Below are 72,089 nucleotides of genomic sequence, written 5' to 3' on the forward strand. Positions count from 1 at the left end.
TAGCCAGGCTCCATTTCTCTCAAGGCCTCACCTCTTTCTAGCTTTGTGGCATTAAATGGGTTTCTTTGAGGCTCTGCACCTTTGTCTGGAGAGGAAAAAAAAAGGAAGGAAATAGAAACATGTTTCATAGGGTTGTTGAGAAGCTTAAATAAAATCCTGAATTCACAGCTTTTAGCTCACGGAGGGCCCTCACAGAGCAAAAGCTGTGGTTAGATCGTTTTTAACTCTTTGCAGTTGGACATAGGATGCTCAGTAAATGGAAGGACTGGGGCTGGGTTCTTTAACTGATTTTGTGCCCCTTCAGTGCCAGGAAGTGTTCTGCAGTGAACAGACACACACACACAGCCTGCTTGGTAGTGGGCGGCTGGGTACAGATCTGGTAACAAACCAGTCAGTTAATGAGGACAGGATCTGAAGTGTAGTTGTGGGCATGCTAATTGCCACAAAAGAAATTGAGCAAGACAAGGGGAGGAAAATGATGTGTGTGTGTGAGACTGAGACAGAGACAGAGGCCAACAAACAGAGGGGTGCTAAGCCCCAAAGAGCTGTGAAGGAGACAAGTAAATCAACACGGAAGGCGATGAATCTCATTCCTCCCAGCAGCCTGTGCCGCCTGAGTTCACCATCTCCTCTGCTTCGGTCACCATCTTGCTCATCTCCCTATGAACTTGGACTCTGTGCCATGGAGCTTCCCACTCTGAGATGTCATGAGATCATCTCTCTCCTTCCCCTGCCCCCAAGCAAGGGCTTCACTTCCAAAGTGAGCACTAGCACCTGGACATTTTCCTGCGATGCTGACACTCCAGGGAGTCAGGAAAAGGCTTTCTGCTTCTCCTCTTTCTTCTGGACCTGCCCCCCAGTTTCCGGACGTGGACAGCATGGGTCCTAGATGTCCCCAGCTTGCACAGACCCTCCACTTCCTGTTTGGCTGCATGTTCCACTGCTGCACTGCCATATTGGATTATTTTCCACCACAGACATTCTTATATGTCCCATCTCTGCTTAGGCTCTAATCGGCAGGTAATAGCATTTGGGCCCAGCTCAGGCGCACTAAGTCGCTGCCCAGGGCTTGGTGGGCTTGGGGTAATTGGTTTACTCAGTTGCTGATGCTTCACTTGGACAAATGAGAAATCAAACCACAGCTCAGTTTGCAGAAAAGCCCGCATCAGCAGTTCCCTCAGACACCTATTTCAGAGCTTGTTATGTTATTGGCAATAAAATGCAACTAATATACTGTTAATTAATATTGCATCCTACAGCTAATTTATCACGTTATTAATCAGAGCGATAAAGCCCAGGAAAGCACGGCTCACCTTTAGCATCTCTCATCTTTAAATCCTTGCGTTTATGCACAAATACACGTTTTGGTCAACACTGCCAAGTGTTTGGCTGTTCCTAGACGAACGCATTCTATTTTCAAACAGTAACTTGCCCCTCAGGAACATTTTATTTAGCAAGACAGGACTTAAAGTGAAAGGGTAACCATTTCTGATCGTAACCTTGGCTTTGTGCTTCTGGTAATTATCCTTTAATTGCATTACCCTATTTGAAATAGAGTTGTAATTGGAAAAAAACAATTTGACATTCCCTGATGCTTACCCTGACATGCACTATTTGCTTTTTATTCAAATGTAAATTTTCTCCATAATACTATCAAAGAAAGAAAAAATTAAGCAAAATTGAAATGTCAGTAGCAATTTCTGACATGCGGGCAGCGTCATTCACTGGTGCTGTCTGGAAGGCACGACTTTCACTTCAGATGGGGAAAAAATGAGCTATGAAATTAGCAGGCTTGGAGGTGGGGAGAGAGGGAGTGCGGACCCTCAGGCCCATCCCTCTGGGATTAGCAGCCACTTTGCGAGATGACTTCAAAATATCAGACAGGCGGCCAGCGCTAGTTTTTGGATGAGTAATCCTTCTTGCTGACAATAAAAATGTTTTTCCTTAAAAGACTGAAGGGTTCTCAGCCGCATGTGTTCCACCGTAGGCATCTGAAGTGGGATTTAATTTGGAGCACGTGTAAATCGGTCCTAAAGACACTTCCGACCATCTCTGTCTCCTGATGCTCACAGACTCTTGTAATCCCTTCCTTTGATTGTGGACTGGACCTTTTGACTTGCTTCTAATAAATAGAACATAGCAAAAGTAATGGCGTATTACTTCTCTGATTAGATGACACAAAGCATGGTGGCTTCTGCCTTGGGCTCCTCTGAACAGCTCTGCCTTAGGCTCATGTGGGGAGAGACAGCTGCTACGTGCTTGCAGCCCTGTGGCCTGTGGCTGAACATGTGGGACTGAGGGAGGACACGGCCACAGGCAAATGAAGCATGACGGGGTCACCAGGAGCCAGGCTGTCCAGAGCACAGAGCTGACACTATGGTTACCTCAGATTGACCTAGAGCCAGAGACACCACAAGCAGCGACACCTGTGTCTTCCTCACCCCCAGCAACCATGAGGGGAGAAGTGATTGTCCTTCAGGGCTACCGAATTTAGGAGAAATTTGTTCTATAGCAATCGATAAATAAGGCAGGCAGAGAGAGGGCCGTAAACAAGTCAGTGTTCTTGGGACACCTGGCTTGGTCTGTTTGGAAGAAAATGCAGGATTGGGAGGAGGAAACCATCAACTCTGGTGCCCCCCAGTTTTTTGGCTGGGGGTAAACAGCCTCTCTATACCCAAATGCTTTTACCTCCATCGCAGGTGTAATTTACCCATGAGATGTCTGTGCTGTCTGTAAATGAGAGCTGCCCTGCCGAGCTGTCCCAGCTAGACGGCAACTCTTCGAGCCCAGCTGCTGGGAGAGGGACTCTCCAGTGGGCAGCTCAGCAATGGCGGCAGGGTCTGGGTTCCAGTCCAGGCTTTCTTGTTGACCAATGAGCAGCATGAGCTTGAAAACCCCTCAACCTCCAAATCAGCCCTATCCCATGGAACCCCGGAAAGCCTCGAACGGGAGGAAGCCCACGGTGACAGGGACCCTTTGGTCCTAGTGACAGAATAGATGACCTTCAGGGCCGCTTTAGGTGTCAGAGCACTGACATTTTTAAATAGTGCTGGAGGTTTACTAGCAGCATGGGATTGCAGTTTTCTTTCACCTAACAGCTTGTTTTTAAGAACATTTTCATGTCAGAGTGAGCAAAAAAGTATGACATTAAGTCCAGTGATTCAGAAGTAGGTGAAGGCTCTGAGCCTACACTTGGGACAAGGGTGTGTGGATGTCAGCTGTGGTAAAGCCGACTGGGCCCCCTCCCCTCCGTCCCCCTGCCCCAGTCACCTCCACTCTCTGCCCAGCTGTGCCCTCTTCTGCCTCCAAAATGCTCATCCTTCCCAGGGAGCTGTGTGTGGCCAGGGTACAGGACGGGTCACCCCCAGTCTCTCCTGCTCTCTGTGGTGGGGTGACTCGGGCAGGTCAAACAGGAAAAGCCCATCTCTGCCCAGGTGACACCCGTGCTGTCCTGGGGGTCTCTGTGAGGCTAAGGACCCTCTGTCTCTGTCACCGTCCTTCTCTTCCACTTCTAGAGTCTCTTTTCTAGAGCTTTCCCTTTCCCCTCCATCCTCTTCTTATCCTTGGGAACCCAATTTCCAGTCATGGCTGGCAACCATTTCCTTGTCTCCATTTTTAAGATAGATATGAAGTAAAAACAAAGTCAGATCTCATGAAATTGCCTATATAAAATTAACACTGTTTGCAGATGATACAATACTCTATACAGAAGACCCTCAAAACTCCACAAAAGGGCATCCAGATTTACCCAATTCAGTCCCACAACTGGACACGAAACCAGCACTTGAAACCCAGAAGCATCCCTATACACAAACAACAAATACACTGAGAGAGAAATTTAGGGAAACCACACCTTTTATGGTAACACTGAGAAAAATAAAGTACTTAGGGATCAATCTAGCAAAGGAAGTAAAAGATCTTTATAGTGAATACTATGGTACTCTAAAAAATGAGATCAAAGAGAATATCAGAAAAGGGAGAGATTTATTGTTCTTAGGTAGGAAGAATCAACAGAGTGAAAATGACCATTCTCCCAAAATTATTACACAGATTAAGTAGAATCCTAATCAAAATTCCAAGAGCGTACCTCACAAAAATTAGAGAAAACAACTCTAAAATTGATTTGGAACCAGAAAAGACCTAAAAAAGCAAAAACAATCCTGAAAAACAAAGCCAAAGCAAGAGGCATCACAATCCCTGACGTTAAATCATACTACAAAGCTACTGTGATAAAAACAGCATGATGTTGACAAAGAAAAACCAGACCCAAGAATCAATGGAACAGAGTAGAGATGCAGAAACAACTCCAGACATAACAGCCACTTTAATAAATGGTGCTGGAAAACCTTGCTTCCCATATGCTGAAGACAAATATCAGACCATGTCTCTCACCATGCATTAAACTAAAGTCCGAATGGATCAGAAGAGCTAAATATCAGAACACATCCTAAATCTGCTGGTAAGCAGAGTAGGCAGGACCCTTGAAGATGACACAGGTATAGGCAAAGACTTTATGAACAAAACCCAGAGCATAATGGAAATATTACAGAGAATCAGTAAATGGGATCTCATCTTATGAAAAAGCTTTTGCACAGCAAAACAGTCACCAAGTGAAGAGACAACCCACAGAATAGGAAGAAATTTTTGCCAGCTGTTCCTTGAACAAAGGACTAATATCTAGAACATATAAAGAACCATCTCCCCCATCCAAAAAATTTTAAAGGCCCAATCTAAAAGTGGAGATCTGAGATGAATACTTAACTCCTCAAATCAAGAAGTAGAAACAGCAAATAAATATGTGAGAGAATGTTCAACATCATAGGTCACTTGAGAAATGCAAATTAAAATGAGTTTGAGATTCCATTTCACTGCAGAAAGAACAGCTATTATCTCTTTAGAAATCAACCAATAACAAATTCGGGGGGAGAAGGGACCCTTCTCCACTGTTGGTGGAAGTGTAGACTGGTGTAACCACTGTGGAAATCATTATGAAGATTCTTCATAAAGCTGGGATTGTAGGTTCCATTGGACCCAGTTGTTCCACTTTTTGGTCTCTTCCCAAGATGATTAAAAGCATGAATATGCACACCCACATTTATAGCAGCACAGTTTATAATGGCTAAGTCGCGGAAACAGCCTAAGTGCTCGTCAACCAATGAACAGATAAGGGGGATGTAGGTTTTCTATGCCATGGAGTTCCACAATGAGGGTAAAACCAAGACACTTCTAAGTAAATGGATGCACCTTAAGACCACACTCAAGTGAAATAAACTGGACACACATGTGTAAATATCATATTGTTTCTCAGAAACTGAAAGTGTAAATAAGATTCAGAGTATAAAATAGATATTATGAAATAGGACAAAAATACTTAATTGGGAAGGGGAACTAGGGAGAAGAAAGAGGGGAGGAAGGAGAGGAAAAGCAGTAATACAAAAGAAGGAAAAATGGAGGCAAAGCTTTTGTAAATGAGGAGAGGAGGAGGGATTGAAGGGAGGAGGAGAATGGGAAGAGAGTCACTGAGGTAAGCCAACTGTAGGTACAAAGTCCCTGTGATGAAAGTGACCACTATGTATATTTTAAATGTACCAATAAACAATAAAAATACTAATGTTAAATGTGAAATGAATAAACAATTATATGTACAGCATGGAGCAAATTTTGTATCAAAGATAGAAATGGAAAGAAGAGCTACCAAATTAAAACGCCCTAATATTTTAATGTTACCCATGGTTATTATTGGAGAAAAGTGATATGTTATTTTCTGTAGCCCTCAAAAACTCTTTTTTTTTGGACACTTATTAAAAGGAAGAGCAAGATTTTTTAAAAAAAGAGAAAGCCAGAAAGGGACAAAGCAAAGAAAGAGGAAAAAGACCAGGAGGAAATTCCAAGAGAGCAGGATGAGAATTAGGTAACCAACAACCTGTTCTGCTCCTTAATACTGATGAACAGGTTTTTCAAGTCTTCCTCCATCCAAGGCCTGGCTGAGCAAAATTTATATCCATCACCTCATTGGATCATCACAACCGGAAATCATTCCCATTATAAGGATGAAAAACCTGACAGTCAGAGGGAGGAAAATGCCCTGAGATCCTGCATCTCCTGACCTCTCTCTCAAACCTACCTCGCCTGCTGCAGGAGAAGGGAGAAAGGTTAAGTCATCTCTGCCAGCGAGGGGCACAACCTTTTGCAATGCTGTGTTTTTGGTGACTGTGAGAGAGATCCTGCTTGGTATTAGAAAGGCTGCAAGTATTTCCGCTAACACATACAACGAAGGAAATTTATAAAGATGTATTATGTACTCCTACCAACTCCCTACAAAGGAATGTGATCATTACATACTGCAAAGGTGGACCAATAAAAGCAAAATTTAAAAAATCACATCGAATCAAAGACAAATCATTAACATTTTGTTGGCTCTCTCTGCTCTATTTGTCTTTCTAAAAAGTTTCCCTTTGTCTTGGTTTAGACTGCCTTAACAAGATAATTAACAGTACTCAAGAACATCCCCAGTCTTAAGGTTTCTCTGGGGCTCTTCCTGTGCTGTGCTGTATTGACACACGCATATTACACTAGTGGTCACTCAGCTGCTTCTCTCTGGTGGACATAAGTGGACAGCTCAGTACCAGGCCTCTACTCTGGGGGGCCATGGCCACTGTGCTGACCATGGGGCGGAGCCCTGTCCACTGCAGGAAGCCTTCTCTGCACACTGTCAGTGGCTCTGTAGTCCCTCAAGTGACCTCCTTCCATGGCTCCACTGTGACCTCACATGACACTGGCTGGGAGCTCACCCACAGGGTGTCACTGTCCGGACCAAAGGCCGATGACAGCAATGGGACAGGACCGGAAATTATTCCCACCTCGCAGAATGCTGAGGGTCCCTCAGGTTCCTAAGTGGGGAATTCTCTGCCAGGGTGTGTGTGTGTGTGCATTTTTATTTACTTTTTTATTTTACTTTTTCCCCTATTGTGTCAAAGAGATTTCTGTTTTAGAATTTAGTCCCATTTAGCAAATCAAACAGTTAAATTTGAATTTCAGATAAACATACATTTTTTGGTGTATTTCGTGCAGTATCTGTATGTGTGACCTGAATACTGCATGAATCATACTAAAACACTGAGACTTATCTGAAACTCAAACTGGAGGATCCTATACTGCATCTGGCAGTCGCATTTCTACGGAACGCGAAGTCGCCCTTCATTGGAGATCTGCCTCAGTCTCCCCACCTGGCGTGTTCATCCTTATAATAGTGCTAAAGCACAGGTGTTGCTAATTCCCTTCTATAGGCACAAGCCTCTGGGAGCCAAGGTCAAGGGCGGGAGGCCGGAAGGGGGCTTAAACCCGGCTGCCGCAGGCTGGGACCTGGGTCTCCCTCCGGACGGTGGTGCCCTAGACCCCACCGGACCCCGCTGGACCCCGCTGGACCCCCTACAGGGACCCGGTCTGGTTACAGGCCCATAGATTTTAACAGGACAGGGTCCGGCTGAAGACCATTTCTATTAAAACGAGGTGGACGCGAAAGGGGCGGCTGCTCTTCTCCACACTCCGGGAAACAGAAGCACCGTGTCCCCGCAAGGCCCCGAAGGCCCCACGCGCCGGTCACCCCGGAAACGCATCCGGGGCTGGGCCCGGCTCGCAGGTTCGCGGTGAGACGCTGCCCCCTGCCGGCCGCGCGCGGCGCTCCCGGAGCTGGGGAGCTAGCTCCTCCCGGAAACCCGGTGCTCGGCGCTGTGCTGCTTTGGTGGAAGAGGCGGCAGGACCAGGACCCCGCGCCGGCCTCAGGCCTCGGAGCCCAGCATCTCCAGGAGGTCTGAGGGAAGAGCCTCGTCAGCGGGGTGGGCACCAGGCACGGGGGTAGGCATCAGACATCAGGGTGCATCGGGCATCATCAGGTGGCACAGGGTGTCAGGGTGCATCGGGAATCAGGTGTGCCTAGGACATCATCGGGGGACACAAAGCATCAGGGAACATCGAACACCATCAGGTGTACACCGGGCATCATCAGGTGGGCATGGCATCAGGTGGGCACCGGGCGTCGGGTGGGCACAGGGCTGACCTCTCCGGACTCCCTGTTCTCCGTTTGTCTGCCGTGGAACCTCGAGTGTGTTAGCAGTGTTCTCTGTCAGCTGATGAGCACGGAGCAGACCCGGGTCAGGACACAGCTGGAAAGGGTGACAACTGTGCCCGCCTGAGTCCAGGCTGAGTTCCTCCACCCTGCGTGCGTTCGGCCTCTGCAGCAGCCCTAACCCGGGCACCTGGGCCTCCGCGTCTGTGGTTTGTTAGCGAGCCTTAACAAGGCTCGCTGTGCCTTGTTAAGGCCGCCGGGTGAAGTGAGCGATGCCTACCAAGCTGGCAGAGCCCTAGAAGTCAGACTTAACGCGTGGGAACTTGCACTGGATGAGTAGGCGCGGCGCAGCTGTGCACAGCCTAGTATCAACTACTGTAGTTTTGGAACAGAAATGTCAACACTACAGACGGAAAAAGTCCAAATCTGAAGGTTCGTAGTGTCGTCCCACCAAGTTCCTGTGTAGAAACATTGTTCCCAAGGTGATGGTTTTAGGTGGGCATGTTTAGGCCTCCGGAGTGGGAGCCTAATCAGTGGAATTAGTGCCTTTATAAAAAGGTGTCCCGTGAGATTGCCTGCCCCTTCCACTTTGTGAATTCACAACAGAAAGACATTCTGTACTCCTAGGGAAGGAAGCCTGCACTGACTCTCCTGGTGTCTCCAGGAGCTAGGGCTCTGGAAAACTGATTTCTGTTGTTTCTAGGCTACCCACGAACCCTATAGCATTTTGTAACTCAAATGGACTAAAATATAAAATATAAAAATAGTTTCTTTTTCTAACTATCATTATTTTTAGCCAAGTTTTGGCTAATGGCAAAACACCTGTACACATTCATCCAAATTTTAGAGCTATGTAATTTTTTGAGGAAATCAATGATTTCCCCATAAAGATAATTTGGAATACAAACTTTAGAAAAAAAATTGTGAACCTATGAAATTCATGCCAGTGGTAATATGTAACTTGTTTTATTGAAAAACTGAAAAAAGCTTTAAAATGTATCAATACAGTAGAATATCAAAAAAGATTATGGCATCTGCACCTCATTATAAATGATTCAGAATACCCAGCTTCCTAAAATATATGCAACTCTCCTCTTCCGCACTCCAGACTTGACTGTTCTCTGATGACTGAGGGAACAACAGGAGCTGCTGATGCTTTAATTGTCACTTTGAGCACGGGATTATAAATCACAAATCCGAGCCAGTGATATACCTTTAACAACCCAGGAAGTTAATTAATTTAGACCAAGCTATTAAAAAGTTCTGTTCATTTGACTTAGGACAGAGTTCTAGCTAAGGATGCATAGAATTATAGAGAGAGAGCTTCGAGTGTTCAACAGTTTCACTAGGCTAAATGCTTTAAAAATGACAGTCAATAAAAACACCAAAGATAATGATTAAAGCCTTCTTTTTCCTATAGAATTTACAGCAAAGACTGCAGACCAGCCTACATGAGTCTAGAGGAGGTTCATTTAGGTCCCTGAGAACTTTTGGAGAAGATTCTGGAAGGAATTAAAAGAGCAGAAACGAAGATGTAGCTGAGGGTCACAGATGTTTGCTCTCTTTTCTTAAAATATATAGAAGTTCCCAAGGGTGTGAGTTTTAACTGAGCCATGTGACATCTGAACTTGTTGGAATTCTCCAAGGAACAGAGCTAGCTCTTCACTGGGTCTCTACCGAGGATTCAAACACTGGGCAATGGCAGGTAAAAAGAGATTTACAGAATTGGAAAGTGTGGTTTTGATCTTGGATGTACTAGGGTTAGAGTTAGGGTACTAGGTTCAGATACACAGTTCTGCTTGTCTTGGTCTTTGGCTTGGGTTTTCTTGCATGTTGGTTGCATTGTGAGGCACAGACTAGGAGGTTACAGATTGAGGGCAGATGCGCAGAACTTCATGAGAAACCAGCCTCTGTCTTGCTGTACTTCCAGCTGGGCTGTGTTTTGTTTTGTTTTGTTTTGTTTGTTCGTTTTTTTGGCCTTTATTGGCCCGGTTGGTCATGTGGCCACCCTGGAAATATTTGCTAAGGTTAGGGGTGCTGCCTGCATGCTCAGAGGCCTTGGTGATAACACCCACACTGGGGACCTTGAAGTGAGGTCCACCCTGTCAGAACCATGTGGGCTGGGAAGGGCGCGTCTCAGTCCTACAGTGTGATACCGGGGAAACTGATCCTTGGACACCACGGAATGTTAAGTGATGTGGAGGAAACAGAAATCAACCAAAAACCCAAAGAAGATTCCAGAATGTTCCAAGGGGACTGCATGTATTTGAACAAGATAAATGAGTCAAATATGACATTGCTTTATATTTGATTGACTCACCTCCAATAAGGTAAAGAAAATATAGATTTTTCTGGGAATTAATTTGGAATATAATTAGTAACTGTTTTAGTTAAGATGCATCTACTGTATGTGTATGTGTGATGTTGCCTCAAAATCTGATCAAATAAAAGCTAATACTATTAATACTTTCACAGCAACATCTAGTTAGGGAAACCTTGCTTCAAAGTAAAAAAGAACTAATCCCTGGCTTCAATCTCTTGTAAACATCCTCAGCCTAAGCAAGAGGAGGGCACCAGGAGGGTGTGGCTGCTACACTGCCCTCTGGGAGTGGTAGCTGTTTACAGCAGAAAGGAGAAACAGAGGCCTGTCCTTCTCACTTTTACCCTTGTTGTTTTGCTGTCTTCTGCCCCCTGGAAGTGTTGTCCCTGGGCCACTCCACCCTGCCTGGGAACCAGCTGCTTACAGACTGAAGCCTCTATAAACTGTGAGCTCAACAAACCTTTCCTTCATTTTGGGTATTGGGTATTTTGTCTTGGTAATGAGAGTAAAGAAACCAAGAAAAAGCCTTTGGGGTTCAGCCTTATCTAAGCCCTAACTTCCTGTCTATACTTACAGTTATCTCCTGGAGATGATGACTATATTGGCCTTAGGGCTGATCCCCCCAGGAAGACTGTATTTGACCTGGGACCTGGGGGAAAGAATGCTGTGAGCAGAAGCAACAGGAAGCAGCTTGGTTTCAGCATTACCCCGACTTTGCAGTTGTGGAGAGAAAGACGGGGCACAGATTCTGGTTCACGTTATTAGGCTATGTATGAGTGCTGTAACCCACTGTATTGTTAGGGTTCAGAACAAACTCAGTATAAATATGCATGATTATATATGAAGGGTCATGAAGTAGGCGTAGAGGATCAAAATTGGGAAGACTCGGGGCTGTCTGCTGGGCCATAGCCAGAAGTGTCCAAAATGGCCATCTGTACACCGGAGAGCCAAAGGGATCCAGTAGCAGTGGAAGATGAAAGGTCTGAAGAATCACCATGAGGACTGATGTGAGTCTGCCGTAGAGAGCTGGTGTCTGTGTTAGAAAGCTGAAATCTTTGCTGGGTGCCTGAATAAACTGGGGAGGATCATCTAAAGGCCACAGCAAAGGCCAGAGCTCCTCCTCCAAAGGAAAGGGCAGGCGTCCTTCTTTCCCTTTTTATTCTGTCCAGGTTACAAGCCTATTGGTTGGTGCCACCCACAGCCTAGCAGGTCATCCCCTAAGTTTGTGGCCCACCAGGTAGCCATCTGTAGACACATCTAGAGCTTATTAATCTGCACGTCAAACTGACACATCACAGCTAGCCAACACAGAAAGGATTTGTCACTGTTTGCAAACAACATAGTCTAAGTAGATTAGAGCAACTCTTTAAAAATACCTATACTTATTTGCTTACTGCTACAGTTTGGAGCTGGAATGTGTCGGAAAGGCTCATGTGTAAGTCCTGGTCTCCTGATTGGTGCCACAGGGAGGTGGTGGAACCCTTCAGAGGCCAATCTAGTAGGGGGTTCTGGTCACTGCACATGTGCTCCTAAAGGGGACACAGTTGGGCCTGGCCTCCTCCTCTTGTCTTTTGTTTCCCAGCCATGAGTTGAGTGACTTTGCCCCCGCCCTCACACAGTGCTGCAAAGCAGTGAGGTCACCAAGCGTGGCCTGGAGCCTCTAAAACTGAGAGCCCAGTGAACCTTTTTGCATTATAAGCCCATAGTCTCGGGTGCTGGCTCCAGTGATAGGAAGAGGCCTCACACACTTGCAGTGATATGAAATGAAGTTTTTTAATCATGAAGTGTTTAGCAAAGAAATCATTCCTTTGTGGTTTCAAGAAAAGAACAAAACTACATTGCTGTACCACTACCTAGGGCTGTGATAAAATACTTTCAAATTTTAAATTATTTTAAGTTTGTTTTTTTGCATTTAAACATGTATTAGTTCAATCGATTTTAATACTCTGATGTAACTGGTAAATCTTTGATTTCTGAAAGTCAAGTTATATTTATAAGATTGGTCAATACTATTATGCATAACCTACTACTGGAGATATATACTCTGCAGAAACCCATGACACCCTCAAATTAACTGTTCAGTGGTATTTGATGATTCCTTAAAAAAAAGATGAATAAAACATGGTGGAACACGCCTGCAATCCCAGCACTCTGGGAAGCTAAGACAGGAGGATAGCACATTCAAACTCAGCCTAGGCAATTTTGTGACTTAGTCAGATCTTTCTAGAATAAAATATAAAAAGGCTTAGAGGTGCAGTTTAGTGTAAAGTACCTGGGTTTAATCCCTAATATCCCCCTGCACTGCATTCTTTCTCCAAAGTAGCTCTATCTGAAAAACAGTTCAACGTGGTCTGTGTGTAGAATTGTCTGTGTGTATTTGTGTTCTCTCTCATATTCTTAAAACAATAAAGCCACTATAGTTGATGCCTGCTGGGCAAGGCTGAAGGATGCTAAAAGGACATTACTCTGAAGAATTTTTAAAAACTGCAGTGGGGTATTATGGAATTATGTGTTCATAGTTTAAGTCAGAAATGAAGGGATTAAGCCAAAGTAGCAGTCATAGTTTATTTTCACAAAGACACCAGCAGATGTCAGCAAACACTGGGGTGTCACGGGTTTACACAGGGATTCTCAGGTGTTCCTAAGCGGGGTGACTGTGATGCAGGGAGACCCTCATGCGCCTTCCTGTGACCCATCCATGACTTCTGGGGTGGGAGCAAGTACACTCTCCGTCCCACGGTGCCTCATCAGGGATCCACAGAGAGGCTGAGTCTGCAGGGCACCCACGGCTTTTCCAAGGACAGAACTGTTGTTTGTTACAAAGAGAGCGAACCACCTACAGCACCATCTGGCAGACCAAAGTACAGATGAGACAGCCATGCTTTCAAAATTCAAATGCTTTCCAGAGGATTGTGCACTGCAGACTCAGTGCAGAGGTCTGTGCTTGGGGCGCTTGGGGGAAGACTAGGGCTGCATTTCCCCGAGGTCAGCTCTCTCCTTCTCAGCCTTTCACAGGAGTCTCCGAGTTCTGCGGGGCTGAGAAAGATGCTAAAACTTGCTGCTGTTGCATATTGAGCAACAAATTATCATGTGTATGTACTCAAGGCTTATTGCAAAATTTGCTAAAATCACTGCTTGAATCCAAGCCAGAAGCACAGTTCTAAAAAGACTGTTAGGGAGGGAACAGCTTGTTATATATAAGGAAGGCAACACAGTATTTTATGCACAGGATAATTCTATGTGTCATATGCCAGAGGTAAACAGCTGTTTTTTTTAGATGCTACTTGAAAGACAACAGGCATAACATCAAGCAGGATAACCTTTATTCTGTTCAAATGTACAAACACACTTTTGCTTTGCTTGTGGCCTACTCAATGAGTCCAGGGTTTGTGGTCTTGCATTAACTTTCCTCCTGGGACCTGCACAGAGCATAGGGGTTTATTTCACTTTTCTCTGCTTTTTAGATAGAAAAAATCCTAAAGTAATTTAGCCACTGTGAATATTTATGTAAAATATGAAAGTGATCCAAGTCTCACTGTATTCCAGATTTCTGTAATTTGAAATAACAGAATGTACCTGAAGAACAAGTATTAGCAAAATTGTTTAAGAAATTTTCTCATTAGTCTTTCAAAAATGTAACACAGATCTGCTTTAAGGAATGCTGAAATACAGCTGTTTAAAATCATTTATTCTGTGGGAAATATATTTCTATTTTAAGCAAAAAGAAAGTCTAAGATGCTAACGTATTCCTCTGAGGAGCCTAAGCAAAGTACACTACTAGTTTGTATTTAAAAGTAAAGACTAAAACCTAATAATCCTACTTAAGATAAAAATGGTTTGTATCTGTGTAAAAAATATTTCCTTAATTCAGAAAAAAAAAAACCCTAAACAATCTACATCTAATTTCAGTAAGTAAAGTCAAAATATTCTTTTTTGTCAGGGGTGAGTTGGAACATGATCAGGGAAGTGATCTTCTGTTAGTCAAGTCAGTGAAAATTGTAACTGACATGCCATTTAAGTATCTTAGCATTTTCCTGTCTCTGGAGTAAAATACCTGACATCTTCAAGAAAAGTTTCATTTATTTTGGGTTGTGGTTTCAGTCTACAGTTGTTTAACTCCAAGGCAGAACAGCCTGGGGGTTTCAGCCCAACCCACAGCAGGCAGGAAGCTGAGGGGGCAGGGAGGAACTGAGAACAGGAACACAGTGGTCCGCTGGGACCCCAGGGCCCACATATCCTCCTTAGATAGATCACCCTGCCTAAGAGCAGGTCCAGCCCTTCACTCACCAGTGGATTATGGCAAGGTAGGCATAGTGCCCCGTGGACCCAGCCCCCTTCCAAAATCCCCACCTCTAAACATGCAGACTTCTGGGGCTGCTACATCCGACTTGTTACAAATCCCTAAGCTGAAAAGAGCCTCCTGTCATAGTAAACCAGTGCTGGCCTTCCGGAAAGATGGTGAGGGGTGAGCAGCTGAGAAGGAGTGTCTCTGGGATGTGGGATGTGGTGTTCAGATGCTGGAAAACAGCCATGTGAGGAGAAGGGCAGTGGGTCCCAGAACCCCAGTCAGGACCTGAAGCAAGAATTGAAGCTTTGGGAGAGCAGAGAGAAATTTCAACACAAGAGGAGGAGGAAATCAACCAAGCAGGGGTGGCAGGCAGTGTTTTCTTCCCCGAAGAAAACTGCATGGGAGGACAGCTCAAACATGCAGTGCAGGGCTATTGGTGAGGACCCCAGAGACCCCTGGAGCAACGCATCAGCGGACTAGAGCAGTAGGTACGGTGGACTGCAGTGGTGGGTGTTATTTGGGTTCAGACATCTCCAGAAGAGGGTGACTGGCCAGGAGCCATTGTGGAGGAGCCAGCTGGGCTAGAACTCAGAACAACTGTGGGCCACCTCCATCTAGGGGCCCCCAGTGTCGAGGTGGGAGATACCAGTCATGCTGGCAGGGAGCCAGGACTGGGACGGGAGGCCTGCTGCAGGTTGACCAAGTCTGGCTCCAGCCCCAGGACCAGAAACCAGCCTGACCTTCCACAACCCTGCCGCAAAGCCACAGCTGGCCTGCTGGGGTTAACCAGCTGGGATCTGGATGCTGTCTGCCCACACCGGCTTCCAGGGACACCACAGCCACACCCTGAAGTGGACATTTATTTTTTGTCTGTGTGTATGAGTGTGAACATGGTTTCTGGTCTTTTCCTGTTGTTATACTATTCTTCTGTTCGTAAGTTCTTTTCTTTTTCCCTCTGGTCTTCTTCACCAGTTTCCAGAAGTCTGCAGGACCCTCCTTGTCCTCCAGCCTTCCTTCTAATTTCCTCCTCTTTTGTTTCTCTATTTCCCTCCTAACCCCTTTTAAATTTTCTCCACTGTATAAAGGGCTGCATACTGCATACTATTTTGTGGTGTTAGATTTTTTTTTTAGATAACCACAAATCTAGTTCTGATGGTTAAAGGCAGCAAATTAATGGTTACCTCAGTTTGTCAATTTCTAGACTTTGTTTGACGCTATTTTTATTGCTGATTGTATGAGTTTAGCCTGACTGAGATAGTTGTTTTTCCTGGATACCGATATTGCTAAGGGTCATAAAAAATACCACAGGTCAGTTCCTAAGAACCAAGGATTGGCCAGGCAGGCAGCAAGTTCTCATCCCCGACAAGCTGAAGAGAAGGCACCTTGCAACAGACTCAAAACCCTCAATCTAGCTACACCTGGAAGACCCTTGTGAGAAGTAGTCATTTCCTATGAGGTCTAAATGCTAGCAATAAAGATATTCACCACAGGCGATTCACAAGCATCAGCCCACAGGAATTTACAAAAAAAAAAAAAAAAAAAAAAAAAAAAAAAAGAGAGAGAGAGAGAGAGAAAACACTTAAGATGCAACCCCAGACTTCCAGCTCACCAAAGGCAAACCTAGGGTCAGTGAGCTGGAACAATCTGAAAGCCACCACCTGGCCTCTCTGAAGTAGTGCTAGTGGAAATAACAAAGCAAACGAATGAGACTCCAGAAAAAATCAAACTGGAAATAATTTCTCTTAACTACAGAGATGTGATGATAATGAAGGACACTCATTAACTCTTCAGGAGATACAGATACAAAACGAAATAGAGGCACTTGGGAAAATGATGGAAACCAAGAATACCCAACATAGGAAAGAAATGGAATCTTATGAAACAGATTCAAACAGATATCCAGGAGACTGAAAATTCCACTGAAAGTGCAGTGGACAGCATTTCCGATATAAAAGAACAGGACTGCAGTTAGCGATCTTGAAAACAAAGCTTTCTTAAACACAGTAAGAGACCACAAGAAAATCCAACAGCTGCTAGACAATGCAAAGAATAATGGGAGGTTGATTAGAGTCAATGAAAAAAGCAGGAGATAACACAAATGACATGAAAACCTATTCACAGAAGTCATGGCAGAAAACTTCCCTGAAAGGAAAAAGAATTTGACATACAGATACATCTAGAACTCTAATAATCCATGATTAAAAAAATCTACAACAAAGCATACAGTAGTCAAGATCCCAGAAATTCAACACAAGGACAGAATAGGAAAAGCTGTTAGAAGTAGGAAATGAATCACCTGTTAAAGAAAGTCTATCAGAATCACAGCAGATGTCTCAACACAAACCAAGTCAAGGACATCTTGGAGTGAAGTATTTCAAGCCCTAAAAGAAAACAACTTCCAGTCTAGATTGATGTACCCTGCAAAACTATCTTTCAGAACTGACAGAGAAATAATACTTCCATGAAAAAGAACAAGGAAATTCAACAGTCAACCAGCACTCTGTAAGATTCTGAAGATCATTCTAGAAATAGGTAACAAGGATTACAGTTCCATGAACCCCAACAACATAAAACCACCAGGCAAGGCAATTAAAGAGTGAGGAAAAAAGAAGCCAACAACAGGAAAATAGTGCCTAAAGAAAAAAAAAATGGATTTCTGGTGGCCAATTCAAATTGACCATGCAGTGTGTCGATAAGAGGGGTGTGGTGGAGCACGTGTGGAGGCTAAAGCAAGGGGATTAATCCGGAGTTCAAGTCCAGCCTGAGCAACAGAGTGGCTTCATGAGACCCTGTCTCAAAATAAAGGGCTGGGGATACAGCTCAGTGTGAGGGTGCTGGGTTCAATCTCCAGAACTAAAAACAAAACTTTCTCAACAACTATAAACTGGCTAAAAGTTGATGTGATTAACTGAAGTCCTATTTTAGAGGAAACAAAAATTGAAAATGTCTGAGACACATTTAATGTTAAGAGCTTCTAGACAAAATGGTATGGTAGGAAGACGACTCAAAAACACAGGAGTGTACAGGGAAAGATCCTATGTGCCCATTCTTCACACAGCACCCATACAAATTCATACACCAAGATTCAACTTCCAAAGAATGTATTACCCAGTGCCTCTCCACGTTTACATTATCATGTTCTTAATGTACTTCTAGACTCCTCAATCCTAGTAAATCCCTCCATACAACTGCATTATCACAGATAGAATATATGTTTATGTATTTTACACTTGTGCTTTGTAGCTCTTTGTTCTTGAAAATAAACTTTTGCAAAGAATGTGTAATATAAACAGTGAAAGGCTCAGGCACTAAAACATTTCTCTGAAACCAGAAATCACTTAGCACTTAGGCATAGAGATTATTTCCACAATTGCTTAACGCTCAACAGGTCAGCTGTATTCAAATCGACTTTCCCTGAAACAGGCACTGTTCTCAGGTATGTGGACCCCTCATTTATATGGTGTGTGGGACCCTGGAAATAAGTGATGCAAATTAGGACTGACCTGTAACCTTTCAAAATCCGAAATAGTAAAAACTCTCCACTATGAATGTAAAAAAAGGCAGGCTTAACCACTGAGAATTAAGTGTTTTCCCCAGTACTGGGACTGAGCCCAGGGATTCTGCACCAGTTGTAGCCCCAGCATTTGCTTTTCTATTTTGAGACAGGGTCTAAGATGCTATGCTGCCCGCAGTGAGGTGCTTGTCCACTCTGCTAAGTAACTCACATCGTTGAGGACACACGTTTTCCACCTCAGTTACCTGTCCTACTCCTCTAAGTTTGCATCGGCTTCCACCATTTTGTTTGTGCTGATAGTGATGTGCACAGTTTCTGGATTCACAGGAAGTACTCTTACTGGGAAGCTCTGTGTGATCACTTCAGAGACAAAGTCATCTTCATGAAAACCCCTGTCCTCATTTATTTTGGTGAGTGTGCCTTCCCCAAGTCCCGCTAGATGCCAATCTATCATCCCCAGGACAGTGGCAGTTATCAGTACTTCTATGCTTAGTAATTTCTACTACCCCGTTTATATTCCACTGACTTTACCTCCTGTTTACTTCTTTGTGGCACCTCCATCTTCAATGACCAATTCTTTACATTATTCACTTGGCAAAACATCATGTGTGTGACAAAGAGACAACACGACTGTGTAACTGCTTTGCTGAGTAAACTGAGCAACAGCCACATGGGACCAATCACTGAGAATCTGACAGGATGGTCGGTTCCTTACTGTAAGACAAATCTGTGACCTGCCTGATCCTGGAACCTGTCAGCCAGAACTCTGAGACAGGTGTTAGGGGGCTGCTATCTGTGACTGGGACCTGGGTACTGGACTTGGTGCTCACAGGGACCGTGGAAGGTGAGGGCTGCCTGCCCTTGTCCAGCTGGTGCTGACCTGCACGGGCGTGAAGCTGAGTGCTGAGAAACAGGCTGCCTAAACCTACAGATGACCCCAGGACATCCGAACACATTAGTGCCCACTGAGGTGGTTTTCAACTGTTTATTACTTGACCATCAAGCTTACAGCGTACCTGGAGGAAGAGCAGAATTTCAGGAAGGTCCACAGCTCGGCCACATGAGTCACCCGGCGTGCTTATTATGGATTATCTCTCCCCCCTCGATCTCTATCTGCTCATAGAGCCACTTGCGGTCACAGCGGCACTCGGCCCCGCACTTGGTGGAGCCGCAGGCCGGGCAGGCATAGAAGCAGCCCAGGCAGTCCTCGTCCAGGCAGTCGCAGAGGTCCATGCCGCTGAAGATGAGCAGCCCCTGGCTGTCGTACACCTTGCTCTTGGCGGGAATGACCTGCCTGCAAGAGAAACGCGCTGGCTGGCACCTCACACCCTGGCTGTGCATCCCCAGCTCCATGGGGCTAATGGAAGGCAGAGGAGGAGGCGACACACGGCCTGGGCATGTGCCCTGTGAGAGTGCCCCCACCCTCCTGGGCTACAGAAACCTGAAAGCCTGCCTGTGCCTGAGCTGTCAACTCAACAAAACGGGAAGAGCTTCCCCCCAAATCAGGTTCTGTTTTTCCTTTTACTATAGTTCACCACAGCTCATTTTACTGGCTATTAGTCTCTTCGGTGCTTTATGAATGTTAAGGTTTTATTTTGATCACAGTGTATTACCTTACTTGTTCTTATAACATAACCAACTTCTTATTCTTTAATGACCTCTAATAAACCTGGCCTAAAGTATCACTTCATGGAAAACTTTAATAGGTGGAGTAAATGCAGTACTGACACATGCAGACTGCACTTAAAAAATAATTCTGAATGTTACACTGCTAATATTTGTTTGCAAATTTAAAGTCTTAAACAAATTAATTCTGTTTCTGTTGACAGTAACAGAACGGTTTGTTTCAGAAGGGAACAGATAAAAAGGGATCCTGTATTTCCAACTGCCTGCTGGCAGGGACCCACAGAGCAGACCTGTCAATAACGCACTGTCACTGCCTTCCACGAGCATGGCCTTAGCTTCTGGGTGTGTGTTTCTGCTGTATCTCGCCCACTTCACTGCTACCTCCTTAGAAACAAACCTTGTGAGTTTCAATTTAAATGAATAAAATCAAGATGGACTTTTGGAGCTTTTTAAAAAAAATATTAATTACTTGTTATCCTATTTAAAATGTTTACGCAGAAAACAACGTTAAAGACAAATACGGAGCGAGGCAGCCCAAGGCCCACCTGTCTGAACCAGCAGGTGCGTTTTTCGTGAGCCTTCTCTTTTCCCTTTTACCAGTTTCCGCAGCAAATTCGGTTTGCTTTCCTGGGTTTGCAAACTGGAGAGACCGCAAAGCCTTAGCAGCTCTTCCCTGAATAAAGGTAAGCAAACAAGCAATTCAGATGCTGACATCAGACCACAAGTAAGCATTTTACTATTAACCCAGGTTATTCCGTAGCCGGGGACACAGGGATGGACGGATGGATGGACACACAGACACATACACACCCCTCAAGAGAAAGGTGTCAGAGGCCAAGTGCAGGAAAATTTACACGACTGTGGACTACATCCCAACATTTTGTGTGCAGACAGCATGTTCGTTACTCAAATCCTAGTTTCTGGGACAGAGGAGCAGCAGACAGCTGGTACAGAAGGAACTGCCCCAGCTGCCGTCCCCGCAGAAGGGAGGCAGAGAAACTGTGGCGCCAAGGACGGAATGTCCAGGCTTCTAGGATAGTCTGTGTCCTTCAGAGTTGGGAACACGATTACAGATCCTGAAACTGTGTGACCACACACAATTCAGTGCTTACGTTCCTTTCTTGGGGGGGGGAGGGGTATTTCCCAGTGTTTGTACAGACACGTGGTCAGCACTGTGGTAAAGGATGGGTGGGAAGCAAAAGAGATGAGGAGGCAAAGACAAGGAAAGCACGAGTGGGTCAGCAAGGAGAAAGGACAAGGATGTGCTCGCACATGGACCGACTCCCCACGTGATGTAACCATCACACACTGCAAACAGGGACCACTCGTAAAGATCAAAACTTTAAGACAAGACAACAGACTCGAGACAATGCTGGGTCCTGGAGATGTGCCTGTGAGAGGAGAACAACAGGGAATGACACATAGCATTAAAAATACCAGTTATTTCTTTAATTTGGTTTACTAAAAGGGAAAAAATTGAAAAACTATTCCAGCAAAGAATTATGAAATGATGGTTATGGAAAAAATGTTGAGGCCTGTCCTTAAGGCACTTGTTTGTCCTTGTTCCACATGGAAGACAGTGCTGTGGAATCTCAGGCTGTCCTGAGTTCAAGGTTAAATGGTGCAGGCCTCTGAAGAGGGAAGAGAGGCATCAACACTAACACCTGGCGGTGAGCTCTCTGACCACAGCGGGTCCCGGAATGAGCCCTGGCCAGAACAACAGCTGGATGCAAGTCAAAGTCACAAGTAGGTAAAAATGCAAAGAGAATGGGATAGTACCCAAGGAGAAAGACTGAAATGAAAATCAAGATTACAAATCACTTCTTTGATCTCCTTTTAAAGCAGTGGCCTCCAACCTTCCTAAAAAGTTTTTCCCAGTACACAGTGCCTTGCTGGCTGGCATGTTAAGATTACTTACTTCGGTATTAGAACAGAATCCAAGGTACACCAGCCCTGGTTTTCAGCAAGTTCTAGAAGACCCTGGGAATACCTATGCACTAGGAGCTGTAGCACAGGGCTCCATGCTCACCAGCTCATTCTCCCCTCCACCTACTTCACCACACTGTCTTAGCCTTGGGTACAGGAAATCACTGTGAATCACCATCTCCCCCCACCCCATTTAAAACGCACATTTGCTAGCAAATGATAATGCGAATGATTTCCTTTCTGGTGGCTGAACTTCCACACTGTAGAAGTCCCCTGGTAGAAAGAATGACGGCTACACGTACATCAGACTCTGGCTTCTTCCGCTGGCGGTCCTCAGAATCCACGTCTACACTTCCATTGATGATCTGTGTACACTTTGGACAAAGCTTCCAACCAGGCACCAGCTGCCTTCCGAATTTTGCACTCAGAAAAGTGGCATCATCCAAGTCAATGACGTGCAGGTTTTTTTTGGCCAGCTTCTTATGGATGTTGAATGGGTCACAACAGGACTTCTGCAAATCCTCGAACCTGTCGATGTAAATTTTGACGTGATGGAAGCAGATTGTGTTGTTCCCGGACAACGTCATCCCAGTCCGGAGCTGAAGCAGCAGCATGTCATTTGAGGACAGCTCCTGCAATGTCTTGAAGCCCGTGTGGCGCGTGTAGTAGGTCTTGTGGCACTCGTTTGTGGTACGGAGCTGGACTCCGACGGAGCACGGGTCCATCATTCTGAATCCGGGGGAACTCCCCTGTGCTGCTCTATCTGGGTCTCAAGCTGATCACCCTGGAGAAGCAGGAAAGACAGGGTGTGAACACTTCGATCTGGGAAGCGGAAAAAGCATTTGATAAAACTCAACAGTTCTTTAAAGGAAAGAAAACTTTCAGAGAAGTCACAGAAGCCAGTAATTAACAATATTTATTTACTCATGGTACTGGAGGTGGAGCCCTGGAGTGCTCTATTGATAAGCTACATCACCAGCCCTTTTTATTTTTTAAGACCAAGCTTCACTAAGACGCCTTAAGCCTGGCTAAACATTATTATATTCATTCATCAAATATTAAATGCACCCTGTAGAATTAAAACTATACATGAACTCTTACTATTACAGCTTCTATTTAAGACCATGTTAAAAGGTACATGTTTGAAATGGAAGAAGCAAAAAATATATCAAGATGATATAAATACATGAGATTGAAAGGGGTTCAACAAACTACAACTAGCCAAGAGAATTTAACAGGGATGCTGGAAACTAAAACCACTGTAAGAGACCTTACAAAGTGTGTCTTACAGAAAATTCGCAGGACGCCTATGAAGAAACTTACAAAGGATTACAAAGACCACAAATAAATGAAGCTAGACATTATGAGAAGCCCAAACATGGTAAATATGTTAATTATCCAGAAATTCATCTATATGTTCAATGCTACCCCAATCAAAATCCCTTCAGACATTCCACCCAACACTTCACTGAAGTTAGGAAGCTGGTCTACACGAAAGACTAAAGAACCCAGGAAACCTTGTAGGAAAACGAAGTTACTGACTTCCTGTAGAAGTGTGATATTGTGATAGCATACACACAAATGGATGAGGAGCTAGGAAGGATAGACGGCCCTGTAAGTCACTGCCTATTACACACTAATCTGGAAAGGATTTTCCTCAGCTGCTGAACACATGGAAAAAGAATTAGGTTTCTTCTGCACAAATAAAAACAAACTCAGGATGGATTAAACAAAAATACACATGAAAAGAAAAACTAAAAATGTTTACAAGGAAATAGAAGATTGTGTGACACAGTAGTTGGGACGAGTTTTTCAAACAAGAGAGCAAACGTCAAAGGAAAAGCCTGACACATCTGACTGCACACTGTTGTGTGACCAAAGGACAGACACAAACCTAGAAGGCACTGATAGAACTTGTGGCCAAATACTGGAAAAACTACTCATTTCTAGAAGTTGATTTATTACTGACAATAAGCCCCAAATAGCAAACTGAACATTTGCTAAGAAAAGTTGCAGAGAAAAGAGGACAAAGCCAATAAATGCATTTAAAGAACAGACCTCACCGTTCTCAGAAATGCAAAGTAAATGCTGTTTCCCAAACCTTGGCTGGAAAGAAACAGCACCTGATACTCCTGTATTGGCTAAGTTTCGGGTAACTCTCAGCATTCCCTTTACACGGCCAGGGACAGAGGGCACCATGACTGGGTTAGGCTGGTTCTGGGCCACGTCCAGCAGGCCTGAATCAGGGTGCACACCTGGACCAAGCACCCATTTCTGGGAGTCGTACTCCACTGCTTATAAATAATTTTCTTCATCCGTTCACCTATTTACAGACACACAGGCTACTTTCAAGTTAATGTTTTGCTAATGCTACAGATCCTATTGTTGGCAACTATCACAATTGGTAACCACTAATCAGTAACACTTTTTATTAAAAAAAATGACTCCTTAGAGTTCAAACTTGGGCTACATGGTCTACATTTGATAGGAAAACTATTTTGTGACTTAGTAAATTTACTTTCCAAATCCAAGCCCTTAGAGCATTGCAGTTTTTCCTTTTTGTGGTGTGGGGGGTCAAACCCAGGGCCTTGTGTGTACTAGACAAGCACTCTGCCTCTGGGCAAGAGCTGCAGGCCCATGTTTTGAGGGGAGCACAACCGCAAGTTCTGAAAGAAGCCGCCTAGGAATTAAATGACCTGCATGACTGCGGTAAATGTGCCATCTTCTAATCCACTGTCCCACAGAAGTTGCTGCGGGGCAGAATCACCTACAACTGTTACTGCATTGAATGTTTAGTTGTTTGAATTTCTGATCATGCACAGGTAACTCTTATGTCCCAAGTACTGCTAAACAGTAATTCATCATTTATCTGAAATTTGAATTTAACTGAGCACTCTGTATTTTTATTTACTGACACGTCACTTTCCCACTCTTCCAGTAAGCAGAGCTTGCTCTTTGGTGCTGGCTCTCTTACCTTTGCTAAAAAGAAAACTAAGTCCTCTCGGAACAAATTACAGAAACTGCTGAATGTAAAACTAAAATTTGCTAGGAGATCCACTGTCTACTGCAACAAGAAGCCTGTCCATGGATTACGCTCACTGCCATAGTGACAGCCTCAGCTGAGTAACTGATGAGGATGAGGTGTGCACACCTCATTGCAGGCACTTTTATTTTGAAGTCTAAAGTGGGTTAGCCTCCCCATCCGTGATTAGGCCGCCTGCATAGGCACTGCTAAAACTTAGGGGAGCTCCCAAGGCACAAATCTCAAGCACTGACCTATCTTAAGTGGCCACTGCCTGCCCCCTAAAATTCACCCACTCTGCTTTCCTGCTGTGTGGCTGGTGATTGGATTACCACTCTGGTCATCCCTCCTCCTCTGTTAGCCCATGCAGTGTCCTCATTTCCAGCTCCTTTTCTTCTCTCTGTAAGTTAAAGTTTTGCTCTGGATCTGTTTCCTAGCAATGGTTTCCTTGCTCATTTTGGTTTGTGATCTGGAAAGGCAGCCTGAATATTTATGTTCTTTATCTGACATTTGTTCCCTTCACCTGCAACATAGGGCTCTGTTCTTCCAGGATGACCACCTCCCTAATCCTTCCTTCATCAGCAGTCAGCAAAGCTGACTCCTGATGCTTTCTCCTCTGTGCTGTATGGGCATTTGCTGGCACCTGGGGCAGTGAAACCAAATCTCAGGACCAGCCTGAGTCAGAATCCACATTGGAAAGAGATGCCCAGACACTTTACAAGTGAGTGACAACTGGTCACTCATGCACACAAATCAAGGATCTAAATTGTGTCGATGATTTTCAGTTTGTAAAGCTGATTTCTAATATCTTACCAATTACCTGATTGATGAGTCACATAAGAATCTTCAATATGTGTTCATTTATGTCTACACGACAGTCATGATTGGGCCCCCTTTTCTTTTGTGGAAAATTATCTTTTAACACAGGACAAGATCAATTTGCTTCAGGCAATCATTTTGGCCAGTGTATCTAGACTCTTCAACAGAAGAAAAAAGATCTAAAAAAAAAAAAAAAAATTCACCAATGACCTGCTGAACAGCTTGTTCCCAGTGGCCAACTACAACGGAAGGCTTATTAATCAAAACCAAGCTCCACTCCTTTCCCAGGTCCTTGAAGTTTTGCCAATCACCAGCCACACAGCAGGAAAGCATAAGCCTCCAGAGAGGACCCAGCCTCCCCAGAACTCTCTCCAGACCATTGACGTCCCTCCCCAGTGCTTCCCTGACTTCTTCCCATCCAGCTTCTTCTCCTTTCATGAAATAATCCTTTGCAATAGTCTCACCTTGCTAAGCCCATAGTTGTTTGTCATTTTCTCTTTAGTAAGAATTCTGCATTTTGGACTTTCTCCTGCTTATCATTTCTTCAGAACCATACTAGAGTGCGATTCTTGTGACTCTAGGTTTAACGTTTATTCTTTTCATAGCTCTTGACCCAAAGGATCAATAGAGGAGAAAATAAATGTACAGTACATTGGTCACACACCTCAAGTAGTAAACAAAAATTTGCTTCTTCTAATTTGAACATGGCCAGTACAGGAAACTATTCAGCTTATTGTCACTTCTCAGTTTCAAAACGAGCAATTAAGTGCCACTTCTTACTATCCATCATCACAGTACAGAAGTCAGACGGAAGTCAGTCACACTAGACTGCTTCTTGCCTGCCTGAAGTCGCTGAAGCAGCACACCATCATCACTGATGGCACGCCTGTGACCTGGCCAGAAACGTAACTGGCCAGAACAACCGCATCTCCTGGGGACATAGCTCAGGTGCACCGCATCTGCCTGGCAAGCACAAGATCCTGAGTTTGATTCTCAGTACACCTCCACCGCTCTCAAAAACAAGAACCAAAAAACAACTGCAGAGGGAGCTGAGGATAAGAGTACTCTCCCTTTCATTCTCATATTTGGAGGGCAGACAAGACCAAACATATTCCAATGTAATGATTTCCCTTAATACAGCTATGACTTTAACCAGTTCTGCAAGAGGCTTCTGCAAGTACTTCGTCACACAAAGGATGCTGAATGATCCTGAAGGTGAATTGTAACCCTGCCGTTTAAAAAACAAAACAAAACAAAACCCAACTTCCACCTCTTCCTGCAAAATAAGTCTGGACCCCAGCATGGTGTAAGCTGTTTTAAATGCCACATATCTAGGTCACAGTACCCTGTCTACAAAGTTTTCTTCTACTTTACCACGTCCTCTGCGTGGAAAGCCCGGGACCTGACACCCCCATAGGACACCAGCAGCACCTCCTTCGGGCCAGGACCCTACAGCCTCCCCAAGCGCTACTGTCCCCGTGCTCCTCCCTGCTAGGGAACACTCCAAGCTTTTTCACACCGTCACCTCTCCAGGGCGCCAGCCGAGCACTGCCTGGCGTTAACTTCATCACCCAGTGTAAACGCCTTCAGGGCCTTCCTTTCTGGGCCGAATGGCGCGCTCTCCTGCTACGTGTTCCCTTTCCTACGATGACTGGGCCCCGGGAGAGCCTGGGACCCCGGCTGCATTAACCGCTGGGATTCCTCTAATGAGCAAACCCTGCAGCTTAACAGACGGAAGCCCGCTTCCGAGAGAAACCCCGATCCCCACAGAGGCTCCTTGCCGCGGCTCCCGCGAGGCCCTGGGGACCCCAACTCCCGGGGCGGCCCAGGCAGCAGGATCCTGGTTCCCACCCGGCCTCCGTGCCAGCAGCACCGCCAGGGCTTCGGATCTAACAACTGCGAACAGCGAGAAAGCTGCAGGCGGCGCTCAAGGCCCCATGGACCCACGACGAGGCCCGACTCCCGCCGGGAGACATAGGACGACGCCGAGCGGGGTGCACCCACGGGCCGCGGGGAAGCAGGGGATCACCAGGGTCGCCGACAACTGCACATCCCCAAGGGGGCCCCAAGCTGCCGGTGAGCCCCCGCACCTGGCCACACTCCTTCAGCGCGCGTCCACTCACTTCCGGCTTGTCAGGGCGCTGGCACCGAGGGGACGGCGAGCCAGCAAGAGAGGCCGGCGTCACCATAGAGAGGAGCAGGCGGGAGCCTAGAGCGGCGCGAGGTCGGCCGGCTCCGGCGGGAACCCGGGAATGAGCGGGGCTGATACTCGCTCTCTTTTTTCGGGTTGTCCCCGGGGCTGCCTCTTACCAGACACAGTTCCACCGAGTCAGCACTGTGCACGAATGCCAGTACTGGGCACCCAGAGTCCCCAACGCTCGGATGTAGCACAGCCACTTCCTCTGCGGGCTGCGCCCCGACTTCAGCATTGCAATAGCGGCTTTCCACCTGGGCGTCGGGTTGCCATGGAGACGGCGGTCCGTCCGGCAGGCCCGCAGCAGGCCGCCAGTGGGCGCTCGGGAGCGCGAACCAGCTTCCACTGGGTCGGGGCTCAGCCCAGAGCTGGAGTTCTGGGCTCTTTCACACTCAAGGCCGCAAAATTTCAAAGTAGTGTTGAAGGTGGGGCAGGGAAGAAGATGAAGTCCGTCACGGCCCGTGATGCCAGGTGTTGCATGCACCTGCTGTCTGTCGGCCGCGGTCCCTCCCATAGCTTCCCTTCAGGCTCCACATCCCCAGTGGGTGTGTGTCAGATTTGTAGTTAAACCTGGGAAGGCCACAGGAGCTGCAGGTAGTTTCTTCTGCTTACGCTGCGGTTGGGAGGTTGTGTTAGGGACACTGAGTTGACATGGGTGCTTCTTCTTCTGCTGCCCACAAAGGTGTGATTGCCCATCACAGTTATGTGATGCATGCCATAGGAGAGACACAAAGCAGGATGTCATAAGAGGCCCTGTTGTGCAAGGACGGTCTAGGAGGCTTGGAATGTGCAACTTCGGTACTGCAATGTACCTTCAAGTAGCCTTCTAAGCCAGGTGTCCTACAGGTGATGAGACAGAATACCTCCTCCCAGATCAAACAAAAATTCTGTAGTAACAAGGCTTATTGAGTCAATTTAAATAGCCAGCGAAAAGCAAGAACCCATAGTAGTAAGCTGATACACTCAAGATGTACAAGCCGTGAAAGGCCATGTGTCCTGTCTGCCACAGTAGCCTTCTCCGGTGATGGGACCCTGCTGACAATTGGGGCTGAGGCTTTGGGAGGGAGACCCAGAGGGAGAAGATGCCTCAGGGCCTCGACACATGCTCACTCTACTGGGTAGAAGCACACAAGTATGCCTGTCCCCAACACGAACTGATGAGTTAGGGTGCCTAAGAGACATAGGTTTTATTTGCATGCCCTGGGTAGAAAAATATGAGACTATTCTAGGTGTCATCCATGCGTGGATGTGTGGCTGGTGAGGGTTGACAGTTGTCAGTTCATGATGGTTCATAACTTTTTCCATCCTTTTCGGCTTTAAGTGACCCTCTGTTTTGTCATGTTTTCTATTTATGTTAATTTGGGCATGTCTTATAGTTTACTAACTTACTATGTATATTTAACACAGTGCGGCCTGTGTTTCACAAAGCCTATGCTTACTCATATTCTATATTTAAAACCTCCTGGGAACTGTGCATTTGTCTTATAAGCTACTAGCTTGCTTACTGCCTACAGTTAACACATCTTAAGAGTTTCATCTATGTCTAATTAAATTGCAAAGGAATTTGATGTGGCTGGAGTAGAGATCGGGGAAGGCAAGGAGGAGACAAATTTTGCTGTTGTAATATCAGAGAGACTGAGTTTTTGGTTTTTTTTTTCTTCTGATGAAAACTGAAACTAAGAAGGTGAAGGATGGGAGAAGTACAGTTAGACAGTGGCTCTGGGTGAGAAATGATTCTTTCCCTTCCGCTCACTCCTGGACATTTGACACTATCTGGAGACATTTTCACTACCGGCTCAGGGTTGCTACTGCGTCCTACAGCACACAGGACAAGCCCCCACCACAGCAGTTATCTGCCTGAATATTTCAGTGCTGCCAAGATTGAGAGACACTGCACTAAAGGGATTAAGAAGGCTTAGGGAGGATAGGAATTAAGCAAGAATAATTAGTAGCATATTGTAATTGATTAAATACAGATGTTAAAATGCAGGAGATGATGTTAGGACTTGAGTTTTGGTAACTGGAAGGACAAAGAGGGACCTGGTTTGGGGAGAACAGAGACTGGGATTTGTATGTTGGTTGTGCTGCATTGGAGACAACCAAGGAAATTCACACTGGGGAGGTGGGAGGGAAAAGCTCAAGGTGTGAGGCAGACTGGACTTGGAAGATAAGACTTCAGGCAAATATTAGGTTTGGGGTAATAATAGTTTTATTTTTGGAGATAGGATGATGTTAGAAAGATGAATTACCCAAGGAATATCCAGGATAAGACAAGAAAGAATAGAGCTGAACATTGCTCCGTATTTGCGGGGCATCGTTTTATTTAACTGAATCAGAATCTCTGACTCCGGGCTCGTCTATCAGGTCAGAATCTCTGAGAGGAGGTCCATTAGTCTGCTCTTTAAACTGGCCCCAAGGAGTGACCATAATAAAATGCAAACACAGCAGCCTAGCTTTCAGCAGAGGAATCTGAGAAGCAGGACAATTCACCAGCAGAAGAGTTCCACAAACCAAGACAGGGCTCTGTCAGCAGAAAAGCTTGCTGGAGGGCAGTACTGGCCATTAGCAGAAGAATGTGAGTCACATAGGGAATTGCACATTTTCCAGTAGAAATGTTAAGAAGGTAAAAGGAAGCAGGTGAGATTAACTTTGTACATATAATTTTAACCCCAAACCTCTAAAACACTCATTTAACATGTAATTAGCATAAAAACTAATAGGTATGTTGCATCCTTTTTAGAAAGTATTAAGAAAAAACATATGTACATAAATAAACAACATATGCCTACATATGCCTATATATATATATATATATATATATATATATATTAGTTAAGATAGTTATGCTGCTATGCTGCTTGTTTCTCTAAGTTTACTGAAGAGAATGGCCTGTGCTGGCATTGTTTGGCAACTGAATGCAGATGTCCTGTGTTCTGGGTGAATGATTTGGGGATGACACTGTGCATTGTGTATACCCTTGTGGCCCCTGATTGACAGGTTTTCAAATTTTGTTTTTTCTTCTTCCTTTTCCTTTGTTTCTCATTGAAATAAAATGGATTTGAAGAAAAGCATTAAGTTTTGCATACTGGGTGTGTGAAGCCCACCACTGTACAAGTGACCAGTGGTTTCATGGGGCTGGTGGCTACCATTTTGGAAAGCACAGCCACAGAATATCCCAAAAGAAGGACATTTCCCAAACAGCTTTACTGTGTTAAATATGAGGGATTTTTTCTGAATCTCTGAGTATGAAGTTTAAGAGCATAAAACACAATTCAAGTTTTTATTTAGGTTTAAACACTTGGATTTTTCCTTATGTAGAATTACCTTCCTACTAGAAATAACTAGACAATTGGGAAAATATATGAAATAACAGTTTTCAGACCTTGGACAACAGGAGATTCAAGATCATGAAGGGAAACAAATGTAAAATTCTGCAGCGATGCCACCCTGGAGGGATGTCCAGGTGTAGACCAGGGAAGAGACCCACCGGAAGCCAGGAAAGGAGACACAGATGGGAACTGAGGGTGGCAGTGGACCGAGGTCCAGGGAGGAGGAAGTAGCACACAAGGACAGTCAGCATCTGCAGGAATATTTCCTGGGTCTTGCACTGAGTGCTGACTGAGCTGGGCAGGGATGAAGCTCTGTAAGGTTGGGATAAAAAACACCAACAGCTAGAAACCAATTTTTAGTACTTATCCATGGCTGGACTTAATTTGTTTTCCAATTTAGGGGGAGACGGTTGTGTTTGTGTTGATGTGGGGAAGATGGCCGTAGCTGTGCTGCCACCTGAAGTGGAGTTTGAGAACAGAAGCAAAATTTTGCCAAATGCTTCTGTTTGCAAACCAAATTGTTTGCAAACAGAAGCATTTGTGAAACAAGGTATTACTGTAGTTTGTATTCCCATCAGCTAGAGAAGGAAGATCTTGTATTAAGCCACTTGTTAGTCTCTACCAATCAAAAAATAACAGTTAACAGCTGTCCTAGTTAGGGAAGCAAGCACAAGATTAAACACCTGGTACTTACATAGGCTGGTACTTGGTTTTCACCCCCGAGACAAGTATCTGACACCCACATCATAAAGGAGGAGAGGTCTATTTTGGCTCACAGTTTCAGTCCACCATCAGTAAGCTCCAGTGCAGAACACGGAGAAGTGTCTGCCACAGAGAAAACGTACTCACATCATGGTGACCAGGAAGCAGAGATAGAAGTGCGAGGAGCCAGGGAGAATCTGTCCCCTTCCAGGTTACATCTCAGTTGTTGATATCTGGCCAGGCCCCACCTCCAAGCAGCTCATTTGCCTCTGACAAGGTTAGCGCCCTGTGCTACAGCCACCTCCCAAAAGCCCCACCCCTGGACACTGGAGAACTTCAGGAGACATTCTCGATCTGAATCATAATAGCCCACCTCTGGATCTCCAAAGACTCATGTATATCTGCCTTAGTCCCTTTCTCATCACTAGAATGAAATACCAAATACCTGGAATTCCAAGAAAGAGAGGTTTTTACTTTGGCTCGTGCTAAGAGTCTATGACTAGCAGTATCAAGGTAGGAGGGGCATGATAGAAGGGTATAGCAGGATAGCTTTTTATATCACAGTGGCCAAAAAGCAGAGTGAACAAAGGGGCCAGGGAAAGGAGACAGACCTGTCCAGAGTACTCCCCTGTGGACCGGCCTCTGCTGACCAGATCCACCTCTTAACAGCACGCTGACCTGCTGAACCCATTAGTCAATGAATGCATGGGGAGTATAGCACCCCAAGATCTAATCACTTTCCAAATTTGAGGGAATTTTGAAGGACAATTCTAGATGTAAGTCATAACAGTATTTCTTTACACAAAATGCATTTTTTTCCAGCTTCAAGATTTACCAGTTTTAACAATTCTAGCATTGCTGAAAATCCTAGTAATGAGTGTCCTTTAAAACTCAAGGTAAATTCTTAACTGTGAGACCCTATAAAAACCAAAAAGAAAGTTAAATACTTTCAGCAATCAATGGCATAAGCAAATATCTCTATTCCAAAATGAGAAACAGGATAAAAAGAAAGAGGACCAAAGCAAGACCAAAACTCAGCAGGTAAACATTAAATCCTATAACTCAACAGCAGATACTTGGGGCAAGTTTTGGGGAAAAGTGGACTCCAAAGTGCTTGGGTGTCCCTAAGCACTACCTATGGCATTGCTGGTTGCAGCTTTCATGGCCTGTCTCAGGGTGGCTTTGCTCACTGCCTGTGACTTTCCTGAAATGTTTCGTTTTTCAGTGTCCCAAGATCTCCACTGCACTTTTGGCTTCACCATTGCCCTCTCAGTGGTTCACTGCCTTGCCTCTCCTACCTTTTCCTGAAATCTGAATGTAAACTTCCCAGTTTCTAAAACTTCATTTTGTATGCTCATAAAAGCAGTGGCATGCAGGTGATGCATTATCTGCTACCAGCTCTAGCAGTATGTGGGCCCCTTTGGATTATGGATACAGGACACTCCAGGTACCTGAATGACTGGGCTCTGTGAACTAAATCCCAGGAAACCAATTTCATAGGTGGTGCTTCTTGAGCAGAGCATCCTGGAGCTCTCTTCTCAAACCAGTCACTTACTTCGTACCCTTGAACCTGCAAAAGATGGAATCTTGTGATTGCTAAGATGCCCTAAAAGCATTTTTCCTATTGTTCTGATGAAAGAACTTGGCTTCTTTATAATGCTAATCTTTTTGGCATGTGTGCTCTCCAAGGCCCAACTTTGCAGGCATTTCCTTCCTGATGAAGTTTTACACTCATTAAATCATTCAACTCTGTTATTTGTTACTGACGTTTACTGAACATTTAACTAAAAACAGTAAGTGGTGCTTATGCTGCAGATGAAACACTGGGCCACCTTCAAATTTCTTCCACTAAATTAATTAGTTTGCTGCCCTTAATCTCAGCCTTCTGCAAAGTTTCAGGACATGATCAAAGTGTAAACCAATTTTCTACCAACTGTAACCCACATGGTCCTGAGTCCATCTACTAATGGAGTCTATGTTCCCAACCGAACCCTTCTGAGTCTGGTCTTTACTGTCTTCATTTCAATGGGTTTTCTGGTCTTCTAAGCTCTGTCCAGAATCTCCCATCAAATTCAGTTTACAGCATTCTAGACCTTCTCTAGCTGGTGACTCCAAACCTTTCTAAACCCTTCCCATTCCAAAAGCTTCTGAACCACATGATCAGGCAGACACAGCAACAACCTCACTCTCTGGTGCCAAAATCTGTCTTAGTCACCTTCTTGTCATTGAGTGGCAAAGCCTGACACCCATGCTTTCAAAAAGGAAAAGTTTATTTTGGCACAGAATTACAGGCTCTGATGGGTCAGTTCCAGAGCAGCAATGGTGTAGAAAAGCAGTCTGAGTGTCGAGAAATTGCTCATGGTATGGAGGCCAGGAGGAAGAAAGAGAAAGGAGGAGCCAGGAAGGCAGATACATCATTCCAAGTCACATCCCTGGTGACTCTTCACCCTGTGTCCCATCTCCTAGCAACCCAGTTGGCTATGAATTCATGAGTGGATGAACCCAGCATCCTGTGATCTAATCACCTTCCCAAAGTCCAGCCTCTGAAGACTGTGCTTTTTGGGGAACATTCCAGGCCTAAACCCCACCTAACCATCAGAGAAGAGAGAACTAGTAATGAAGTAATGAGAGCTATTGACTCTTTACCAATAAATTCTCCAATCTTCAAATACTGCACCACAAAATAAGGATAATATCATTTTATAGAATAAATAGTGTCTTTAGGACACTAGGAATAAATTAGTGTCTTTATGCATATATGTGTGTGTATAACCAATGCTTTATAGACATACAAGTAAATCTATATCTGGCACATAGTAAGCTCTTAATAATTAGTAGCTGGTAGCTATGGTTATTCTTTCTACCATCTATTGACCTTCAATTGCATCTAGGAATATTGGGTTATTAACTGACACATATTCTTTCATTCATAATGTGTTATATTTTAATCCTTGAAGATCAAATTGATCTGAAAAATGGAGCTGCTTTTTATACCTGTTGACCCCTCCCTGCCCACTCCTTACACTTGGTCTCCAACAGTATTTAAGAGTCAGACAATTTGGAGAAATGTGGCATTGGATTTTCACTGGTGATTGGACAGAAGGACAGATTGGAGTTGCAATTTTAGCTTCTGATTTTTCTCGTTTGAAGACTTCAGACTCTCGTGGGGGTGGCGTGGGGAAGGAAACACAGAGCTGCTCACAGCTGCTACCCAGAATACTATCCATATAGCCAGGAGAGAATTTGGCTCCCGTTAAATTTCCAGGGCTCTTCATTGCCATCATAGTCATTATTGTATCAATTAGGATTTATCCGGGTGTACACAGTGTTAAGGAGAAAAGCAGATAATTACAGGAATAATTTCATCCATGTTGCTTGTCTGAGAATGACCAAATGACCTAACAAAAAATCAGAAATGAATCATTAAAATTGTGTAACCTACCAGCACTTGGAATCATAAAATATTAGAACTAGAAACAGCCCCAACAGTTCTGTTGTATAACATCTTTGATTTGAGGTTGGTGAAATTCAGTCCCAGAAATACCAACGTCTTGCAACTAATATGCAAGTGGTAACCAGTATGTATGACACTCGTACAACTGATAAGTACAAGGCAGATTCAAATCTCACCCCAGCTTTTCCAACTCAAACTGCAGTGGTTTTTTTTTTTTGTTTGTTTGTTTGTTTTTTCTACTGTGTTAGGGCCGTGTTAAGACCCCATTTTTAGAAAATTATGAAATGTGCTAATATATACTACACACATAATGTAGATTAAATCCCTTTTGCATTGTTGTCTTGGAGAATGAGTTAAGCCTCCCAAATCTACTGGCTATCGTTCCTGCATTGGCCCTCCTCAGTGACAGGCAGAGAAGGTACTGATGGCTCCGCTGTATATGCTTGGGTTTGCTTAGATTAGCACTGAAGAATTCTTGGTGTGTCTGGGATGGCCTGAGTTTCACTTGGGCAGAACTTTGAAGAGCTGTTCTACCTGGGAGCCAGCAGAGGGAGAACAGAACATTGTTTTGCTAATTTTCACCATTTCTCCTTCGTCTGTTTTACCGTTTATTTTTGCCCACACATTTAATACATTTCGTGACAGTTATAAGAAAAGCATTATGCTTCCTGCACATGGTGGAGGACAGAGAAAGCTTTTATCATTGAATTAGAGTTTACTTAACTCACTATCAATGCAGCGAGGCTGGTAAGGTTGTAAGCAGCTTGGGAGTTTATTTCTGTGTCTTTGCATACTTTTCTGCACAACAGTTGATTCTAAATATTATATATAATCAAATTAATTGCATAGATTTCTCTAATAATTACCTTTAAGGGATAGTAACAATGTAGTAATAAAGATTTTTCACTCCCTTGGTTTTGCTAGGTCAGAAAATAAATGTGTATTAACTATAAAGGCAGTTTAAAATGAAAGCCTTTTATAGCTAGAGTTTTAAAATAGTTTTAAGTGTCGGATAATTGAAGTGATGGACTCACTTTTCCAAAAATCCTCATTGAATTTGCACATTTGTTATTGTTTTTTTTTTTTTAATCCTCATAGGTGACAGCAAAACTCTGTGTGATATGTACTTGTCCTCAAAGAGCTGTGAAGAACACACACAGACATAACACTGAGTTTTGTTTGTCTTGTAGCACCAGGGATTGAACCTTTACAATGAACTGTATCTTCAACCTTTTTTCTTTTCCTCTCCTTTCCTCTCTGTGTTCCTTCTTTCTTCCTTCCTTTCTTCCTTCCTTTCTTTCTTTCTTTCTTTCTTTCTTTCTTTCTTTCTTTCTTTCTTTCTTTCTTTCTGTTTTTCTTTGTTTCTCTTTCTTTCTTTCTTTCTTTCTTTCTTTCTGTTTTTCTTTGTTTCTCTTTCTTTCTTTCTTTCTTTCTTTCTTTCTTTCTTTCTTTCTTTCTTTCTTTCTTTCTTTCTTCTTGAGATAGAGTCTCACTAAGTCACTAGGTTGCACAGGCCGGGCTCCAGCTTGTGATCCTCCTACCTCAGTCTCCCAGAGAACAGTGATTCCATGCATGCACTACCACACCTTGCTGATCACTGAGGAATTGGACAGCAATGTTATGGTGCAGTAGAGGTGCGTGCAGCACAGGCACCCCCCAGCAGTGAGGGTCTGGAGTGCTTCCTGGAGAAGACCCGTAAAATGATTCCTAAGGGATGTGCAGAAATGCTGTCCAGCCTATGTGCTCCTTGTCCTTCCTGTCCCTCTTCCAAATGTCAAAGAAACACAGAAGCTGGCAGTTTCCCAGAATTGTTACTGAGTGCCCTGCTGGACACTCCCAGGCAGGGACACTGGTGGGCACAGCAGGTTTCAGAGCTCACTGTGGTCCATGCGTGCAGTGTGTCTTGCCCTGAAGAGCCACTCACCGTGACCATGTGGACAAGGAGAAAAGTACAGGGAAGCTCAAGGAGGAGAGATGTGCAGAAGCATCACCTGTGCAGAGAGACAAAATGGTTCAGCTTTATAAAACAAAACGAGAGGCAAAGAGTGCTCAGAGATGAGGCAGGTGACCTGTCACTCTACCGAGTTTACCTTTAGGCAAGGCAGAGCCATTGATGGTTTACACAGCCAGAGACCCAGGCACACACCTTGGCAACTGAAATATAATTAAAAGGAATTACACTAAGAGACACAGGGCCATTAGCCCCCTCAAAATAGTGCCCCTGGCTTGGCGTACACTTACCCTTTGTTCTTGCTGCTTTCTGAAACAGTGCTGGGGTCCTCTTTTGCGAGTTTTTATACAGTGTGATAAGAAGCATGGCAATGGCATAGGAAAAGATGTTCAATGTTATCCGTCATTACTACAACACAAAGTAAAGGCACAGGGAAACAGCAAGGTATGTCTGCTCTGGGCGAAACGGAAGGGGCGATTTGTATCAAGTGCTTGGAGGATGTTGCAGAAATGGAACTGGTGGAAATCACAAATGGTGCAGCTCACTGGGAATGTATTCAACAAATCCTACATGTTAAAAAACTGGCTCAGAAATCCTACTTCCAGTAATTATCTGGGACACATTTAAGCAATTCCTACTTAGTAATTTGGATTTGAATCCACATAGTAGCTTTATGCATAATGACTAAAAATCCCCAAAGAACTAAATTTTATATTAAATGATGAATGAATGAGGAAATAAATAATAGTATGCCCATGCAATGGAATAAAACTAACAATTAAAAGGACCAGACTACACTACTGCTATACACATGTATGAATCTCAGAGGCATTGTACTACAGAAAAGAAACCTGTATGAAAGACTTCATCAGGCACGATTCCATTGATCAGAAGTCCTAGAAGAGACCCATTCTCAGGGACAGAAAACAGATCAAAGGAGATGAGGAAACTGGGATGATGTCCGTGTTTTGTATCAATATTGTGATGTTATTCAAATTTGTTAAGATGCACTCATTGGATGATGACCAATAAATACATGAAGAAATGCTCAACATGGCTGGCTACTAGAGAAATGTAAAGTAAAACAACACTGAGGTTCTAGCTTCCCTCAGAATGAATGGGTCATCACCAAGAAATCCAGTCAGCAGGGGGGTTTAGCTCAGGGGCACAAGCACCTGCCTTGTAAGCACAAGGTCATGAGTTCTATCCCTGGTTGAAAAAAAAATAAAAAAATAAATGCTGACAAGAATACACAGAAAAAGGGGCTCTTCTCATGGTGGGTGGGAGGGTAAACTAGTACATGTCGGGGGCCACAAATTATAAATTGAGTTCAGAGGATGTCCAAGACCATCCTTGACTTGCCCTGTAAGTCAGAATGTAGATGGGCCCTACTTTGTCCTGGTTACAGCTGAAGCCCTATGGCTAGTGTCACGATGGCCCTCATAGGACAAGATAAGCCCTGCTGAGGGCCACAAGAATCTTTAAAGCAATGTAGTATCCATCGTAAAAGTTTTGCTTGGGAAAAAGGTTTCCTTACAGACGCTTGTCTCATCTCTGTTAAAACGCTTTTTTTTTTTTTTACCAACCCACAGCAATCACCAGCCTGTTCCAGGGAAAGTTTGCATTCTACAAAGAGTGAGCCTGCTGAAGAGGTCTTTGTCTCTACCCATACTGAGGAACTGGCCTCTCACTCCTCTTTCCATGTTATTAAATTTGTCTCCGGGCTGGCTTTAGCCCAGCAGTTCCTTCGAGTCTGGCTTCCCAACCACCCAGGCGGATCGGTCCGGTGGTTCGAGACCCGCGGGCGCTCTCCAGTCCTTAAAAAAAAAAATTTGTCTACATCTTTTATTTTATCTTTCACCATATCTATCCTACAGGTAGTTGGCAATGTTGGTCAGGCCCCCAGCAAGTATGATCATAATGGAAATCAATATAGATGGTCCTTAAAGAACTAAAGTCGAAAGTTCCATGTGGCCCAGCTATTCCCCTTCTAAGTATCTTCCTGAAAGAATTAAAGATGTCCTATTAGAGTGACACATACATACTCATGTTTGCAAAAGGACAATTTATAAATCTAAATCTTGGAAGCAGACTAATATGTCCATGGGCAAGTGAATGGATGAAGTAAATGTGTTCACACATTGGGTGCCACTCCGCCACAAAGGAAGATAAACTTGAGTCATTTGGGAAAAATGATGAACCTTGAAACCATAATTATATGCAAAATAAATCTGACCCACCGTTTAAATATTACATGACTACTCTTACATGAAAAGTTTGTATTTTAAATAAAGAGCAAAACAAAATATAACAGGAAGTAGGGAGATAGATCTTTCTCAAATGGGGAGGGAATCAGGAAATGGAGGGAGTGGAGAGGAAGAAACGGGTAAGGAGAATTAAAAAAGGAATTAAGACTCGTTTTGTATACCTACAGTTTCCACACAAGAACTGTGTAATGGTTGATTACATTGCGTCAATTTGAGAAGTTTAGAAGTTTAACTACCAGACTCAGAAGGGGGTCAGGGTCCTCATTTTGTAAACACCCTTAGTCTGAGCAAGAGAAAGGGAAGGAATGTGTAAAGGACCCCACCCTAGGGCGGGTAGCCTGAATACAAGGGAGGAAGAGATGTTTGCTCTTCTCCTTTTCCACTCGTATTGCTTTTGCTGTGTTCACTTGCTGTGAACTGTTGTCCCTCAGCCCCTGGACTCTGCCCTGGAGCCAGTTGATTACAGACTGAAACCTCCACCAACTGTGAGCTAAATAAACCTTTCCTCCCTAAACTTTGAGTGCTGGGTATTTGGTCTAAGCAATGGGGGAAAATTAACCAAGACAGATTGCAACCATGCTCTATAAACATAGACTAGGAAGAAAACTGATGAATATTATTGGATGTAAATTACACTTATAAAATTTTAACAGCTTCTTAGGGAAAGAGGGAGAATAGAAAGAGTGGAGAAACTGACCCACCATTCTCCAAGGGCCAATTCTGCTACCACCCCATTCTAGCAGAAAAGGGGACCAGAACCTTTGAATAAAGATCGAAGAGACACTTACTACCTTAGCCTGAGCAATTCTGCCTTCTGAACTGAGACTCTGGTTTGGACTTGAGTGACTCTAGAGTCATCTGCTACCTAAACTGAGGAAGTCCTGAGGCCTGTGAGCTTTCTTTTCAAGAACACAGAAAGATCTTCTTCTGAAGAGTTGTAAGGGTAAGTAGGAAGTGAAACCAAAATGGCATCCCATGAAGCATGCTTGTCTAATGGCTGGTTACCTGGGAAGGTCAGTACTTCAGAAAGATGGCCATGAAGTTAATCTAGGAGAGGAGAGAGCAAGGAGGAGAAGCTGAAGAGACTGAGCAGGGTTACTCAGATCTTGCTGATAGGAGAAGTTGCCCACATGAGTGAATAAGAAGGACATTTTTGTTATTTTTTACTGCGTTGTGGAACAATTTCATTTGATTTTTCTTTTAGGTAGCTTCATGCATGCTAAGCACATGCTCTACCATTGACCTTAGACTCCCTTAGGTCTCATCTTTGCAGTGTAATTCATTTATGTATAACCTGTGATTTACTAATTCAACAAACACTATTAAGTGCCACAATGTTGCTAAGCATTTGGGTTTAGGGGTTAGTAGACAAAGCACAGCTTCTTCCTGCCTAAGATTTATAGTTTAGCAGGAAAAGGAGGCAGCTAAATAGTTTTATTTTTAATTATACCCCTGGAAGTCAGCACACTGCTTATTAAGGGCTTAATAAATATTTGTTGAATCAATAGACACATTTTATAGTGTGTGTACACATGTTTATGAATGTCAAAATGATCCTTACAGATGTTGATACTTATTTTCTCTTTTGTTTATGGACTAACTATAATTTTCTGGATTAAAACTCTTGTTTCTGTCTCTTCTGGATGCTCTGTGAGAATCTAGAGATACGGAGAAGATACTTTTCACCCAGAACTCCTTGGGGTTGAGAACACAGATGTGACCTGATGGAGTAAGGTCTGCTGTCCATGAGGAGACTCAGCCCGCCCATCCTGCTCGTCAGGGAGATAGTGCAACAGTCTGGGCTTTGGGAAAAGTTGGAGCAAAAAGAGTCTTGAGAAGAAGAAGGATGAGGTTGGGGCCGCAAGAACAGATGGCAATGCACACTACAGTGAGATTCTCTTACCTCTACGGTGCTGCTAATCTTTAGAAGATCCACTAAAGATATAGATGTTCTTGGTATGATTGGAAATCTTGTGTAAGTTAATGGAGCTACTGAGTCCAGGTTTGCCCGGAGCAAGCTGACCTGAGCAAACTCAAGAGTGGAGGCAGATGAAGGAGAATATCTGGTGGAGAGATGGTGAGGTAGGTCTAGGAGCTGTAGGCTGAGTCAAAGCCGAGCTCCTCACCCAAGAATTAGCGATTTTAAAGTAACTATAGACATTTGCTGTAGGTAGAAGTCACATTACAGCCAGAGGGATCATCTCACCAGTGGGTGCTGTGGGGGATGTGGGGAGCTGGAGGCTGGGTGTGGCCCTTAGGAGCCAAGGTGGCAGTTTCAAGCTTTCCTAGGGGCCAAAGAAGGGTTTGCCTTGTGTGAGGAAGTACTGAGAACTAAAGGCAAGCTCTCAGAATATCTCTGTCTCAGTGACAGGAGAACTAGAAAGCTGAACATTGAAACTAAAACCTAAGTAAGTTCCTCTGAGAAACAAAAACTCTGAGATTTTTTTCTATATTCAAATATAAAGTCTCATTTGACATTCTTTCTAGGAATTTAACAGGAACTCAAATCTTTCACACTAATGAAGTATGCTATTCAGTGGAAGCAAAACCCTCTGTAGCTATGTTTGCAAGTGTGGGGTAATAAGAGATTCCCAAGCATAGAATTTGTGAATCATAGAAGAAAATAATTTACCGTGACAAAGTGTAATTAGTCACAGTGAGAAGAAATACTCTAGAGCTTCAAGAGCTTGCACAACTGGAATGATATAAAAGCACTGTAAAATAGCTACGCTTTGCATTACGGAAGTGACGACAGGAGTAAGAGCCACAGGGGAGAGGGAGGAAGATACTGTAGTGCAAGGGAACACACATTTAAAAATAATCGAAAGGAACTCCGAAAATGAGACACTGAGATTCAAATTCAGTGGAAAGGTCAAACAATAGAACATAGTTAAAATAAATGTATTGTTGACAGAGAAGGAAAAACTCAGACAAGATAAACAAATAGAAAAAATAGGGGGAAAGGTTGAAATATAGAGGGAGACTGAGCAGGCTGACCAGATGTCTAATAAATTGAGCCTGAGTAGAAGAGAAGCTATATTGAAAGACATTTTCAGAGTTGAATGAGTGGTGGTTATAAACTCAGAGCATTAAACTTTGTCTCTTATTTAAGTCATACAATTTTCATTTCTCTATATTTGTTTTGTAATTAGCATAACTACTGAGGTATTTGGGGGTACACTGACCATTGTATATCTGTTTACTTTTTGTCTCATTTTGATCTAGTTGTTTTTCTTCCTCCTTTGATGGATGAATCAGATACTTTAGTTAAATATTAATGTTTACCATATTAAATATTTATCACCATGAGGATTTTGTGTTCTATTAGTTGTTAGAGCTGGGCTGTCCAGTATAGTGTCCATGGGGCTACTTAAATTTAACTTTGTATGTGAGTTAACTAGAATAAAATTAAAAATTCATTTCCTGACCCTGACATGATGGAACAGGCCTGGAATCTCTACATTCTGGGAGGCCGGGGAAGGAGGATTGCAAATTCAAAGCCCACCCTGAGCAACTTGGTGATGTAGTGGTAACTTGTCTCAAAATAAAAAATAAACAGAACTAAGGATGTAGCTCAGTGTGAAGGTTCTAGGTTCAATCAGTCTCCAGCACTGAAATATCAATTCCTCACATCAAGTACTGAATAGCCAGATATATGCAGTCATTATTGTGCTGGACCACTCTTGCATAGAATGCCCCCATCACTGAGAAAGTGCCATCAGAGAGCCGTGATTCAGATGATCAGATGACCCATTCAAGTCAGCTAGGTTTTGTCTCATTTCTTGATTTACATAACATAAAATTTTTCTCACTTATCACAAGGCTCATGAGGCAGAGACACCTCTAATAAAAGAAGGATGAGCAAGAGAAGAGAATATGTTTTATAAGACATGGGCACCTGAAAACGTGAAGACCCAAAGAACTGGGAGAACTGTGTATATTTATATGTAGTTTTGATGAAGAGCAGGCAGCCACACAGAAGTATGACTGGACAAAGACCAGGGTCCAATGGTTACAAATCTGAGGGGACACTTAACAAGCTGTTTGTACAGCTTTTCTTGGGGGACAGCAAACCAATGAGAGCTATATTAGTAGATACCATTTATCAGCCACTTGCCAAATGCATTGTGTGCTGGGTACGTGTTGGCTCTGATTATCAACAATAATTCTGTAACAAACACGTGATGGTGTCAGTGTTATTGATTAGAAATCCAAGGTTCAGAGTGGTTAAATAATGTCCTTTTGTCCAGGTTTGGCTGACTTTAAAGTATTCTTGATCATTTTCCAGCTCTTCTGGAGGATGGAGCAGAAGCTCTGGAACATGGTGTTCCTCACATATCCTCATGCTCAGCTCCAAGTCGCTTACTGGGGTTCAGCCCAGCATTTCAGGGGCTGTCCCATGGGAATAGTGACAACAAGTCAGGGTTATTGTGCCAGGAATCTCTAAAATCCCTGTAATGAGATAGACCCAGTAGTATTAGTTTACAGACTAGTTACCACTGGCATGTTCTCTGCTTCAGGCAAAGCTTAGCTGACTGAGCAAAGATGGAAAATCACAAATGATAATCTTTTCATTTAAATAAATTAGCAATGTCATGACATTCACTACTGTACTTATTTTTAGCTTAGAGCAAAGTCAAAGTTGCTAGGTGGATCCTTTTCTTTTGGCTTGGAAGAAATTTCCAAGCAATGAAAGGCATACAGGACCCGAACTTGCTCTTCCTCCAACATCTTGCTGTATTGTAGACTGTGAACTGCCTTTGCTTGTTTGTCTTATACTGTAATTTCCTGCCACAATAGCATACAATTTATCTCACACTCTAGTTTCTATTCTAATCTGGAACAGAATCATGGAATTTAACTTGTAGTTGTGGATACCCTGAAGTGCCTAAGTCTAATTTTAGCAAAGTGATAGCTAAAGAACGATTATTGATAACCAGAGGGTCTGTTTTGGATGATGACCCTCTAGAAACACTGAAAAACTATGAGTCTGGACACTGCAAGAAAGAATCCAGTCTCATAAAGAGCTTGTTACAAATTACTCATAATTCAAAGAATGGTGCAGGGCATGTCTTTGTCCTGAGTCACCTTCAGTCTAGACAGGGACCATGAGACAGACACTTAATCTTTTGATTTCTTGCTGTCAGTCTGTTAGCCTCCTGGGAATGCATCACAGAGTATTTTTCTTTGTGTGCACCTATAAAGATGTTTATCAGTGTTACTTAGATCATCAGCAAAAGGTAAATAAATAAGTAAACTACAGCTGACATACACCATAGAAATTTATCCTGTAGAGAACGTAACATTAGAAATACTAGTGGAAGTCCATGTGTAGCTACACGGAAAAATCTTGAAAATCCTGTGGGATGTATAAATATAATCAATATATAAACTAAAATTTTCAAGTGGCTTTCTCCTCAGGCAAGTAAAATGATGTATCCGTGTCTATGTAAGATAAAGGGAGAAAATAAGTAATAAAATAAGAGAAAGAACTTACGAAGGCAGATGATAGCAATCTCGCATGAATGAAGGAGTATTTTGACCCTTTGTACCTGAGGTAATAAACTAATTAAATCTCAAAAATGATATGCCACAGGTATGGCACACACACACAGCAGGTATGACACACACCTGTAATCTCAGCACTCAGGAGACTGAGGAAGGAGGATTTCTATGAGTTAGAGGCCAGCCTGGAGCATATAGTGTGTTCAAGACCAACTTGAACTACATAGTAAGACCCTGTTTCCAAACAAAAAATGATGAACCAAATTCTTAGAAGAAAGAGTTATGGTTTCTAATCTTGATGCACATAGTTTAGGCAAGAGCTATGTGACTTTTCTGGCTTTAATCACATTGAAGTTTATTGCTGAGCCTTGAGTCCTGGAAAGTGGTTTATTTAGAGATACCCACTAACAGGTATGTTAAAAGTCAACTTTATTGAGATATAGTTTACGTGTAGTGTATTTTACTCAGTTTCAAGTTCAAGGGATTGACAGGCATGCATCCTCCTCAACCTGGATACAGAACATTTCTGTCCTCTCAGACAAGTCCCTTGAGATCTTTCTCAGGCAAAGCACTGTCTCCCTCACCCCCATAATTTGCAACCTGGACCTTTATGAGTCTGATCTTTATCGCCGTACTACAGTTTTCTGCTCTTAGCATGTACTTGAATAGAACCATTTGTATGAAATTTTCTGTCTAGTTTCTTTTACTTCATATAATGCTTTTGAAATTCATACCTGACCTCATGCATCAGCAGTCCATTCCTTTATCCTGGTCGGTGGCATGCTATTGTGTAGAAGCGTCACTTACCCACTGATTTACGCTGTTTGTTTGTAGCTGTAGGCTTCTATAACCAAAACTTTGAGATATTAATGTGCAAGTCTTTGTGCCAGCGCATGCTTATAAAATTATTTTTTGTATTTGATGGTAGGTAGAAGTTATTTTTTGTTGGTGAATATTTAATTATTCCAGCATTATTTGTTGAAAAGACTCTCTTTTCCCCAATTCATCTAAATTTAAAATAATTTTTAACAATATACTCATATACATTTGGACCTTTTTCTGTATTTTCCACTTCATTCCACTAAACAATCCATACAATACTGTCCTTGTTAGCGTAGTTTTAGAATAAATATTGAGGTTATATTAAGTAGTATAACTCTTTGGCCCAGTTATTCTTTGTTGTCAGCTTGACTGGACTAAGGCACTCCTGGAGAGGGTTTGGGGAGTAGGATCACTCTACTGATATCCACCGATATTCCTAGCTGAACGTGCTGTTAGGAGGAGAGGTATAGTTGCATGTGGGTCTCTGGGGGTATGGTTTAGAGGCTCTCTCTCTCTCTCTCTCTCTCTCTCTCTCTCTCTCACTCTCTCTCTGGTGCTCTGCTTCCTGCCTACCATGAAACACACATCTGTGCTCCACTACGGTCTCCTCCCATGGCGCTCATGCTTTGGAGCCAGCTTAGCGTGGACTGAACTCCCTGAAACCCTGAGACAAACCCTCCTCTCCCCTTTGAAACTATGGGTATTGAGTGTTTGTCCCAGCAACAGGGAAGCTAATACAGCATTGAAATTGTTATCCTGTTAAAAATGTTTTGTGTTCTAGTTTCTTTTTATTTCCACACACATTTTAAGATTGCCTTGTCATTTTCTCCAAAAACCTTGCTGGAAGATTTGCTAATGTGATAAATGATATTTAAAAATATTAAACATCCTAACCACAAACATGGTATATTTGTAAGTATTGCCCTAATTTCTCTCAACATTGTTTTACGATTTTCACTGTAAAAATTTGCATATTTAACTATTACCTCAGTGATTTGTATTTTCTTGTTATATTTAAATTGTATTGATTTTGTTAAATTTCTCTTTCCAATTATTTTACTGTTAATGTAGAGAGATAGAATCAATTTTGTGTCTTGCCTTGCATCTTGCACTGTTTCTAAATTTACTTATTAGTTCTTTCAGTTTTTCTGAGTGTTCTCTAGAACTGGTTATACAGTGTCTATTCTTCACTGAGGAGAACTTCTTTCCTTGTGGTCCTCTTTCCTACCAAATGTTCAGGCTGGGACACTTACAATGATGCACATAGACGGTAACTTAGTTTCCTCCTGATATGAAGAGGCAGCATATTTATTTATCCTCCATTTGTAATCGATTTGTTTGGTAGATTTCTCAGGTTGTGTTTCTTTTTCTCTACTTTTTCAGAATTGTTATTAAGACTGTTGTCTGCCTTTCTTTCTGTTGCTGAGACAAAAATACTCAATATCCACAAGTTAAGGGTGGAAATGTTTATTTAGCCTACAGTTTGTAGAGGTTTCATTCCACAGTTGGTGGACTCCAAGGCATGGTGGTGTTGCAGAGGGAGGAACAGTTCATGGCAGGCAGAAGGCAGAAGCTGGCAAGATAGCAAGTTGCAGGCTATAACCAGCAAAGACACTCTTTCTGTTCCTGGTATTTTATCCAGGCTACCCAGCATTAGGACAGGTAGCACTCACACCCTAAGTCCTGATATCACATCCTTGATCTCAGAAACACACACCCTAGATCCAGCCACCTTTAAGAAGCCCTATCTATGACTGCAGGCTTTGTGGGGACATCTAGATAGAAGCTATAACAACTGGGCTTAAATTTTTGTCTTTTCTTCTTTTTTTCCCCTGGTACCGGGAATCAAACTCATGACTGCACCCTTACAAGGTAAGTGCTTATGCCGCTGAGCTAAACCCTCAACCCACCGTGCTTAAATTTTTGTCAGATTTTCTTTATGGATCTATTGACACCATCACATAACCTTTCTCTTTTATTATGTTAATACAATAAATTATATTGATTCAACAATTTTAAAAGTGATTTATTATTTAGCAGTGATATGTTATATAACTAATTTTTATATTTATAGATCCAATTTTAAAAGAGTTTCTTACCAATTTTGTGTCTATATTTTTATGGATTATTAATTTGCAGTTTTTTTCTTCTTGTAATGTTTTTGGAAGAGTCTGAGGTTAGGATTTTATTGGCTTCATGAACTGAAAAGTGTCCTTTCCTTTTCCATTGCCTAAGAGTTTTTTTAACCATTGATGCTCTGTATTTCTGAAATATTTGATCAAATTCTCCATCTATAAGAAGCCAGAAAATGGGGCTGACATTCTTTCTTTTAGAAAAGTTTTTAATTAAATTTTAATTTCTTTAGTAGACATTTGTCTATTCTGCTTTCTTTCTCATTGTATTGGTTGTGGGATTTATACCATTTTGAGAGTGTATATATTCATTTTATTTAAGTGTGGAAAAACACTTTTGATATTAAATAAAAGTGTTTATTTTTCAAAGAGAAAAAAGTGAGACTTGCTGTGCAGTAATTTCACTGGGGTTGGTCGTAGGGCTGCCTGAGGAACACCTGACAGCTGTGGTCTTTTCTGGGGTCTTGTGGAACGCCTTGAGTAAAGGCCTCTCTAATTGTCTCCATTCAATGTCCCCAGCAGATACACAGCTTTTGGCACCCTGCTACTTGTTCTCTTTATTGTAGTTACTTGTTGGCCAGATGAACCGATTGCAGGTTTCTGATATCGTTTTCTGGTTACTTGTATTGTCTTCCTTCTGGTCCTCGGCCCCTCAACTTTAGCTGCTTGGCCCCCTGACTCTGGTCCCTACTCCCCCAGTTCTGCGGACTCACCTTCTCTTCTGGGCTTTGCAGCCTTGGTTGAAACTTTGGGTAGGAATTGGGAGCTAACACCAAGGATCACAGGATCCTACACTAGCTCTTGCTTAAATCTGAAACAAGTCCTTCACAAATATTCTCAAGGTTTCCACTGGTTTCCGTGGAAATGCCTCTGCCATGTTGGTTGGGTCCTCCATCGGTATCACAGAGGATGACTATTCCCTCCTGGAAGCGAGGAGCCTTCTCCTGGTGAGAATTAGATTTCCACATTCACTCCTGAATGTTGCCAACATAGGCTATGGGATCACCATTTGTGCGCAATCTAATCGGAGTCCACACCTGGAGTTGAGGGTGAGAAGTTTTCTTTTCTGAAAACAAATTAATATTTTAATTTTTATTAGTATATGTTTGTAGTATGTAACATTCACATTCATCTTAGCAAGTACATGTACAGAACACATCTGAATCCTTATTTCCCTCCCCCTTTTTCCTCCTCCTTTCTTGAGCTCTAGATCCCCTTCGCCTTTGCAAAGATCTCTGCTTCCTACTTCCTTTTTCTAAAACATTATTTATACTCTGGGTTTCTCATGTAAGAGAAGTTATACGGTATTTTAAGTTGCATGTCGGATTTATTAATTATATTAATATTATAGTTTCAGAGTGCATCCGTTTTTCTACACATGACTCACACTTATCTCTTTATGGCAGAGTAGTGCTCCATATTATATAAATATCACATTTTCCTTATCTGTTCAGTGATTGGTGGACACACACAAATACATTTATTATATCTAATGAAAAAGTTTATACACAACAAAAGAAGTAATCAACAGAGATGATCTTTCTTAGAACTGTTCTTTAAGAGTATTTTCAATAGATATGAGTGAATTATTTGTTGGGGGCAGAGTTAAAAGTTTTGTATCTTGATACAGGACTTTAGACCTTCAAAATTCATCCAATTATACACTTAACACTGATGACTTTTGTCAAAGGCAAACTATTCCTTAATTAAAGCATTTAATAAAAATGGTTATTTTCTGCTTTTGACGTGATGCACAGAAATCTGTATTTTAAAAAGCACAGCAGGCCAAACTGCCCAAGCCCCTGCCACCAGCCTCCCAACGTGTGATTCCAAACCCAGGTTGTGATTCTGGAATCACCAGCAGCTCCCCAGAGAGCTGCTATGGAGGCCAGGAGCTACGGATTCTGCTCCCTGCCTTCCCGGTCACCACCGTCCCTCTGCAGCATGTGTCCTCCCTCACACCCCCTGGAAGGGGAAGTGTTTTCTCCTCTGGTTGAAGGACAGCCTCTCTCTCTTTCAGGAGCCCCTCCTGTGCCACCTCCCTGAAGCCCTGCAGACCTGGCATCCCCTCCGTGGACAAGCAGCCACTTTGTTCCTTTTGGGTCACTGGTGAAAGTAGGCCCCGACAGCCTTGCAGCTGCTGTCCTGAATCGCACTTGCCCGGGGAATACGCAGCCCTTTTCACCTACTGAGAGTTTTGCTGCAGTGTCGGCTGCTGCCTCATGCAGCCTATGTGACCCAGGGAGTTGGCTCGATGCTCTCTGCATGCAGTGTGAGCTCAGGAAATCTTGGCTGAATGACCTACACTTGCAAAACCAATCTCATTTTGACTTTCCATCTCCTCTTTGCTACGGCAGACTTCAGGGTGTCTCATTCACTATGTGCCTGTTGACACCATGTCTAAGCAGTGGAGGAGCAGTGTCTGAAAATGTAACAGATCTTACTGAAGGAAAGAAACCAAGGTGGGTGTTCACATTTGTTGGTATCAGTCAGGTTGTGCTGCAGTAACCCACTGCCCAGGCCTTAGTGGATTAATTCCCAAAGCGCTATTGCTGGCTTTATGTTTCAGAGTCACTGCAGGTAACTGATGAGAGCTCCTTGGTCCTGGGCCCTTATGGAGACCCAGCAGAGCCCAGGCCACAGACCCTGTCCTGGCCTTGCACTATCTGGAGGACAGCCTTTCCCAGGGCCAAGGTAGGGAAGAGGGGAGCAGAAGGGAGGAGCACAGATACCCCGCCTTGCCAAGCCACTTGCCTCCTGGTGGCAGAGGAACACTTGGGTTTGCCCAAGTGCAGCCCAGATACGGCAGGTGTTTGCCTGGAGGCGAGGAGGGGCAGCCGTGCTGAGTGGGATTTTTATATCTATGCAAAGTTCTAAAACATGAAAGGAAAGCTTGAACTCCAAATGAATAAGTTCAAATTAATAAAAATAAAAAAGATGCAATTTAGTAAATATTTAGTGAAATATTTCATCATTAAATGGGGTTTTCAGAGACATTTCATTGCATTAAAAAGTTGCTGAATTTCTAAGTCCTCGTTCTGTGTAATTACTCAAAAGTATATGTTGCTTGTATTCAACATAAAATCGTGAAAATCTTTATAATGTTTACACACATGCTTGAAAACATTTGGTGGTGGCATATGTACATCTCTGAGAGGCTGAGGCAGAAGAAGCCCAAGTTCAAGCCCAGCCTGGGCTCCTTAGGGAATTTCTGTCTGAAAACAAAACATAAAAAGCACAAGAAACGCAGCTCAGTGTGAAGGCCCTGGGTTCTGTCCCCAGGATCACACACACACATGTGTATGGGAGCACAATGTGTGACATGGTGTTACAAACTTCAAATGTCATGAAAATCTTCTCCTGGCTCTCAGCTGACAGATAATCTCACCCCTGTAGTTTTGGCAGAGGAGAGGAGACTGTCACTGCTCAGTGACCTGCTGGACACAAAGACAAAGTGATTGGGTGCTCACTTCTGAGCTGAGTATAATCCTCAGGAAGGAGCTGACCAGAAGAAAGTTGAGCACGCATTTGTGGAGATGGTAGCACTCAGAGCCCCATTGGGAGAGAGCAGGCACCCAGGGAGGTGCAGAATTTGGAGGGAGCCTCATATAGTGATGTGGACCAGTTTGGGGAAGAGAGCCACCCTGGCAGGGTGACTTTGGAGCCTGGGACTCAGCAGGCTCTCAGGCTTTTTCTTAGTCAACCAGAGATCCTCGGAGGGAAGCTCTCTGGCATACAGCAGGGATCATCTTCCCAGGCAGGGGAAGCCAATGAGGCAGAGAGTGAGGGCACCATGAACAGATGGGGCCACAAGGACCTGTGGTGGGTAGTCTTGCGGAGGCTGGAGGAGTGGACAGGAGCTGGGTATAAAGTTGCTTTGGAACCGGGATGCTCTCCCCTGGGCACAGTGCATTGTTGTGTCAGGAAGCCTAGCTGCGGGACATTCCTGGATCATGTGGACCTCTCCCCGGTGGGACAGTTCTGCACCCAGAGGGGCTGCTGCCTGGCAGACTTTACAGGTTGGTTTTTGCCACTATCTTCAAAACGCGGTCCTTCTCACAGATCGTGTTTAAAATCCCTTCACAGAGAATGGAGTCAGGGATGCATCCAAATGCACCCCTCACTCTGAGGAGCCAAGACAGTGTCTGGGTTGAGGTTGGAACTGAGGGATTCAAAGAAGAAGGAAGGGGAGATATCTGAAGGATGGATTGGTGTCCACAGACCAACAACCCAGGCCTGAGCTGGGATTGCCGCAGTGCAGAGCTGCTCAGGCACAGCTGTGGGCTCTGCCAGGTGGGCTGGGGATGGGCCGTGGCTCTCACTCCACCCAGCTGTCAGTGCCACAGGCAGATGTGAGTGCAGAGGTGAGGAACTCACTGGTTTGCACCATCCAGGCCACCTAAAGGCCAGGAGGCCGAACATGCGTAGTTCGGGGAGACTGTGGGTGAACTCACCAGGGCTGGCACCTTGTAGTGTCTGTGGACTCCAGCTTGTATTCTTGGGCTGCCCACATTCTCCCGGTCTCTGTCTCTCTGTGTCTGTCTCCGTCTGTCTGTCTGTCTGTCTGTCTGTCTGTCTCTCTCTCTTCCTCATCTTTCTAGCCCTCCCACATTCCTGCTTGTCTGCAGCAGGGCTTATCTCTGGCTCATTTATCCTGGAGCTCCTGTCATGCTTCACGCTTAGACATCTTCCTTGGTTTAACTAAACTACTGTCAGCCTGACTTGGAATCAGTGTCACTAGAAGGACCCAGGCCAGGAGAAAAAGCACGCCAGTGGTTTCTTCTCTTCAGGGGATGAGCTTGTGCAACAATCCACACATTCAAGAGCTGGTCTTCCTTTGTACCCCCTCAACACCCCGAGTTTTACAGGGAGAGGATCCACTTAGGCACTGAGAATACCCAGCCCCGTGTCACAGTCTCAGGCATGGCTTCTGGGCTCCTGCAAGGGACGTGCTTGCTGACAGGAGTTATCACTTTCTGAGGAGTCTCAAGATCTGGGCTCCAACTAGAAATTTATAGCTCCTGTGCATAACTTCCAATCCAGATGCTACCGTACACGAATCAGGAGTTTTTACCAAAAGCACCGTTGCTTGGAAACAGAGCTTCTCTTCCACCTTTATCTGGTTTCCAGGGAAACCATGCTAACATCTCAACCCAAGGTCATGTTTGCGGAAAAGGAAAAGAGGTGCCGCGAACTTTTGCTCACAGAAGTTTTGTTGGGAGAGATCCTGGAGAGAAGACTGGGAAGCTGTGGGGAGCTGGCCATGCAGGCGACCAAGGTCAGCCAGGCTGTGACTCCACAGTGGGTCTCAGCTGGCTCCAGGGAGGAACATGGGAAGCAGGGCCTCTAGGTGGGGATGGGGGTGGGTGGGACAGTGGTGGCTGGGCCAGCAGTCCCTGGTAAGGACATGGCTCACACAGGGGTCCCAGGATGCTGAACAGAGCCTGGGCGTTTCTGTGAGTAAACAGGAATACTGGCTGGCTTGGCAAAGAGAAGTGGTGGAATTTGCCTTGCACTTCAAAAGGCCCATTCTGACTGCAGGGAGCAGAATGAAGCCAAGGGTGAAACCCGGACCTCTCCCCAGGAGGCTGTTGGGGCCATGGGATGCAAACAGAGGCCTGGGCTTAGGTAGCTGTGGTTGAATGGAAGGGTGCTCCCAGCACCCAGTAGATTATGGGCAAGGCTCACAGTTTAGCTTTGCTTTCAAGTACGATTCCTAAAGTTACCCATACAGCTGTTTAGATGGACACAGTGCCTGACAAGTTACAGCGCAGTGTTCCATGAAGCTGGAAATACGGCCAGTGACATATTCGCCTTTGAGCAGGGAACCAATAAATAAAAAAAGCCCACACTGCTCAACCCAACGTAAGAAGAGTCCGAAAGACAATTGGAGCATGAGCGGCCATTGCTGGTAAACGTATGGAAGACTGGTTATCCTTCTATGGTGAAAATCGTGCCTGGAGTCAGTATTTCCTTTTTCTCTCATCTTGTCGGATCCCTGTGTTCTTTGATGTAGATGCTGTGGAGACCATGGAGACAGAGGACTGACTCTGTCCCCCAGAGTGGCATTGCTGGTACCTCTTCCTGTGTGTTTGGTTCCTCCCCTTAGCATCTACAAACAAGCACGAACTGCACAGTTTTCTCCAGTTTGCTGGAAACCTGTAACTAGAAAACTGAGAAATGTAAGCTGACAAAATGGGGAGCAAATCTGACCAAAGCTCTGTTATCTGCATTTTTACCACAGTTAAACAGTAGTGAGACTTTGCAAACCCACTGAAGACCACCGGGCTGCACAACTGGGCACAACTGGACTGTGCCCAGTTCGCTCAATCCCTCAGCTCTGTCATCGGCAGCCTCTGCTAGACCATCCTCACTGTCCTGACCTGCAAATGTCCCCAGCCGCAGTCCCAGAGCCTCTTCCCACCTGGTCTGTGTGTTCTAGCAGTGACGCCGTTGGGTCCCCTGGAACGCCCCCGTCAAGGCGTCCACCTGCTCAGAGTCCTGTTCCCAGTGCCGGCCTCTTCCACGGTCTCCAGCCTTTCCTATGCAGCTGTCAGTGCAACCCCTCCGCTGCATTATCCGGTAGAAATCTCCCTTCGAATTTATCTCAGACCACAGTCTTGGTGGTCACTTCTTGATTGCTCTCCGTACACCACTAGAAAGGAGAGCAAGCTAAAGAAGTCTAGGGGCCCTGACAACACTTCCATGGACTTACTGTGTGACCATGGGCATCCTGCAGGAGATTCCTGTGTCCTGGTTTCCTTAGACGTGGAAGATTAAGTCAATTGACAGAAATGAGGACTAAATGAATGAATACATAAAACATTTGAAAAGTGCCTGACACAACCTCAAACAATCATTTAAGATTTAACTGCTAGTTTTTATTATTGCTGTTGTTACCAATATGTTACAAGAGTAATAATAATAATAATAATAATAATGATAATGATAAAAAATAATTTGTACTTGTTCTACTTTCAAGTTTGTTCTGAATCCTGTTGTTTGCACAGCTACAGTCTAAGCCATCCTCAATACTTGCAAGAACCTCTTCACTGGTCTCCCTATTTCTATTCCTTTTCTGCATGGTGATTGATTTTAGATCAACTTCACCAGGCCATGGGGTGCACAGGTACTGGTCAAATTTCATCCGTGTGTGTGTGCATGCACACGTGTATGTGTGTGTGAGGGTGTTTTTGGATGAGATGTGAGATCATCATCGGAAAGCAGGTTACTCTCCCTAATGTGAGTGAGACTTACATAATCAGATGAAAGTCTGAATAGGTGGAGAAGGTAAACTCTGCTCCAGGTGAGAGGGCCTCCTATTGCCCACGGCTTTGAGCTGGGATATCAGCGTTCCTTGGCCCCTGGACTTGGGCTGGAGCATCTCCTCCTCTCTGGAGAAGCCACTTCCCTCACTCACAGGAAATCCATCTCTGCTCTCTTCTGCTCGTGCTTGGTGGGAACAGGGCTGGAACATTTGGTCTCCTGTGTATTTAGACACATGTCCTTTGGGTCATCTGCTAAGTGGTGTTTTATTCTGAGCTCTGAACATGACTTATACCTTTTAACATTGCTAAAACATTGTTAATATTGCAGCATTATTTTTGAAAGACATTATTTTTGAAAGAATAATACGTTTCACAAACTACCCAAATATTCTTGACATAGAAAAATGAGGTAAAAGTGGCCAAAACAGTCCTGCTCAGACAGTCTAGAAAGTTCTAAATGATGCCTAGGCCTTTGCTCAGAGGACCCTTACATAATTAGTTTCTGGGCTCCCTTCCAGAAAATAAATTACTTGTACAACAGTATAGGAAAATATTTCTGTTTTCCATGAAGACAGAAGGAGGAGCAATTTTATTATACACATTCTGCATGAAGGTTTGCAGCTGAGTGGGGTGAGTTGTTTTTTTCCTGAAAACAGCAAGGATGGCTTCCCCCATCCTCCATGCAGGCCGTGTGCTGTCCCCTGGTCTGTGTATGTCCTACTTTAATCAGTGAGAAATTAAGGCTGAAGGCGTTTGGTGTCTCATCTCCAGCACCTCTAGATTTTGGTGGGCATTTTTGCAAATTTGAATGTAGGCACATTCCTTGAGGCTGTGGGGAAGAAAGGGCACCTTCTTCACTGTGGTGGAAATATAGAATAGTACAACTACTATGGAAACTAGTGCAGGATCCCTCCAGAAATGAAAACTGGAAATCCCATTCCACCCTGCATTCCCTTTCTAAGGGCTTTTCTAAAAGTGTTAAAGGGACCCTGTCCCTGTGGTGCATGGACACTCCAGTGTACAGCAGCACAGCTCTCACCAGCTAAGCCTTTGGGAACAGCCTCAGTACCCATCAACAGATGAGTGAATAGAGAAAATGTATTTTTACACCATAGAATATTACTCTGCCCTAAAGAAGAGTAAACTTGAGTTATTTGTAGGAAAATGGATGAACTTTGAGACCATAATGCTAAGAGAAGTAATTCAGATACAAGTAATTATTGCACAGTTTCCCTTATATGACCAAAATAAAAGATAAGCAATAGGAAATAAGGGGATAGACTTTTTTACAAGACAGATGGGGAATAAGGAATGGAGGGAAGGGATAAAAACAAGAATTGTTATGTCATATCTATGTACTAAGATGCATATAATCATTAAGTCCTGTAAACAGGTACTAATAAAAAGAAAAAATAAAGAAAAAATAAAAATGTTGGAAAATATGAGGAAATTATTTTGAAAATATAGCATTTCAGGTTTCTACCAATGATGTCATCACCAGTCATTAGTGAACTTTTAAAAGATTCAGCAGCTCCCCAGGTAGAACCTGTTTTAGTTTACATTTTTTTTGTGATTTTTTCCATGCTCATTCACCATTTAATGTGTTTCTGTATGCAGGCCGCTCATGTCCTGTGCTTATTTTTATTAGACTACTTGTTTTAATCTTGCTACCATAACTTTTGTATACACAAGAGTTTTTGTCTCTAATATGTATTATGAAGATTTTCCCCAGTCTTAACAGTGATTCATTCTTTTAATCAACTATTTCTTGCGTAGCTTAGGACTTCAGAATTGTGAACTGCTCAGAGTGGTCTTTTCCAGCCTGTGAATTTGAATACGCTCACTGGTTCTTCTCTCGTGAACATTCTTGGGTTTATGTTTTCAATATTTAACCCTCAGATATCTTAAGAAATGATTTAATTCTAAAACCAAGTAGGGATCACATTCTATTTTATTCCTACTTGGCTACCTGTTTGCTTTATCTCATTTATTGAATAATCTGTTCCTCCAAAAAACTTATACAAGAGGTTCATTTACAAAGTAGATTTGCATCCATTTTTGCATTGTTTCTTCCATTGTATTGATCCATATGCTTCTTTGTTTCTAAACTAATTACTGTGGCTTCCCTCTGATTATCAAGGTGATATTATCCTTTTTTTATTTTCCTTTGCAAAATAGTCCTGGCTTTTGATACATTTTCTTTTTTCCAGTTGGACTTTAATCTCTATAGGGTGGAGGCTAAAGAAATCTTGGTTTATTCCAACCTGTGTTTCTTCACACACGTACATAACAAGGGCCCTGTTTACTTTAACTGGGATCTAGACCTTTTAGCATGTGAAATTCTATTCCATGTACACGGCTCCAAACAAGGAATGTCAGATGGAATTCTGGAGGCATGGGCATGTGCATATAGTTTATGAAATAAAAATCTTAGGGATTTTGTTTCTATAAATGTGAACAACAAAGGATCCAGTAAAGATATTTAAGAATTGTCTCAGGTTACTGACAAGGCATTTTTGTGCCTTTTCTACCACCACAAAGGCCACTTGGTATAACTAGTTTCATTTTCAGTTTTGGATATTTTTCACTGGACATTTTCCCAAGCTTTCTTCGACTCTACTACTGTGCTGGCACCAAATTTACTACAATTTCCTTGGGAACCCAATGTTCTTTCCACCGATGTCCTGAAACAGGGACACTCCTAGAACCCTGCAGTTCCCCTGTGTTTTCCTGGGTGGTGTCTGCAGCACTTCTCATTTGCACTGTATGGAGAAGGCACAGCAAGCATTTGGGCCGAGATGCCTTTGCTCCTCTTCCTTCCTCTGTGACAATGGCAGGTGGACACCCGTCTGCTCAGCCTGGAGAGATTTCAGAATTGCTGGATGCCTTTTCAGAGTTCCTATTAGAATTCTTAGTCTCAATAACTGTCTAACTGACCTTGGTTAGCAGAAGAGTAAATGAGCTAAAAGAAGAAGGAGAGGAGACACCGGTGCACCTCACATAGCACAGAATGACATTCGGGGAGCAGGATCCACATGTGTGACAGCAGCCCTGTGCAATTATAACAGAGCCAGAAACCCCGTCACCCAGGGCTGCACGTGGTGGCCGTCTGGGGGCCGCATGAGGCACTGCCCTGTGTGTTCATGGTGAAGGACACGACCCCACTCCAGGAGGACGGGCATGGTGCATGGAGGGTCCTGGGCAGTGCTTCGTCCTTTCAGTGACCCCATGAGATGGTGGCATTATGGCATTGTTATTTTCTACTCCATGTCATTGTCTGAGACTGTGCTCCCTCCACTTCTAGAAAGGAAATCTCACTGTAAGTCAGATGCTGTGTTGTCTACCAGCCTCCATCTTGGGTGTATATCACCGGATGGAATTATTTTCTCCTGTGTGTGTGTGTGTGTGTGTGTGTGTGTGTGCGCACGCGCATGCAGTCTGCATGTGTGGTCAGCTGGTCCACCTTCAGTGGATGAGTACACTACTTTTTTCATGGTGAAGTTGCCCAAAGACACATCTCTTAGAATGCAGTTGCTTTAGTTACTTTTCTCTCATTGCTGAGACAAAATACCTGACACCCAGAGTTAGAGGGAGAAGGTTTCTTTAGCTCACAGTTTGTGGAGGTTTCAATCCATAGTTAGGTGACTTCAAGGCAGGGTGGCACATGGCAAAGAGGCAACAAATCACAGTAGGAAAAGAAGCAAAGGAACAAGACAGTGAGGTCCCCTTCAACCCAGATATTCCCCTTCTGGACATTTTCCCAGATGGATTAAAAACATACCACAGAGATATGTGCACCCATGTTTATAGCAGCACAATTTGCAACAGCTAAATCTTGGAAGCAACCCAAACGCCTATCAAATGAGGACTGGGTTAAAAAGATGTGGTACTGCTATATAATGGAGTACTACAGCTATAAAGAAAGGTAAACTTGAGGTTTTTATAGGTGAATGGATGCAACTGGAATGCACGCTTGTAAGAGAAGTAAACCAGACCCACGTGTGTAAACACTGTATTTTCTCCCTAGTGTAAAAAAATTGAGAAAGACCCAAATCCTACCATAGATATTGTGAAAGGGAAAGGAACAATTCAAAAGTAAAGAACAACCAGAATGACTGAAAGAATAAAAAATGGAAGGGAAAAGGAAAAAAAAACATGTATGTATACAAAATATAGAGATGATAATTATACTACTGAATTCTTTAATTCACTGAAGAAAGCAATTTGTTTTTGTTTCATCAATTATGCAGGTGTGTATTTTGTAATCTGAGCAACTACTCTGAAAACAACAGTATGTAATATATTAACCATTGAAAATTTCCTATTGTCTTGACTTTGATATTCTGTATCTTTTTTATTGTTTTTATCTCTTTAAAATAACAAAAAAAAGCAACAAGAGAGAAGTGAGATAAGCCTCATTCTATCCCTTATATTGTAACCAGTCTACCTGGATTAGGGAGGTGCCTATCCAATCTGTGGACTGGTCCTGCAGTCACCCACCCATATTGCAGCACCTTGTATCTGAGCATTGCACTCAGAATCAATCAGACACTAGATTCAGCCACCTCTGAGAACCCTATGATTGCATGAGGCTTTGTGGGGAGCTCCAGACACAAACCATAACTGCAGTCAAGCAACACATGACTGCACATTCACTGTGTACAAACAATTGCTGGGTGTTAGGGGGTGTGGTGGAACACTCGTGACCCCAGCATTAGGAAGGCTGAAGGAAGAAGATGGTGGGAAGTTAGAGGTCAGCCTGAGCTTCACAGTGAATTCAAGGCCAGCCTGGAATATACAATGAGAGCCTATTTCAACCCTCTCCCAAGAAGAAAAAGAAAAGAAAAAAAGGAAAAGGAAATGGGAAAGAGGAAGAAGCAATGGGCTCTTCATGAGTGCAGCATCCATGTTTGTGGTTTGCCCATCTGGACTCAGGGTCTGACTGCCTGTCTACATCTCCTGCAGCATCAGGCATGCTGGGTATCGTGGTCAAAATCTCAAATGAGAAACCACACTGCGAGGCCGGCCAGTGCACAGCAGGGCTGTCTGCTTTGCGTGCGTGTGTGTGTGTGTGTGTGTGTGTGTGTGTGTGTGTGTGGTCACATCTGCACATCTGGCCACCTATTAAAGAAAAGTGCACATAAACTTGCATTTCTTTCTTTCATCAGATCCATCCATTCTCAGTGGCTCTGAGAAACACTAGGGGAATCAAACACCAGGGTGTTTGGCATCTGTGTGAAGGCAGCAGGTGACACTGTTCACGGAGAAAGGTTTCTTACTCTGGAAGTGAGTATATCTGGGTTGGGTTCCTGCTGTCCAGGGTGCCTACTCTTCTTTAGCACCATCATTTTTCTTTCAAATGTAGCATTTGAGTTAAACCATGGACCCCCTTAAGATATAACATTGTTCCATAGCGATGAGGCCATATTTTATATCTTAAAATTTTGATTTATATTTTTGGGACAACCCAGGCTGATTTTCCATTGGCACCGATGATGCCTGTGTTACTCACCACATTACTTCCCATTTGCAGAATTAACTAGCACGTGGCTGCACCTCCTCTACAAGGCTGTGTGATTTTTCCCTCGTCCTTGTCTTGCATGCCCACGATGCACTCGCAATTCTCCCTCACTTTAAATGCTCTGAACAACAGGACTGCTGTCTTTCTCAGCCCTGAGCATAACCAGGGACAGATATGCTTGCAGAGTACACACGTAGCCAGGTGTATCACAGTAGCTGCAGGGTTTCTAACAACGGGGATGTAATTTTTTCCCCGAAAGGCAGAGCAGTTGTATGCCTTTTTCTTCTCTTAAACTGCAGAGTGATTTAATGTCTTTTTAATGCGAGAAGCCATTTTCACTGGCCCGAAGTGCTGCACACTCCAAAGCAATCTCCAGGCTCTGCCAGGCTCTTTTTGCTCTGGATTTCTGAAGAAGCAAAATCAGGTTCCTTTTCACCACTCCTGGCTGCCTGCGGTGCTGCTAGTGCACAGCTTTGGTTTTTAATTTGTTGCTGGTGTCTGCAAAGCACAAATCATATTATTGCTATTAAATGATGAGCTATGCTATTATTTTAGAATTGCGAAGAAACAAAACAAGACCTCTGCATGGAAATTCAATTTTAAATTGCTTGATTAATTTGTTTTAGTGGCAGACAGTAAAGATCGTTCTTTATGAGGCTGGCATAAGCCAATTTACTGTAAATCAGTCTAACAAATGAAATGCCTGGAGATACCTTATAAATTGCGATACTGTAGTGAATGTAAATGAGTCAAAATGCAAATTCCTGAGACAGTTTAAAATGTTTCCAGCAGGATTTGTACGTAAATCACAGATCCAGCTCTCACAGTTGATTGTATTTGGCTAAGATTTTGTTTACTCTTTTTGTTTTTCAATTCTGATAGAAATTCAAAATTGTCAACTCATTTAAATTGTGGGTCCCATTTGGTTGATTAGGTGGGCTGTGCTTTATTCTTGCAGGCCAGGAGGTAGCTTTAATGACAGGGTGAGGAACATTTCATACATAATTGCCACGTTATGCAACCAGAGTGATATGTACTAATATTATGCCAAGTGTGTATCCTGTACATAAATTCCTTTGCTTGTGAGAAGCAAGGCACCAAGAGCGTGGAAGGTTGTTTTGTATACAGACATGCATGCCATCTGGGCTTATCTCTATGTACCTCAATACCTAGCTATTGATGACAACATTCTGGTGCTGACATGATTCCTAAGCAGTAGGGCAGCGTGAAGAAAGCTTAAAACAAAAACCTGAACCTGACCTGAACAGCTGATCTTGTGTGTGTGAAAGTGGACATCTTTCTTCTACAAGCTGACTGTTTTTAGAGGAGTTCCTGCTAAGGTAACAGGAGCGCTCTTCTCCATGGATGGAGCAGTAACTAAGCCAGTTTTCTCTGTAGCTAATGAATCTTACGTATCAAATACTAAACTGGAGACTTGATCGCTTCACTTGAAAAAGGAATGTGCTGTTTTATGACACGAGTATCAACCATCCTTAATTATTGCATGAGGGCTGGGAGTGTGAGTTGGTAAGCAGAAACCCGAGGCAGGTGTGGCCGTCCACAGGAGGGCTGGTCAGCAGGCAGCTTCTCAGCACCTGTTACACCCGAGGCCCTGTGAGAAGGCTGGATGGGCTGCTGGAAGTAGCAACGCCCCAAGAACAGACCTGTGCATGATCGGGGAGACAGGGAGATGACTGCTCAGCCAGTAAGGCGAGTGGCAAAGGAAAGAGTGAAAGCACTCCGGATGGGGAGGACAGCACGGGCAGCCTCTGGACAGTGCCCGGCCACGAGAAAGAGGAAAGCTTCCCGGGAAGGGCTGGGTGGGATGGCGTCAGGAGATGGGGGAGGCGTGACTGGTGGGGTGGGTTGCAGCTGAGCGCAGTTGCTTTGAGTCCTTTGGGCTCCTAATGGAGGAAGTGAGAGATTTCGGAAGAAATGAGGTGGGAGATGCAAGGTTAGATTTACATCCTTAGAAAGTAACTGGCTGCAAGGTGGTTGCTGGCGGAGGAAAAGATGCTATGCCGGGAAACCGTGAAGGAAGAGTTTGCTGGAGACAAGTCAATAAACTCCAGGTAGCGGAGCAAAGGGATAGTGTGGAAAAGAACCTGCGAGTATGGTGAAAGGATAGGATGTTGCGGTTGGTTGTCGTGGGGTTCATCAAGAAAGTGAGGCCCTGCCTGTGCCTTCAGGGTCCCCAGGAACAACACCAGTGTAGTGACTCATTCTCCCGATTACCTCGAGAGGAAGGGGAAATGCTTTGGTTTAGAAATGCTTATAGGCAAGTTATGTACAAAATCATTTTTTATTGTGCCTTTATTTTCCAGCAGGCTAAATACATGCATCATCTCTGTACTGACACTCACTTCACAAACATACACTGAGTATAGCAATGTGTTTGATGTTTTAGACGATTGCCATTTTTTCTGCCTTGTGAGTGGGAGCAGCGGTTTGGAGAGGCTGGGCCCAGGTTTCCTGGCCAGTCGGTGGCCTCAGGACAGACATGGAGGCCATGTTATTCTTTGGTGTTTTGCAGGCAAGAAGGCTCTATGCAGGGCGGGTGAGCTCTGCGCTTCTCAGAAAAGCTGGAAACCCGGATCCTGCACAGTCCTGCGTTCACCTCAGTGCCTCCCGGGATCTCTGAATACCTGTTCCATTAACTCTTTCTAGGGACATAAGAACACATCCGCCCCTCCGAATCCTCCACTACACACATGCAGTGGTTGATCTACAGACTCCCTCCTCGTTACCGTGGCCACGTGGGGTGAATCATGTACACGTGATGACCCCTTCCCAAATCACAGTGGCACCACGCGTGGACGTAGGGTTACTTTTCTTTACTACACATTTCTGACATTGGTCTTTTGTGCTTAATATTGACCCAGCCGTAGGCTCGTCATTGCCCTGAGGGCCTCTGAATATATTCACACCTGCTCAGCATTAGACTGTCTTGCTGAGACCTTTCCACCTGCCCTTCCTTCTCGTACCTAAGAATCTGAGCCTTCTCCCCCAGGATTCGCCTGGCCCTGAGACCTCCTTTCTCCAGCACAGTGGACTACTTTCTCCCTCTTCTTTGGGTTGTGGAGGCTGATTTTGATTTTGATTTTCTTTCCTATTTAATTCCCATACTGGATACATTGTGGAGAATTTTGCATGTTTGAAAATACAAGTTTTTCCTTCACTTTTAACTGATAGTATTATTCGATAATGGATTCTAGGTTGAAAATGATTTTCAAAGATTTTAAAAGGCTTCTTCCACTGTTGTGTAGATTGGAATATTGAGATTGAGCTATTTGTATTTCATTTTTCCTTGTTGGCTACTGAATGAATCTTCTCTTTGTCCTTAGCATCCTTGAAACTGCACAGTGATAGTTTGTGTGTATGTGTGTGTATGTACATGTGAGTGCATGTGTATGTGTATGCATCTGTATGTGTGCTGCTTTTCTCTACATGCAGTAGTCTCTCTCATTCCTTCTTTTCCCCTTATCCTCTCTCTGTAACTCTTTATTTATGAGCTTTCCTTCAATGTGTGCTAATCTGTCACTTTCTGTTCCATCTGAAGAAGGGAAAAAGGTCTAAACACAGACTTGGACATAGAGACCACGAGAGAAGCCTGCTACCTGGGAGCTCCAGTTCTGGTTGCTTTGATGAATCTTTTGGCTGGGGAAATGGATGTCTAAATCCTCCAGGGCTGGTGAGATTCTGCACAGGAGACTCCCCAGCAGCCTTCCTGGGGTTGGGCTCAGGGTGTCTATACCCAGGAGGCTAGGACTGTCCTCTGGTTTCAGTAGGTGTCCTTTCAGGTTAGCCAAGCTCAGGCACTGCAAGCCAGAAGGAACACATCTCTGTCTTATCTCTGTCTCTGTCTTATCTTCTCCAGAGAAAAGACCTCTTGTCTCTCGCTGGTTCTGCAGAGTGGGTCGCAGGCCTGAGATGTGCTAGCCTCCCAGATAATTTCCCTTTTGGAACCCTCCCTACTTTTCTTGTATTTTTCACAAATAACTTACACTGTTCATTTCTGAGTCATGAGAGGCCAGGAGTTATTGCCACCTGCTAAAGGAGTCATTATGTATACTAAGTGATTTATTCTCCTTTGGCTTTATCTTCCTGTATTTTTGTTTGTTTGTTTCTTCTCAGGTACCTATGTTTTGGGGGATTATGCTTCAGCATATCATTTTAATCTGTAGTAGACCTTGATAGTAAAAGCAGATATACATATGAAGTCTTCCATCTTTCCTCAGAAGTTGGGAAAATCTCAAGAAATTGTTTCTGGGGTCTTTGTGATGCAATTTCTCTTTTGGCTTCATTTATTAAGGCTGTTCCCTCTGGTGACACCTTGGTGGGGAACTATTTCTGTCTAATCGACTGGAACAATCTGCCTTTACTTTTGTCTCCTGGCTCTGAATGGAGTGAAACTGAACTAAAAGTCTGTTTATGATCTATGTCTGTGTAACATAAAAATGGTACCCTATTTCTGTTGTCACGAAGGCAACCTCAGATAATCTGACAGTGTTTAGTAAAGCATTATCCCCACACACGCAAACTAATCTACACATTAGTGTAGAAAAATGTTGATTCATAAACTCTGTTCCCAAATGCCATCTTTCATCATCTAATTATTCTTATTGTTCCTCCCTGGAATTTCTCTCCTAAAATTTCTCCCCCATTTCCAAGATCAGGCATGAAATGATACACTCCTCTCTTGCACGTCAAACTTCTGCTAACTCTTTTTGTGGTGTATCTTCAAGAGGACAGAAACAATGAGGGAAGGAATTCTTTTGTTTGTTATGTCTTCTTAGTTTCCCCGACCTTGGACATTTCCATCTGGTTACCCTAGATGAAAGATTTTCCCCTTGTGCTCTCACCCAAGTTGCAGACCAAATGACAGTGCCTGTGGGCACCTTCCCACTGTCAAATTGTGGAATATACTTGCCTTCCTAGCTGAAGAAGAAAAACTGACAAAGAAGACCTGGATTCAGCGACCTAAGCCAAAAATAGTTGCAGAAAAAAAAAAAAAATCAATCATTTGTGATTCCCAGCAGGCAGCAAAGGACTCTAAAATAACTGTTCTTCTGCTGAACATTCTCTGAAAGATCGCCTCGTGGCTTTACAGGAACTGTTGCTGGATGCAATTATCGAGTGCCTTTTCTGAGAAGTTTCTCTCGAGGCACGCGAGGCTTGGAGGCTATGGTTTTAATGATATAAAAAGAAAAAGGATGGATTTTGCCTTCTAGAATTGACAGGGTTATTGGGACTAGACAAAATATATGGGAATTGATTTTTTAGAGATTTGAAAATTGAGCATTCTAGAGCTATGATCCCTGAGAAGAGAATCAAATAAGATAAATCCCCAAATCACATAGTTTTCTTCCACAGGGACAGGAATGGGATGCCTGCAATGAGCAGAAATGCCCAGCTGATGTGATGAAGTGGAGATCACAGTGTGGGGAAGATATGAGGCAGCTGGAATTTGCCAGATTAGAGAACAATGTAGAGAAAAATACTCCAGAGTTCTACAAATGGGTCTCCTTGGGTCTGATCCGAAAGATATACTTACAAGGTGTGGTAAAATACTATGGTGAATGTTTAAACTTAAAATGTATTGTAGTAAAATACGCAAAGCCATCAACTGTCCCCTAAACAGTCCCCCTGCCTTCCCACAAGCTTGCTCCCCAATTCCCCACACTTTCTGAAGCAGCACAGGAAGCTCTTCCAGGAGCGCGTTCAGTGCTGCAGTGGTGGCTGCTTCCAGGTCCTGAAGGCATTCAGGCCCATTCATGTGACTTTGGGGAAGGAGGCTGCATGGCGCCAACCAGTGATGACGCAGATGAAGACACAGTGAGGTATTTTAAGAGCCCGCCTTTCATTGCATGGCACCTGGTGGCAGCACTCACAGCGTTCACCTTATTTTTGACCAACCTTTAAAGCTACTTAGGAAGAAGAATTCAAGAACTGCTTTAGAAAGTGCCAAGAATAATGGGAAAAATGTGTCAGAAGCGAGGAAGAATATTTTGAGAAGGATTAATGGCAATGTGTTTCTTACTGCAATAAATGTTTAAATCTGCATATTCACTTTATGTTTTGATCACATCTTGCTCATAGTAGAAGCCATCAAGTCTGGAAACGCTGGGTGGTGACCATTCCTGTGTGACTCAGACACATTGCAATTCTGAGGAGGCAGCGCAGAAGGCACAGTTAACACCCGGGACCTTTCTGTGGGTTCCCCGGAAAGGGCCATCCTCCACCTCCGGCTCCGCAGGGGCCCTGGCAGCTCCTGGTGCATCCCATACAGACCTCCCATTACATCTGTTGCCCAGGGAAGTTTAACTGATGCTTCCAGGATGGGGTGCATCGGCCAGGAAGGCAGCTGCCTGTCAGAAGAGTGCCCGGTGCTATTCAGAAGCTGAAATAAGTATGGATTCAAAAACATAAAATTAACAATGCAACACTCAGTAAAGGACACCAAACTGTTAAATGTTATTATTAACAACGCTAAGAGACAACGAAAAAGTGAATAGTGTATTACAAGGTTAAAAAAAGACTCAAATCAGAAACATACAATGTCTTTAATATTTACTAGGTAAGATTACTAGCAGATTGAACACCGCAAGAGGAAATAATCATGAAATTCAATATATTTCAATAAAATCCATCCAAAGTGAAATGCTAAGAGAAAGAGATTAAAAAGCTCCTCAGCAATCTGTAGAAAATGTAAACTTGATTGGAGTCCCAGAAAAAACAGACCGAGAGAGTTTGACACAAAGACAACCACACAGAGGTGCCTCGGAATGCAACTGCTCAAATTCAGTTGTTTAAAGAACAAGCAGAAAGTAAAACAGACATATTCTATGAAATAAAGATTAAAGGATTGCAATCTTGACAAAAAACCAGAAATTAATGGAATAATACTTTCATAAAGTGTTAGAAGAAAAAAGTCTCTTCAATCTACAACTTTCATATTCACTGGAATTATTCTTCATTGTAAAAGGAAAATAAAGATTTTAAAGTTGGAAAAATTGAGAAACTAGACCACCATTGGGAAACTTCAGAACACTAAAAATGTTGAAATATTGAAGGAAAATGTTAACACGTGAAAATGTATGTGCATATAAAGGAGTGAAGAGAGAAAGGAAATACGGGGATAGAAATAAACTTTTTTAAATTTAAATTTTACTGAAAGGTAACTGATTGTTAAAGACAAAATATAACATATCCACAAAACTCATTTTATATGAAATTATATTAATAAAAATAAATCATGCAAGAAGTCAAATATGTAGTATCTACGAGACGTGTGAAAGTGGCATGTGTACAAGTGAGAGCAGTGTGACCGTAAGGGTTACACAGATGTAAGAGTCTTGGAAGCAAAAGGATTTTGGAGCAAATTCTGGTGACTTACATGTGTATGTTACAAGCTCCAGCACGTCCACTAGCACAAAAACTCCCGAAGAACTATAAACAGCAAAATCAATTGTGGCGATAAAATGTAGAACAAAAGTACACTCAATAAATTCATACAACAAGAGGAAATCACTGGGAAACAAATTACTGGGGAAAGCAGGAAATGGGGCTATGCAATGGATGAAAATGAACATGAAACACACTGAAACTTGGGGATCACAGCTGCAGTAATACTTAGAGGATGATTTTTTATAACTCCAATTGTGTAAATTAGAAAGGAAAGAAGATTTAAATTGGTGATCTGAGCGTCCACCTTAAGAAATTTTATCTTTTTCTTTCTTTTTTTATTTAAAGGAAAAAAAAAAAAAACAGTGTAAGGGATTTTATGAGAGTAAGAAATCCCAGGTGAGTTGAGAGAAGATAATACTGTAGAAGTAGAAAACAATAAAAATTAAAAATCAGAAAAGAGCCGAGAAAATTCAGTGCTCTGGGAAGGCATTAAAAACCTGACAGACCCCTAGCCAGGCTGTTCAGGAAGAAAACACAAGTTACCAACATCCTAAAATATTCAAAGAATAATAAGGTAAAATTATGAACAATTCTGAGTCCATAAAATGAATAAATGTGTCTGTTTTACTTTATGTAAATCACATTACAGCTTCTGTAAAGCTGACTGATAAAAAGAAAAGGTATTGGTGAGTGTAAGAACCTTGTTTCTTGGGGTTCCATTACTTGTTGTGATCTATCTCCTTTAACCCCCTCTGCAACAACAGTGTGGCTGTGGTTTGCAGGGTTAGCAAGATGTCAGAACCTCTTGTGTTTGAACTATGGGCCTGCCAGTCCGGAGCATGTTACCAGAGGGGTATGTAACCTCCACCATGCAAATGCATGTAGGAAACATCTCTGTCTTGCCCTCCCAGAAGAGTACTGGGGACTTGGTAGTCACTCATTCATGTTTTGTGAGACTCCAGGAGACAGGCAAAGTTATGGCAAAGCAGAGATTTAGTGACTTTCTCAGTTTCCAGGAGGAAGGAACTGAGGACGGAGCCTGTCAGTTTCCAGCTCTAGCATCTTCCTCCTGTTGCCATGGCAAGCAAACAATAAAGAAGCCTTACGAAGAACAGAAAAGCCTTAGCGGTAACTAGGCAGTGTCCCTTTGCTTTTCTTAGAAGAAGTGGGAATTATACTTCTCTGGATGATCAGATTATCGCTTGGCACTGCCTCCTCCCTCATGGTTAACAGAACTGTTACTGTAGACAGGAAACAAGAGTTGTCTTTCTTCCTCAAACTCCCATTACCTACTGCTGCTCCAATTGAGTAGCCAGCACTTGCACTGCAAACCGCAGTGTGCAGGGTGAAAGATGAGCAAACAGAACCCAAGTGAAGGGCTCCGGTTTCTCCAAAGCACACTGTTTTGGCCTGTCCTAGAACCATCTAATGTCAGAGCAACATGACATCGACTCTCTCTAAATAGTTCTAAAGTGCGAGACATGCCCTGCGGCTGGCGAGGTACTGGGATAAGGGGTGAAATCGCAGAATTGAGATGATCTTCCATGCACTACGTTTTAACTTAATCTCCTCGACTGTGCAGACTTTACACTTCACAACCACAAATCCCTCGGTGGACACACAGACGGAATGTAACTGCACAGCCCTGAAAGTCTAGGAAACAAGGCACTGGGGAATGTATTCTAAGATTATGAGCCATGATTGTGATGTGTATAAGTGTGTTTAGTTTCTTGTTTCTTCTTTCGAATCAAATGACTCAGCCGAAGTCTGACTCGCTAGGAATAAACCGAAAGCGTCAATATGCTCAGCTACATTTCTTTAGCTAGTAGTTCTTACTGTTACAAGGTGATGTATATTATCACAATCTAAAGTATGGAAAGTGCAGCTGTCCTGTGGCACCAGTTTGTGGTCAACACTGCTTTGCCTGTTTCATTTTCATACTCCCTGGTGATTGTTTCCTCTGTAAGACTCACAGTATGCATTTCTAAAAGAGAAGGCAAACATTCTCAAAACAATCAATATTGCAATTCCATTATCAAAGCAAAACAAAAATTCACACATAGATAATCATTTGTATGTGTAAAGTATATTTTATCACATGTAACAGTTCTTTGATATCTATGATAGACATCATGATGTTTACACTGTTAAGTGTTTTATAATAAATTGTAAAAAGTATTTGTGATCAAGTACTAGGTCATGATTCCTTACAGAGTGCGCAGAAAAACCAGGAAAGAAAACAAAAACAGTAGCCGGCCTTCACCAAAAATTAAAAACATATTTTTCAAAAGTCATGTTAAGTAAAGGAAAAAATAAACTGTAGGCTGGAACAAAATATTTCCAAGATTTCTACATGATAAGAACCTTGGCAAGAACCATGGCAAGTCTGGTAACTGAATCCCAGAAAGACCAGGAATTTAGGGGATGGCAGAGATAATGAACAGAGATGCCAAAGATGTGCCAATCTGTCCTGAAGTGCACCTAGAAAGTCCCCATGTAGGTCTTATGGTCCCCATCCTGTGTGATTCCATGTGGAATTTCCTTCAAGAAAGATGGGTGCAGCAGATTCTCTGAGGCTTTGCCTCAATTTTACCTCCTTTGTCTGTAAGAAATATTCAGCATTTTCCAAAAATGAGTTCTGGCTACCACTGGAAAGAAAGGGGGACCCCAATATCCATGGTGCTGAGCTGGACCTCAGGTTGGTTTTGGATTCTTTGAAGGCAATGTCATACTCCTTACATCTTCTAGTACCCTTTAGAGCACCAGTGTTAGGACTACGTCTGCGGCAGAGACCAACTGAAGGTACTGCTGAAGAAGTATTTTCCAGATGAAGTTAGGACACATGCTTAGGCACACAGGATATGTTCAGAATCTCTCCCAATGTGGACCTCAGTGAGCAGAAGCAAAAGTTCTAGGGGCCAATGCAGCAGACCTGTGCACAGACCAGAAAGTCAGGCCCAGCTAGGGGAGTTTCTTGAGAATGGTGGCATTGGTGCTCAGACAGTGTTGCTTGGTAGAAGCTTCTGCAAGGTTCTTGACATTCCCAGGAGCTTTTGGTGAGCTTTTAAGGTCACCAATGGTCAGCAGGCAGATAAGCTCCGAGGAGGAGCTTCAGGAGGACCAGTGGGTGAGCAGTCTGCCTGCTATAGCTGGAATAATTAGCAACTCTTTTTTAAAAATTTAATTATTTTGTTTTAAAGAGAAAAAAACTAAAATTTCAAAACTAGATAATAGGGGGAGGAGCAAGATGGCAGATAGATAACAACTAGCTACAGAGGCTCTCTGAGACAGTCAATTTAGAATTCAACATAACACAGAGTGGGGAGCCCCAAACAAAGGGAGATGAATTCTCTCATCCCAAGAAGGAATTAAGGTGACTTGTCGACCATCCGAGGTCCTGATGTGGTCTGACTGCAGCTTGCCGAGGTCCTGCCGTGGCTTGACAAGGTCCCACCGCAGCTTGCCAAGGCCCTGCCATGACTTGCTGAGCTGTCTGAGGTCCCGCTGCTTTGACATTGAATTCGGGGGGGGGGGCAGCGAGCCGAAGGGAGAGCTGAGTTGGCAGGGTGCCTACATTGACCTGTGATGAGTGACGGGAATGGAGCCATTCCATAAATAGGGGGGCTCTGGCGGATGACATTCTGGGACCGGGCAGGACTGGCAAGTACAAGGGGCAGCAGCAACTTCAGTCAATTGCTCCTTTCCCAAGCGGGATTGATGGAGTGAGCTAAGCCTGGGTCACATGACCTGGCTGAGACCCAATAGGTTATGCAAAATCAAGTCCCTACAGCGGTGGCACACACTAACCACACTAACCCAGTGAAATCTCAGAAGTTTGTCTGACAGTGCAGGCCACAGCAACTTGACTGAATCAGAGGTGAGGTGGTGCAAAGAAATGCAGTGAATGTCGCAGCAACTTGACTGATCCCTGCACTGCTGCACTCCAGCTGCCACCTG

At 43.5% G+C, this 72,089-nt stretch overlaps 1 protein-coding gene and 1 long non-coding RNA gene across 7 annotated transcripts; one reads left to right on the plus strand and one right to left on the minus strand.

Annotated features, from left to right (window-relative positions):
* Positions 1–7,328: 7,328 nt before the first annotated feature.
* Positions 7,329–20,213, plus strand: LOC134477726 (uncharacterized). Its single transcript, XR_010049889.1, has 2 exons — positions 7,329–8,005; positions 20,017–20,213. It is a non-coding gene; the product is annotated as an uncharacterized LOC134477726 (long non-coding RNA).
* On the minus strand, positions 12,937–28,029 carry Arl14ep (ADP ribosylation factor like GTPase 14 effector protein). 6 transcript variants are annotated; one of them, XM_063256748.1, is made up of 5 exons: positions 27,671–27,802; positions 22,042–22,523; positions 20,359–20,486; positions 19,204–19,481; positions 12,937–13,421 (listed from the first exon to the last, which is right to left on the minus strand). In XM_063256748.1, exons 2-4 carry the CDS (start codon positions 22,465–22,467, stop codon positions 19,253–19,255), a joined length of 783 nt encoding a protein of 260 aa, XP_063112818.1. In that variant the 5' UTR covers positions 22,468–22,523; positions 27,671–27,802; the 3' UTR covers positions 12,937–13,421; positions 19,204–19,252. The 6 variants fall into 6 exon arrangements, with proteins under 6 accessions (XP_063112818.1, XP_063112816.1, XP_063112817.1 ...); XM_063256746.1 differs by lacking the exon at positions 12,937–13,421 and adding an exon at positions 13,687–13,804; XM_063256747.1 differs by lacking the exon at positions 12,937–13,421 and adding an exon at positions 25,582–25,759 and having other exon boundaries at positions 19,159–19,481; positions 27,671–27,769.
* Positions 28,030–72,089: the final 44,060 nt, after the last annotated feature.

Source organism: Cavia porcellus, unplaced genomic scaffold (genome assembly GCF_034190915.1).
Source record: "Cavia porcellus strain 051 isolate PalLab524CR breed Dunkin Hartley unplaced genomic scaffold, mCavPor4.1 scaffold_9, whole genome shotgun sequence".
NCBI classification, from domain to species: Eukaryota; Metazoa; Chordata; class Mammalia; order Rodentia; family Caviidae; genus Cavia; species Cavia porcellus.

Coding starts and splice junctions, on each gene's coding strand:
- Arl14ep (XM_063256748.1), bottom strand. CDS start 22,467: ATGATGGACCCGTGCTCCGTCGGAGTCCAGCTCCGTACCACAAACGAG. Junction 20,487..22,041: donor GGAAGAAGCCAGAGTCTGAT/GTACGTGTAGCC, acceptor ACCTTTATTCAG/GGAAGAGCTGCTAAGGCTTT. Junction 19,482..20,358: donor GCACCTGCTGGTTCAGACAG/GTGGGCCTTGGG, acceptor TTTCTCTTGCAG/GCAGGTCATTCCCGCCAAGA.